The sequence below is a fragment of the Alternaria conjuncta genome (genome assembly GCF_024043145.1).
Source record: "Alternaria conjuncta strain BMP 0040 chromosome Unknown scaffold_10, whole genome shotgun sequence".
In the NCBI taxonomy this organism is placed as follows: Eukaryota; Fungi; Ascomycota; class Dothideomycetes; order Pleosporales; family Pleosporaceae; genus Alternaria; species Alternaria conjuncta.
Window position 1 is genome coordinate 57,060 of NW_026250099.1, and position 64,300 is coordinate 121,359.

At 51.7% G+C, this 64,300-nt stretch overlaps 23 protein-coding genes across 23 annotated transcripts; 7 read left to right on the forward strand and 16 right to left on the reverse strand.

The window, feature by feature from the left end:
- Positions 1-4,899: 4,899 nt before the first annotated feature.
- On the reverse strand, positions 4,900-6,343 carry J4E85_007079 (uncharacterized protein; the record flags this gene model as incomplete). Its single annotated transcript, XM_051471313.1, has 3 exons — positions 4,900-5,471; positions 5,521-5,899; positions 5,948-6,343. 3 exons carry the CDS (start codon positions 6,341-6,343, stop codon positions 4,900-4,902), a joined length of 1,347 nt encoding a protein of 448 aa, XP_051324387.1.
- A 1,361-nt stretch (positions 6,344-7,704) lies between these two features.
- Positions 7,705-9,177, forward strand: J4E85_007080 (uncharacterized protein; the record flags this gene model as incomplete). Its single annotated transcript, XM_051471314.1, has 1 exon — positions 7,705-9,177. One exon carries the CDS (start codon positions 7,705-7,707, stop codon positions 9,175-9,177), a length of 1,473 nt encoding a protein of 490 aa, XP_051324388.1.
- A 348-nt stretch (positions 9,178-9,525) lies between these two features.
- J4E85_007081 (uncharacterized protein) lies at positions 9,526-11,544 on the reverse strand (the record flags this gene model as incomplete). Its single annotated transcript, XM_051471315.1, has 2 exons — positions 9,526-10,065; positions 10,273-11,544. 2 exons carry the CDS (start codon positions 11,542-11,544, stop codon positions 9,526-9,528), a joined length of 1,812 nt encoding a protein of 603 aa, XP_051324389.1.
- Positions 11,545-12,331: 787 nt separating this feature from the next.
- On the forward strand, positions 12,332-14,237 carry J4E85_007082 (uncharacterized protein; the record flags this gene model as incomplete). Its single annotated transcript, XM_051471316.1, has 4 exons — positions 12,332-12,649; positions 12,842-13,216; positions 13,267-13,353; positions 13,413-14,237. 4 exons carry the CDS (start codon positions 12,332-12,334, stop codon positions 14,235-14,237), a joined length of 1,605 nt encoding a protein of 534 aa, XP_051324390.1.
- A 427-nt stretch (positions 14,238-14,664) lies between these two features.
- Positions 14,665-15,357, reverse strand: J4E85_007083 (uncharacterized protein; the record flags this gene model as incomplete). Its single annotated transcript, XM_051471317.1, has 3 exons — positions 14,665-14,729; positions 14,780-14,896; positions 15,075-15,357. The coding sequence occupies 3 exons, from the start codon at positions 15,355-15,357 to the stop codon at positions 14,665-14,667; spliced, it is 465 nt and encodes a 154-aa protein (XP_051324391.1).
- A 249-nt stretch (positions 15,358-15,606) lies between these two features.
- Positions 15,607-16,415, reverse strand: J4E85_007084 (uncharacterized protein; the record flags this gene model as incomplete). The annotated part of the gene is made up of 3 exons (XM_051471318.1): positions 15,607-16,214; positions 16,263-16,320; positions 16,368-16,415. The coding sequence occupies 3 exons, from the start codon at positions 16,413-16,415 to the stop codon at positions 15,607-15,609; spliced, it is 714 nt and encodes a 237-aa protein (XP_051324392.1).
- A 738-nt stretch (positions 16,416-17,153) lies between these two features.
- Positions 17,154-19,415, forward strand: J4E85_007085 (uncharacterized protein; the record flags this gene model as incomplete). Its single annotated transcript, XM_051471319.1, has 2 exons — positions 17,154-17,253; positions 17,302-19,415. 2 exons carry the CDS (start codon positions 17,154-17,156, stop codon positions 19,413-19,415), a joined length of 2,214 nt encoding a protein of 737 aa, XP_051324393.1.
- A 555-nt stretch (positions 19,416-19,970) lies between these two features.
- On the forward strand, positions 19,971-21,362 carry J4E85_007086 (uncharacterized protein; the record flags this gene model as incomplete). The annotated part of the gene is made up of 2 exons (XM_051471320.1): positions 19,971-20,267; positions 20,328-21,362. The coding sequence occupies 2 exons, from the start codon at positions 19,971-19,973 to the stop codon at positions 21,360-21,362; spliced, it is 1,332 nt and encodes a 443-aa protein (XP_051324394.1).
- Positions 21,363-21,793: 431 nt separating this feature from the next.
- J4E85_007087 (uncharacterized protein) lies at positions 21,794-22,036 on the reverse strand (the record flags this gene model as incomplete). Its single annotated transcript, XM_051471321.1, is given in 2 exon segments — positions 21,794-21,880; positions 21,893-22,036. 2 exon segments carry the CDS (start codon positions 22,034-22,036, stop codon positions 21,794-21,796), a joined length of 231 nt encoding a protein of 76 aa, XP_051324395.1.
- A 526-nt stretch (positions 22,037-22,562) lies between these two features.
- J4E85_007088 (uncharacterized protein) lies at positions 22,563-26,192 on the reverse strand (the record flags this gene model as incomplete). Its single annotated transcript, XM_051471322.1, has 1 exon — positions 22,563-26,192. One exon carries the CDS (start codon positions 26,190-26,192, stop codon positions 22,563-22,565), a length of 3,630 nt encoding a protein of 1,209 aa, XP_051324396.1.
- Positions 26,193-26,787: 595 nt separating this feature from the next.
- Positions 26,788-28,137, reverse strand: J4E85_007089 (uncharacterized protein; the record flags this gene model as incomplete). The annotated part of the gene is made up of 3 exons (XM_051471323.1): positions 26,788-27,533; positions 27,561-27,744; positions 27,940-28,137. The coding sequence occupies 3 exons, from the start codon at positions 28,135-28,137 to the stop codon at positions 26,788-26,790; spliced, it is 1,128 nt and encodes a 375-aa protein (XP_051324397.1).
- A 346-nt stretch (positions 28,138-28,483) lies between these two features.
- Positions 28,484-31,382, reverse strand: J4E85_007090 (uncharacterized protein; the record flags this gene model as incomplete). The annotated part of the gene is made up of 2 exons (XM_051471324.1): positions 28,484-30,275; positions 30,919-31,382. The coding sequence occupies 2 exons, from the start codon at positions 31,380-31,382 to the stop codon at positions 28,484-28,486; spliced, it is 2,256 nt and encodes a 751-aa protein (XP_051324398.1).
- Positions 31,383-31,971: 589 nt separating this feature from the next.
- Positions 31,972-33,026, forward strand: J4E85_007091 (uncharacterized protein; the record flags this gene model as incomplete). Its single annotated transcript, XM_051471325.1, has 3 exons — positions 31,972-32,137; positions 32,248-32,631; positions 32,986-33,026. 3 exons carry the CDS (start codon positions 31,972-31,974, stop codon positions 33,024-33,026), a joined length of 591 nt encoding a protein of 196 aa, XP_051324399.1.
- Positions 33,027-33,244: 218 nt separating this feature from the next.
- J4E85_007092 (uncharacterized protein) lies at positions 33,245-35,703 on the reverse strand (the record flags this gene model as incomplete). The annotated part of the gene is made up of 2 exons (XM_051471326.1): positions 33,245-33,291; positions 33,348-35,703. 2 exons carry the CDS (start codon positions 35,701-35,703, stop codon positions 33,245-33,247), a joined length of 2,403 nt encoding a protein of 800 aa, XP_051324400.1.
- Positions 35,704-35,946: 243 nt separating this feature from the next.
- J4E85_007093 (uncharacterized protein) lies at positions 35,947-37,334 on the forward strand (the record flags this gene model as incomplete). The annotated part of the gene is made up of 3 exons (XM_051471327.1): positions 35,947-36,739; positions 36,809-37,040; positions 37,091-37,334. 3 exons carry the CDS (start codon positions 35,947-35,949, stop codon positions 37,332-37,334), a joined length of 1,269 nt encoding a protein of 422 aa, XP_051324401.1.
- Positions 37,335-37,711: 377 nt separating this feature from the next.
- J4E85_007094 (uncharacterized protein) lies at positions 37,712-39,580 on the reverse strand (the record flags this gene model as incomplete). The annotated part of the gene is made up of 2 exons (XM_051471328.1): positions 37,712-39,095; positions 39,144-39,580. 2 exons carry the CDS (start codon positions 39,578-39,580, stop codon positions 37,712-37,714), a joined length of 1,821 nt encoding a protein of 606 aa, XP_051324402.1.
- Positions 39,581-40,481: 901 nt separating this feature from the next.
- On the forward strand, positions 40,482-42,461 carry J4E85_007095 (uncharacterized protein; the record flags this gene model as incomplete). The annotated part of the gene is made up of 1 exon (XM_051471329.1): positions 40,482-42,461. The coding sequence occupies one exon, from the start codon at positions 40,482-40,484 to the stop codon at positions 42,459-42,461; it is 1,980 nt and encodes a 659-aa protein (XP_051324403.1).
- A 53-nt stretch (positions 42,462-42,514) lies between these two features.
- Positions 42,515-44,074, reverse strand: J4E85_007096 (uncharacterized protein; the record flags this gene model as incomplete). Its single annotated transcript, XM_051471330.1, has 1 exon — positions 42,515-44,074. One exon carries the CDS (start codon positions 44,072-44,074, stop codon positions 42,515-42,517), a length of 1,560 nt encoding a protein of 519 aa, XP_051324404.1.
- Positions 44,075-45,916: 1,842 nt separating this feature from the next.
- Positions 45,917-46,819, reverse strand: J4E85_007097 (uncharacterized protein; the record flags this gene model as incomplete). Its single annotated transcript, XM_051471331.1, has 3 exons — positions 45,917-46,063; positions 46,378-46,604; positions 46,663-46,819. 3 exons carry the CDS (start codon positions 46,817-46,819, stop codon positions 45,917-45,919), a joined length of 531 nt encoding a protein of 176 aa, XP_051324405.1.
- Positions 46,820-48,797: 1,978 nt separating this feature from the next.
- On the reverse strand, positions 48,798-49,887 carry J4E85_007098 (uncharacterized protein; the record flags this gene model as incomplete). Its single annotated transcript, XM_051471332.1, has 2 exons — positions 48,798-48,842; positions 48,907-49,887. The coding sequence occupies 2 exons, from the start codon at positions 49,885-49,887 to the stop codon at positions 48,798-48,800; spliced, it is 1,026 nt and encodes a 341-aa protein (XP_051324406.1).
- An 849-nt stretch (positions 49,888-50,736) lies between these two features.
- On the reverse strand, positions 50,737-52,684 carry J4E85_007099 (uncharacterized protein; the record flags this gene model as incomplete). Its single annotated transcript, XM_051471333.1, has 4 exons — positions 50,737-52,175; positions 52,225-52,445; positions 52,493-52,562; positions 52,612-52,684. 4 exons carry the CDS (start codon positions 52,682-52,684, stop codon positions 50,737-50,739), a joined length of 1,803 nt encoding a protein of 600 aa, XP_051324407.1.
- A 1,485-nt stretch (positions 52,685-54,169) lies between these two features.
- Positions 54,170-55,710, reverse strand: J4E85_007100 (uncharacterized protein; the record flags this gene model as incomplete). The annotated part of the gene is made up of 3 exons (XM_051471334.1): positions 54,170-54,979; positions 55,028-55,167; positions 55,218-55,710. 3 exons carry the CDS (start codon positions 55,708-55,710, stop codon positions 54,170-54,172), a joined length of 1,443 nt encoding a protein of 480 aa, XP_051324408.1.
- Positions 55,711-59,330: 3,620 nt separating this feature from the next.
- J4E85_007101 (uncharacterized protein) lies at positions 59,331-60,590 on the reverse strand (the record flags this gene model as incomplete). The annotated part of the gene is made up of 1 exon (XM_051471335.1): positions 59,331-60,590. The coding sequence occupies one exon, from the start codon at positions 60,588-60,590 to the stop codon at positions 59,331-59,333; it is 1,260 nt and encodes a 419-aa protein (XP_051324409.1).
- Between the last annotated feature and the right edge of the window lie 3,710 nt (positions 60,591-64,300).

The window sequence follows — 64,300 nt, forward strand, 5'->3', positions numbered from 1 at the left end:
GTATATAGGCGTATAAAGATAGATAGATAAGTAGAGTAAAAGCTATAGCTCTAGGCTATTAGGTAGTAAAAGCTATTCTATAGTAAGAGAGCTATTCTTTTCTATCTAATAGTGTACTAAGATAAAGTCTAAATCTAATCTACGCTAGTAGTAAGTAGAGCACTAAAATTTTAGCGCGCTCTTCTACTATCTAAAAGCGCTAGACTTAGTAAAGAGCTAGTAACTAAAGCTATAATTCTATATAATAACTAAGAATAAGTAAAAGCTACTTATTTTTATTAAGGCTAGAAGCCTATAGTAAGTAAAAATACTTATAAAGTCTACTATTATATAAGGTAGACTTTATATATAAAGAAGTAGGCTAGTTAGAAAATAGCTTATATTTAGAGTTAAGAATAGTAGATATAGAATCTAAGAAAGAAAGAGTTTAACTAAATCTATATAAAAAAAGAGAGAGAAAGCTAGTAGAAGCTAGTACTAGATAGTACTAGCTTATAGTAGTAAATATCTCTTTTAAAGAGTCTAGTAGCTTTAGTAAAGTCTAGTAGCTTTAGTAGAGTCTAGTAGCTTTAGTAAAGTCTAGTAGCTTTAGAGATAGAAATATTTAAAGTTAAAGTAAGAAAATAGCTCTAAGTAAACCTATAAGGTTTATAGAAGCTATATTCTTACACTCTCTATATAATATACTACTATTATATATATATAATATATTATATCTTATTATAGACTCTAGTCTACTTATTATACGTGTAAAATAGAAAACTAAAGTAATAAATTTTATAATAGATTAGTGCTTAGATATATTAAAATTTAAGATAAAAGTTTTATTACTTAAATAAATATAATAAGTTTATATTAGATATAGATACTAAAGGTATATATTATATATAAGTAGAAAGGTTTTATATTTAGCTTAAATAGTAAAGTTTAATATTAGAGTTAGATAGTAAAGATTTTATATCTAGATAAGAAGTAAATAGTTCTTAGTACTTATATATACTCTAACTATAGACTAGTAGATATCTTACTCTATAGTTAGAATTATATAAAGTATATAAGTATATTATTACTTATATAGAAGTATATCTACTTTATATAAAGTTAAAAGAATTAGTAGTTATAAAATACTTATAAAAAGATTAAAGTTTAGAACTTTAATTTAGATATTATCTAGAAAATCTTATAGACTTTAACCTAAGTAAGCGCTAAAAACTAGAGTAGTATAAACTACTTATAGTAGACTTTAACTTAAAGTCTATATATCTAATACTAATAGCTTTACTAGAAAGTAGTAACTAGATTTATTATAAGATATATATTACGCTAGCTACTAGCGTAGCTTTTTTATTTTCTATATATTCTACTATAAAAGCTTAATATAATATATTATATTAGCTTACTACTATAATTATCTAAAGTTTTAATATTTCTTACTAAGACTCTAGCTACTTATAGTAGTAAGCTAATATAATATATTATATTAATCTACCTAATAGAGCTAAAAATACTAACTTTTATAATAAAGTTATTATATATAGCTAATAAGAGTACTACTTTAATTAGCTAATTAGAAGCTTTACTTCTATTTTATATAGTCTAAGCTAAATAACTTTTACTTATAAACTACTACTTATATAGTAGTCTACTTATAAAGTAATAAATATAGAACTATATATAGTATTAGTCTAAGAGTTAAAGTATAGAAGTTATTAGCTAAGTAAAGAGTAGATAGAAAAACTATAAAATTAATATAATAAATACTAGTAATTATTACTATATACTAAAATAGTAGTAATAGAGTAGAGTTAGAGTTAAAAGCTAACTATAACTCTATCTAGATATAGTAGCTATTATAAAGCTAAGAGTTATATAATATATTATTTTATATTTTCTCTTTACTTAATTATATTCTATAAGATAATTATTTTAAAGAATTTTTTCTCTTACCTTTCTAATTAATTCTATCTTAATAAGTTCTTAATAGAGTATTAATTAAGTTATTAGTAGTAGGTATACTACGTAAGAAAATATATTTAGAGAATAGTTAGTAAGTTAGTAGATTAGTGCTAGATATAGCATAACTACTAGTTTATAGTTATTCTACTAAACTAACTAAAGCGTAGACTACTATAATAATATAAGCTAGAGGTTAAACTATTCTATCTCTTTACTTTTTTTCTTTTAATATATTCTAATTTATTTATTCTCTAATTTTCTAAATAAATATCTTATACTTATACTTAACTATATTTCTCTTTCTTATATACTAGTAAGTAATAGTAGTCTAATAGTTATAAAAGTCTATACTTACGTAAGAAGATATGTAGTATTATACTAAGTAAGCTTATAGTAACTAACTAGAATATATTTATACTCTTTTTTAATAAATATTAAAAGAAAATATATATATATACTTTTAGTATTAAAAAGTTAGTACTAATTACCTAATATTATATAGTTACCTAATAATATTAATAATATAATATCTTATCTAGACTACTTTATACGTAATAGATTTTATTTCTACTTTTTATATAAATAAGCTTTTACTAATAAGTATATTAAAGATAATAATAACTTTTATACCTATTTATCTATATAATTATAAATTAGTTATAATAATCTACTTATATAGCTAGCTTTAAGAAAATTATCTTTTTATAGAATATTAGAGATTAAAAGATATATATATACTTAGTAGATATAACTACTTTAGAATAGAAGTAGCTTAATAGAAATAGACTTTTACTTTTAGAAAAGCTAGAGAATATTAAAGCTAGCTTTATAGTATTTACTAAACTTAAATAATAGCTAGTAAAAGTAGACTAGAGTAGAGTAAAGCTATAGTAGTTTAATATATTAAATAAAAGACTAGTAGAAGAGCTACTATAGGCGCTATAAACTATATAGAATATTATTTTACTATCTAGTAAATTATAACTATCTAACTAAGTAGAATAATAGTATATATACTAAGGTACTAGAGCTAATATTTAGAAATAATAAAATAAAAGTCTAGTTATAAAGTATATAAGTACTCTTTAGTCTATCTATAACTTAAGATACTTAAAAAGCTTTACTAACTAAAGTAACACTATTTAGAATTATAGCTATAATTATACTAGAATTATACTAGAATTTTATATTATAAATTTAAATAGTCTAACTACTAGTAAGATTATTAGTTATATTATTTATATTAAGCTCTCTAGTTAAGTGTATTATATTATATTATCTCTTCTTAAGATATTAACTAATTTTATTAACTATATTAGCTATAAGTGTCTACGCGCTTAACCTATTACTATATCTATTAAAACTAAGATTAAGAGTTAGACTATAAAGAAAGTAAAGATATAACTAGATATATAAGTAGTAGTATAGATAGTATAAATTAATATAATATTATAAAGTTTTATTAAACTTTAGTTTCTTTAAATAAGCGTACTATATTAAGAACTATACTTAGTAGTAACTTTACTATATATAAAATTATTTTTTTAATTACTTTTTAAATCTAACTCTAATTAGTAAAGTTATAATATATTAAAAATATATTATTATAGAGATAGAATATTACGTAAATCTATACACTACGTGTACTAGTAGTACTTTTTAGCTAAGTAATCTCTATATTAATAATTATATATACTATAATAGATAAATATTAGTATTTCTTATAACTTTTATAATAATATCTAAATATTATACTTTTAGCTACTATCTACTAAGAGCTATTAATAATATATAGCTTACTAAATATATTCTAATAATTTTACTATTTATATAAAAAAACTACTAGAATATATATTCTTAACTTTAGATTAACTTTTTAATCTATAGTTTTATTTCTCTAGCTTTAGCTTTCTCTTTAGTTTACTTATATTCTTATAGATATATATTAGCTATTTTATAATAATATATATACTACTACACTAAGATATACTTTAGACTATTATTTTATAACTTAATATTATAATACTAGCTTATAAATAGATAAGATGTAGAAAAATATATAAGATATATTACTATAAACTTATTAGATATATATTATAACTTTACTTATAAAGTTTCTAAAAATTATACTTTATTAGTATTCTTTACCTTATTACGCTCTCTAAGGTCTAATTCTTTTACTACTACTTTAGCTAATTTTCTTCTCTTTTTATAATTTTTTTTTTTATTTTATCTAATTCTATTTTATCTAATTACTAATTATAAAACTTTTTCTAAAATTTTCTATAAAAAGTAAAGTACTAGTCTACTTTCTTCTTAGTCTTACGCTAATAGTGTTCTTTTTTATTCTTAGTATTATAGAATTCTAGATTACTATTCTTTTTAGAAAGATAGTAGATAGTTTTAGATAGCTATATATTAATAAAGTACTAGTAATAGCTTTTATCTCTAGCTTTAGTATATTTATATATACTATACCTATCTAAGTAACTAAAAAATAGAAAGAATATAAAAAAGGTATAAAGTCTAAGAGCTAGTATACTACTAATAAAGATAAAATAAATATTTATAATAGAGTTTGTCTAAAATATTATATATAGATATATAGAAGAATTATTAATTTTAGAGTAAAAGAAAGAAAGATTATAAGAAAGTAGATAGTTTTCTAGTTCTATCTAAGTAACTAGAGTCTCTAACGCAAGCTGCGCTATACTTAGTTATACTAGATAGCTTAGCTGTTTAGACGAATTGTTTATTAATTCCTGCACGGTAAGCAACGCTACCTTAGCCTAACTAATATAGGTTAGTAGATTACCTAAGATAATCTACTATAGATTACAACTTGTAAATATATATAGGCTGTTGCGGAAGTGCGTATACACTATCTACTGTTTCTCGAGATATGTGCGCAGCAAGGCGAGCGACGCGATGCGACGCGACAGCTCACACCTTCTTCACTATCCAAACCTGCGCCAGGTATGCGTAGCGCGTCAACGCTCTCCGGTTGAACCCGTACTCTGCCTCTTTACTCCGAACCTTCTTGCCCTCGAACGTCAGGTCGCCGCACTCGTCGCCCAGATCCTCGAACTCAAAGCCCATCTCTTCAACAACGTCGACAATCTCCTCCAAGCTCAGCTGCACGAAAGGCCCGGTGCCGTACAGGAGTGGGCCGAAGTTGATCCATTTACCACCGGGCTTCAGTAGCCTCTGGATAGTGTCGAAATAGGCCATGAGGTTGCGCGCCGTGTCGATGAAGAAATGGGTGACGATGATGTCGTAGTGACCTGGTTGATCGTTGAATGCGGTGTTGAAGTCGCCCTCGACGAGCAGAACACCAGGGTTGGGGGCGATGTTGGGCACCGTTACACTCCGGGTCATGTCGGCCTTCGTAGCATGGTGCGACATTCCGTCGATGAATGGGTGTATGGTCACCGCGTGCGCATCCTTTTGCGCTTCCATGTACCGGTAGCCGACGTTCATGAACATTGACCACTCATTGATCGTCACCTCAAAGCCTGTCTCTGCGTCAGTCGACGCTCTTCTGCTTTTGCGCGCGACACTTACCTCCGAGATTGGCGACATCATGGCCTAGCCGGCCGACCCCAGAGCCTGGAAGCAGTACCTTGAGCGGTGCGCTCTCGCCTGACTCGGCTTTGATGGCGCTCAATGTGCTCAGTATGCATGGGAACGCTTCGTTTCTTTCTTTGAGACCTTCGTCGGCCCAGTCGCGTACGTAATGCTTCAACGTTTGGGCTGTTGCGAACTTGTCTGCTTGGCGCTTGTCCTGCTCTGCCTTCTTCATGTGCTCGTTCAGTTCTTCCTGGCCGATGCCATAGAACTTCATGGCGTGCATTGCTATACTCTTGGATACTGCTGCATTCACGTAGATGAGCTCTTCGAGTTCATCGAGCTTCTTCGTGTAGCCGACGGTGTTCTCCAATGTCTGCTTCATTGTGAGCGACTGGTATCACAACGCGCACGTGCGACCGACCTTCTTCTGCTTCTTGCTGACGCTCTTGTACATACTCCGCCAGCGATCCAGCTCAGCCATGTGGCGTTCGCGGTACCTCGTATATGCCCATAGCGCTTCGAGGAGCCTGTAACGCGGGTGGCTCGTTCCCCATTCACCGCTCTTCTTGTCCATTCTCTTCAGCAGCTGTAGCTTCTCCCGTCGGTGGCGGGGCGAGGCGCCGTTGTCGCTTGGTGGCATCGCACCCATCATCAAAGGATCTTGCGCGGCTTGCGCATTGTCCATAGCGATGTGGACTTCGTCGGCGTTCGGTGTGTTGCTAGTGGCATGGGCTTGGCTTTCTCCGCTAGGTGTTCCAGCATTAGCCAGAGCTACTGAGCTGAGGCCTGCGATGAACAGCAGCAAGGATGACTTCATCTTCCATGCGACCAGGGCACGCGACTGTTCCGGATCGATGGCCAGACGCGGAGTATCGCAATTCGAGTTTTGCAGCTGAGTACCGTGCTGGCGCCAAGCGGGTCTCGACGTTACGCGTTAGATACCGCATATTGTGGGGTGTAGTTCGCGAAAGCAACAATCCCGAGAAGAGCGTTTTATACCGTCGCTATGTCATGCCCATGACGCAACGTAGGAAGACGATGACATGGGCTGCTTTCCATGCCCATGCTTGACGGTATGCCTCTCGTGAGGGCTTACAGGCGTGGCGTCGATTAACATGTCGGGGAGCGGCTTTGAGTGTGAACTCATTGTCGGTATCAATTGCTGTTGAATGCGACCTCATGTTTATGAGGGTCAAGGGCGCGCCTGCATGCACCGGCGCGGAAGACGCGTAGAAGGTGCACGAGCCATCGCCGGAGCCACCCGTCGAGGTCTCCTTGGCGGGTCACTCCGCAACTTTGACACTCTGGAAGAGCACGCATCCTTCAGCCATCCTCAAACCAGAGTCCTACGACGGTGGATTCCTCTGACTTCGTTCACGGCAAGTCACCTTTTTAAACATTGCGCGACAGCTGCCTACGGTCTCGATCGACAGGAGGGCTCCTGGAGATAACGTCATCGTACGGAATGCGCATTCCACGAGGGTCACGCATCCGCCGCTCGGTCGATACCAAACACGATGTCGACAGTTCACTCTTACCTCTTCGGCCATCACGCTTTCTCTGTTCCCTTAGTACCTGGGCCTCCTTCTTAGAGACGAAGACGAGGCATATCGTTGAAGGTTAGAAGATCGACTGCAACACACCGCCGGTCAGCGCAATAGTCATTATAACCCAGCGGTTTCCTGTTGGAATACACGCAGCACCGGGCTATCTAGCATACTGAACCGCTAGCTTGCTGTCAGTCCCTCGCTCCAAACCGAATGTTTGCAAAAGCGTCCCATCATTGGTCGCCCCAGTGGTTGTATCATTCCTCGATTGAGCCAATAGAAAGGTAAGAAACTCAAATGCGTTTGATCGTGCGAGGTCCGAGCCTTGCGATCCAATTCAGGGACATAGCCGCATGCTATCACAACCGAAATTCGCCATCGTTCGCTTGAATGAAGGGAAGCAATCAGGTGGTTGCGCATCATCAAACACCACCACGAGATTGTTTGCGCAGTTTAGTGAAGAGGAAAAGACTCATAACAGCACCGAACGTCATACCAGATTACTGGGTGAAGTGTCGACGCGTTTGGATCCGTGCGGACTCACCTTCACTGCGACTCTCGCTTAGCAAAGCGCGACAACGGCCACAACACTCCGCAGCCCGTTCCCCTCCACTCACTCTACTTCCCCCAGATGTCATCCGCAACACCAAAGGAAGCGCCTGTCAACGCTAAAGTCATCGACATGGCTCGCCTCAGCGGTCCCGCCAACGCGACACCAAAAACCGATCGAAAGCCGAGCCGCTTCCGCGGACTGTTCAGACAACAATCAAGCTCGAGCGCATCGTCCAGTCCCGCTACCCTGCAAAAGTCGCCTCCGCTCGTCGCCTCTAGCCCGTTGGCGTCGCCATATGTGCGCCCAGGATACGAACAAATCGGTCTCCTACCCAGCGAGCAGTCCATGCACAGTCTACAGGGACTTGGTGAGACCGAGGTTGGCGATGGTGAGACGATTGGCTCTACAGCAGTTGAAAGTGCGTCTCCAAAACGCCATGCTGAGGAGGCAGGCCGTAACTCCGTTGGATCTGAGGTCGCCAAGAGCCAGGATACCTCTCCGCGTACAGCTGGCGGTGCAGAGAAGCGAAGCGGGTTGCCATTGGGTTCTTCCCACAAGATCGCAGAGGCCATGGACAGTAAGTGTCTACCCAGGGCGCTTCGATACTACATGCTAACACCGAAACAGACGCGAACAGCAGCCATGTCAAAGATGCATGGTTCGCGGAATCCGCAGGGCGTCAGATATCGCCTGGTGCGTCAAGTTGCTCACGATGTCAACGCACTCACCAACAAGCTTGCAGATAGTCCCGGTTACTCCCAGCACGGCGGCCCCGTCGAAGACCCCAACTTGGTGCAGTACAAGATCACCAGCATCAAGCGCACAAACGACTTCCTCAAGACTGCTCGTATATCGCCGCAACCCCCACTTCTCATCGACACCGCCAACGAACACGGTTACTCCACGCTTAAGGATGAAGACGAACCCAGCCCCCGCAAGTCTTTCGCGTCTAACATCTTCGACGACGACAGCTCGCTGAGTCAAGGCATCCGCGAGTATGTCACTAGCAAGATCGCCGAAGCGCTGGCCGAGCACAACCGGGAGCGACAAGGCGACGCCGATGCCACGGTCAACAACATAGCCCCACTGACCCTCGTCATTAAGATCGACGCGGCCGGCCTCGCCAAAGCGAATGTCTCTAAGCGGATGATCGGGGACGATGGAAAGATCGGCGACTTCCCGGAGCGCCTCACCATCGGTCCATTCGAGATCTCAAATGCACAGCTTGAACGAGACATTCAGTTTGGTGTCATGGCCATGTACGCGATTGCCTTCCTCAGCGCATCTCTTCTAGGACCGAAGACTCTGCTTCTTACTCTCTGGAAATCGGCGATCTTTATGGGGGTTTACGCCGCTCTGCTGCGTCAATTGTGCTGGACTGAGAAGGTCGAGCGCGACGTGCTGCTGGCGCCTGTGTGCTTCGTGGTTAGTGTGGCTACAGGCATGGGCGAGCAGCTGCTTGACCAGGTGCGCATGATGATGGTTGCGGTACTCGCTGAGGCTATCGAACGCGTCGCTCAGAGCTGTGATGTGCAGTTACATAGCGGGTAGATGACTCAAACAGTATGGTGATAGTTCATGTTCCGATTGGTAGCGGTCGTAAGCATACCTAGGCTTCCGCAACGAAGGCTGACAGCTACATGAATAAGAATACATCTTGGTATCGGATACCCTCGCAGATGGTGATGTGGTGAGGGGGTCGGGGAGGTCGCAGATTGGACGCTGCAGTAGATAACGCCTGCGTATTCGTCATAGCTCGACATACGACCAGGCGCTGCTTCGTTGCGCAAACATCGTCACTTACATATCTGCGACCTGACGCCCAGCCGTCACCGTATTAGCTTTCCGCTATGACGTGCTTTCTTCTTCCTGGACCAGTGTGTCAACAATCCTTTCAAACTAAACTAACACGATGGACTGTTCACGAATGGTGCTGTCTCGAACGGCTTCCCCATGCATATATCCGTCGAAATAACAGTCGCCGATGAACTCGTAATAGCCTTCAGGCGGCTTTTCCAAATGACAGTCACCACTGAAGTCAATGTCACCATCGCTCCGGACTCCATCCGTATCTACAGGTTTGAGCGCTTCTCTTTCTTCTTTGCTCAAATGCGCGGGCCGCAGGATGAACGGTACGTTTCCACCGCCTAGAACCCATACCTCGTCCTCGACACGAACGTGCGGATAGCAGAGGCCCTGACCATTGCTTCCGGTCTTGAAGTAACGACGTCCATGTGTTGTGACGGAGATCATATGGCATAGTGTGGCATTGATCGTATCCTCTTTTCCTTGCACCCATGCAAGAAAGTGCTCGAGCCAACGCATCGTTGCGGGACTAGTTGCAGGACTAGATTTGAGATCCCACGCGTGGCCTTCTCTATCGACTGGAATGTCCAATCCACCAAGCATCGTTCGCCAAAACGCTATGACGGAATTTGGCTGTCTATAGAGATTGTTCTGCTCACTAATGCGAGCTAACGTGTCAAACGCACTCGAGTTGAGCGCGGATAACATCCATCTCTTGAAGACGTCTTTATGTCTGATGTCAGCATCGTCTGTCGGGGATATTAAGGTCTGTACGTCTTCGGATACAAAGGTAACTTTGCCTACACGCCTGCCTATGACCTCAAGCCCAACTCGTCTTACCGCCTCACCCGACGAACGTGGAGAAGCCTTTAGCAATACAGGTCTGAATCTGCGGTCGTCGGAAGCATTGAAGACGCCATCATCAAATAGCTTGTGCCGATCGAAAACTACATCGACGTCCATGCGATCGCAAGGCGCATCAAAGTCCCGCACCCAGGACGCCAGTTTGTCCGGCGCTGGGCCATATTGAGGGCCTGTCAGACTCTTCAAGAACCCCCGTTCGCGACAAAGCATCGTGTAAGTAGCCTGAAGGAAAACCTCCTCTTTAGACAAAGTGTAATCCGGGGTGAAGAATCGGTCATCAATGACGCCCAACAGTCCGTAGACCTTGTCGCGCGGGTCCTCACACGCTCGAAACCCGTATACTACATGTTGTGTTTGTAGGTCATGTCGCTTGAGCTTGCCGCTGCCATCGCGTTTTCGATCATAATGAAGGCTCCGAGTCATGGTGCAGAAGTCCTTTAGAGCATTGATCATTGTAATAGGCATTTGTGATACGGGGTGATTGCAACATGGCTTCCAGGCATGTTGGTCGTAGTATAACCCGCAATCGGTGACCGTCTGAAGCGATGTCGTCCATGTATCAAAGTACAAAGTGCCTGTCCCTGGTAGGATGGCTTCTTGTACGGTCCACAAACGTGTCCACCAAGGGCTTCGATAGACAGCGAGGAAGCCTTCGCACACAAGATTGAAGTCGTCATCGGGCTTGTAGACAGCTGTATCAGGAGCTTGGGGCTCAAAGCATTGCCATTCATAGACATGGCGACCACTTGCCAGCAACCGTACGATTTCGAATGGATCCGCTCCTTTTGAGTCGTCATTCGTTCCATCGCCAAGGCGGCATTGCGAGGCATCGCAGCCTAGCCAAATCCGTACTTGGGCGCATCCGGAATATATCTTGCCCATAAGGGCCACTTGGTGCGACCTCTCCGTCGCGTCCAACTGATTGATGCAAACAGCGTCTACCCACAGTGGAAGTTCGTTCTCGGGGTCGCGCATATGCCGGAGCGCCTGCTCGAGGTTGAAAGTAACTTCGACTGCGACGCCGTCGACCTCAATCAGCTTCGTGGCGTTGGGGTCGCCCCAGGTATATGACAGAGCGTCATAATGCGGCTTCTCGTGGAAGCTGACTGGACGCAGGCTACATCGAATAGGCTCCCATTCGTTGCCAGCGTGCAGGCTGAGAATACGCAGGTACTCGCTCGCATGCGGTAAAGGCTTGTAAACAAGGTGGGCGGGGATTGGCTTGGCTTTGTTGGCATGCACACCCATCGTGGGTGGTTGTTGCCTCAAGCCTCATCAAAGTGGGAGCTTGGAGCAGCTTACCGAGTGCTTCCTTCCGGCGACACCCTGCGTGCCTGCCAGGTCAACATGCAATGGCGAAGCGAGCCAGATCTGAGCCCCCAATTAGCTCAGTCATTTCAGGCTCGAATAAACCTTATCCGCTCACCCTTTGCTAAATCTCTTGTGCGCTGAAAAGTAAACGTCGAGATGCACGCACAAGCTTCCTCTCCCACAATCTTATCACCCCCCTCGCAGTCGCGATGCCGATCCCATTGAACCCCGCCTCGCCTAACACCTCTGTTGTTCCAAAAGCAGTATCTTTCCCAGTGCGCACGCATCAGCCGACTCCCGTACCCCAGCGACAACAATGCGCAAGGCTAGTTCCCACGATACAGTTCACCCACCTGCAGGCCCAATGTGGCGGCCGACTAGCTTAATAAGACGGCAAGTCCGTCCCGCACCACCCGGTTGGCGTACCCCTTGCCTCATCAGGTCGCGACTGTTTAGCCCACGCCAATAGACCGTGCGACAACCTTGGAAGGGAGCGCCCGGCTTTGACATGTGCGACTGCGACGCGGAACCGATAAGAACAACATCAACAACTGCATCGACTTAAGGCGCGCGTCTGGGACGTTGGGGTTCCGTATCTTCCGAGCTATTCTCCTCGCAGCGGCTTGCAGCGTTATCTATATCCCAGCCCAGATTCATCAACAGACGGACACCTTCTTGTGCGCTCCGCGCCGTCCATGGACTGAAGCCGTCCGCAGAACCCAAAATGGCCGACTTATCGCACACCCGAACGAACGACTCGATGATTAAGAACGCCGCGCATCTTTCGGAAGACGTCCCACCCGAAGACGACGAAGTAAGCGGGTCCTCTAACATGAGAATAGTCGACTTTGGAAGAGATGGTACCGCCGATCCAGAGAACGGAGTGGATGAAGCACACCAACAGCCGCCAAGACGCAAGAGGAGGAGGTTTGGGCTGGGGAAGAAGAAAGAGAGTTATAGCCATACGCATTACAAGGTCTACAAGAGACGATGGCTCGGGCTGGGCCAGTTGGTGTTGTTGAATATTGTTGTTAGTTGGGATGTAAGTTGACACCTGACACCCGTCGCCCGTTCCGTTGTTTGCTTCCGCGGGTGTTGCGAAAGGGTCTTCCGTTCCGGACTTTGAGCATGGCCCTGCGTTGTCGATCAGTGGTGTTGGGACAACATCGCATGAACATCATTCTTGAGCACCAAGAAACTGCGAAGGACGACTGTAACTAACATAACGACCTAGTGGCTAACATTCGCCCCCATATCAACAACCTCATCGCAATACTTCAGAGTCCCGGAATCATCCATTAACTGGCTCTCAACCGCCTTCCTCTTCTCCTTCGCTGCAACATGTCCATTAACGATTTACTTGCTTCACCGTGGCCCCAAACCATCCATCATCGCCGCATCCATCTTGCTGCTGATCGGCAACTGGATCCGGTATGCGGGTACCAGGACCAACATCTTCCCTGTAGTCATGGTGGGCCAGATCTTGACGGGGCTAGCGCAACCATTTGTGCTGGCGGCTCCGACGCGGTATAGCGATATGTGGTTTACTGAGGGAGGAAGAATTGGTGCAACGGCGGTGGCTAGTTTGGCGAATCCCTTTGGGGCAGCGGTAAGTATAATGCGGGAAGAAGAGAGGAAACGGTGGCTAACAAGACACAGCTTGCGTCTCTTATCAACCCGTTCTTGGGCGATGTGCCAACTACGGTGCTGATAGTATCGTGCATCGCAACCGTCGCGTGCCTCCCGGTACATCCTCTCATACCCAACATTTCGTCTACATCGTATAACTAACTAACACCACACAGTCCTTCTTCATCCCCGCAGCACCACCAACACCCCCCTCAGCCTCCTCTGTCGTCTCCAAAACGTCAATCATGACCTCCCTCAAGCACATGCTACGCACCCCCGCCTTCTACCTCGTCTTCTTCACATTCAGCGTCTACACCGGCTTCTTCAACGCCTTCACCTCGCTGCTAAACCAGATCCTGTATCCATACGGCTACACCGAAGACGAAGCGGGTATCTGTGGCGCGGTGCTCATCGTTGTTGGACTGGTAGCCTGCGCCATCACTTCTCCCATCATAGACCGCACACACGCCTACCTCCTCGGCATCAAGATCCTGTGTCCCGTGCTGTCGGCAGCTTATCTAGCGATGATATGGGCGCCGCAAACGAGGACGATCGTCGCGCCGTATGTGCTCGGTGCAGTCTTAGGCGCATGTTCATTCTCCCTGCTACCGATCGCTTTGGAGTACCTAGTCGAGATCACTTTCCCAGCTAGTCCGGAAGTCTCTTCCACCATCTGCTGGGTCGGAGGACAAGTCTTCGGCGGCATCTTCATCGTCATCATGAACGAGCTCAAAGATGGGAGACCCGTGGATCTGGACGCCGTACAGGACGCGGGCAGGGATGAGGCTACGGGTGGGAACAGGCCGCCTGGACATATGCTTTGGGCGTTGGTCTTCCAGGCTGTGGTTTGTGCGGTGGTCCTGCCATTGCCGCTTATGTTGGGTGTGAAGCGACTGGGCCTCGCTAGTAGAGAGGGAAGGCTGAAGAAGGATGTCGATGGCGATAGCGTTGTTGTCGCGGAAGAGGGGTCTGGCGAGGGCGTGCAGGGACACGAGCAATGACTCCTTGGGGACATGGATTCTGGTGACGATTACGAGGATGATGATGACGACGACTAGGGTTTCTTTGCAGGCTAGGTTTTCTTACCTTGTCTTTTCGGGTTTATCTTGGGTGGGGAACTGGTTTCCTTGGTTCGTCTTTTTCATTGTAATTGTAAACGGGATTCCTGTCCGCGTATTATCAATCAAGACGATACTTTGCGTCAGTCATTCATGATGTTGTGCAATGTCTTGATTTGGATCGGGAGATAGAAGTACAGTGATATTCTAAACACGACTTCTAATATGTACAGTCATCCACGCATGTGACATGTCTTGATGCTTGCATTCATTCCATTCCGAAACGGCTACGTTCTTACTACATGTCATGTACCAACGTTGTACTGGTATTCGCTCGTAGGAGGACGAGGATCGGCGGGGGTCGGTCTGTTTACTTGAGCTGGGCGAAGAGCTTGGGGGCGGCGCATTGGGATGCGCAATGGGCGAGGTGGAAAACTGGAGGCGGGTTAGATGTTGTGGTGATAGTGAGAGGTGGGTTGACGTACATTCTTCAACGCAGTCCTCGCTGGCCTTGCCGTCGTTCTCGATCTGGCCTGTTACCCGTTGGGCGCACTCGTCGTAGTGGTGCTTGGGGCCGTGGCATTCCTTGGACTCGGCGCATTCTGCATGGGATGGTTAGTCACTGTTCCGTCTGCGGTGGCGCTGTGTGTCTGGTATCGGGCTGTGTCGGATACGGTGGGCTTCTTGTCGACACGTCCGACCAAAGCCGAAGCCTTCCAGACACGCAATGGGTCTCTCGAGGCCGCTGGATTGCCATATTCGTAGTCCGGGATAACTCACCCTGCTCAAGCTTCTCCTTTGGGTCGGGCTCCTCCTCGTCCTCTTCCTCCTCCTCAGGCTCATCCTCGTCATCGCCGCTCGGCTTGTGTCCCTGCTCGCCCGAGTCGCCGCCCTTCTTCGCATCCTGCTTGTTGACCTCGGCCTCGTCGCCGCTCTCCTCGTCGGTGCCGGACGCAGGCGTCTGGGTGCTGGTGCCACCTTGGACGGGCGGTTGGCCCTCGGCGTCGGCCGAGGGGTGGGAGAAGGTCTCCCAGACGTCGGAGAAGAAGTCGGTGATACCCATTGTGGTGGCTCCGGGGCAATTGGGGGTCCTCGAGTTGGGGTGCGGGTGGTAGCGGAGGTGTTGGGCGATGGGAAACGAGAGCTGCGAGAGGTGTCATGCCGGGATCGCGAAAATGGGCGGTGCACGGGCCAGCGAAATGGTTAGCGGCGTCATGTAATTCTGAGGGCTCTCAGTGGTCTCTTCACTTTGCGATCACATCCGCCGTGTCTTCCTTCAATAATATGGTTTTATATTGTAGTAGAGACATGACTAGTTTCTATGTCTCTTGAACGCATCCTCCACGCTAACTCCGCGTCCCACGTCCGCAATCACCCTCTCGTCCGCCTCGATCAGCTTCGGTAGTAGGTCGAGCAGTTCGTCCACCTTGCCCTGTGGCACCGCGACTACGCCATTCTCGAACGGGTCAATCATGATGATGTCGCCGGCTTCGACCACCGTTTCGCCGATTCTCACGGGCACATTGTGCGCATGAAACTTGGTCTCGGCTCCTGCGCCGATGACAGACGTCGCTTTGGACCAGATAGGCAGCTGCGTCTGGTTCAGCGCGGTGATGTCCCGCACCCGACCGTCGACGACAATACCCTCTGCACCGAGATGCTGCATGCGAGCCGCCATGATACCGCCGACGACGGCGCACGACTGTCCTGGAGGCTGGCTGATGACTACAATGGTGCCGCTCTCAGTGTAGTCCGCGTAGGGCCGGGAGTCTGTGAGATTGGAAGCTGGAATGCTATCCGCCATCTTGGGAGGGTTTGGGAAAGACTTGGTCGCTTTCGGAATCATAAGGAAGGTCGATGCGGGCGCGAGGACCTTCTGAAGTTCAGGCTTGGGAATGCTGGATGTATGAAGCAGCGGCCCTGGCGACGTTAACGAGTGACGTGATTCAATGTCTCAATTGATCGTACTGATATCAGCGAGGAAGCCCGCGCCTGGTACATGTAGCTTCAGTAGGCCATCAGCGAGCTACAAGAGTTTAGCTACGAATCTGGGTATGGACAAGGTAAGCGTACATCACATGCTGCGTATTCGTATAGCTTCTTCCATCTTGGCGATGCCATGGTCGTGATCCTGTATTATCAAACGCGAGACAATGTATATGATCTAGACATGCAGCGCTCCAAGCTATGAGGCTCTTTACCCCGCCAGCCGAGGTGCGCCGCGACTCTGGAACTATGTCTTCTCCAACATGGAACTCAACGGCCCTGAGAGCCGCATGCGCGACTTCAGATGTGGATTTCTCAGTCAATCGTACAGTCGAGATTGATCGGTTGCACTTGCTTCCTCTACGTCATAGGCCAATCGCATTAAGCCCTGGGGCGCATCACGGAAGTAGACGCCGCTGCAACATGCTGCACGTGAATAGATGCGATGACAAAGGCCGCAAAACATTCTACAGGACACCTATGTAATCAGCAGTGGCGGTGAATTGACCCAGATGGTGGCGCAAGGTCGAGTTCCGCCATATCGCCAAGCACACGACAGATGCAAGGGTCTCGGAACTTAGATGCATCTCAGCACTGGCCCATTCTGCCACTTTCCATAGACGTGACGACTAGCTTTCCGTGGCCTCTCGCCGCCACGCCCAATCCACCGCCCACGCGCGCCTATTCCTTTTCGTTCATCTGGTACTTGTTATAGTTCCTGCGGCCGCTGCGCTGCGCATTCTTCACCATGGCCCTCCACGCGGCCGGCGCTGCCCAGGTGCGTTTTGCCACGAGTTCCGACATCGCGTCATTGAACCCCTACTGACTTGGATATAGAAGGTCGCTTCTGTCACGTCGCAACTGTCGCCCACCATGTCTACTGTCCTGCGCTCCCCGTGGCAGGCCCTGGGCCGCATGCCCACGGCTGCCGGCGTCAGGCAGCTCACCACCGCATCTTCGTCTTCACGTTCAGGTTAGTTGCAACGAGGCACAGTTGGGGCACAACACTGACACTCTGCAGTACCGCGCGTCGGAATATGCAATCCCCTCGCCCTGACATCGCCCGTCGCTGCCCTCAGGGCCCGCCAGTTCTCTTCCATGTCGCGCAACGGCCCTCTCTCGCACCTCCGCCAGCTGACCAAGCCCGGCATGCTCGGACTCAGCCTCGTACAACAGCGCTCGCTTTTCGGTGGCCCCTCTCAGGAACAACTCGCTCGCCTCGAACAGGCTGCTAATGCCAACCCTACGAGCGCCTCCGCACAGGCTTCCTTCTACTCGGCTCTGCTGCGCGGCAACTACCACCAGATCATCATCGACCGGTACAACACAGGACGCTTCGCCACCAACTCTACAATTGACAAGATGTACAACAACGCCTTGGCAAAGACGGGACAGGACGGCGGCGAACACTCAGGGCTCACTGCAAACCAACGTCAGGCGATTACCCAGGCCATCGGCGCAAACGCTGGCGGTGCCCAGGTTGCCAAGACCAGGGGCGGCGCTGGCGTCAAGGCCGACCCCGTCTACGTCGTTGTCGAAGAGTCTCTGATGAATGTTATCTTCAAGTGGGTCCGCTGGATCTGCGGCTTCGCTCTGGCTGCCTACGTCTCCCTGATCCTCATCACTCTCTTCGTCGAGACCAGCGGCGTCCTCAAGAAGGGCGTTGGCGGTAAAGAGAACGCCGAAGTCCGCCCCGAGCAGCAGAACACCCGCTTCAGCGATGTCCACGGTTGCGACGAGGCCAAGGAAGAGCTCACCGATGTTGTCGACTTTCTCAAGAACCCGGACAAGTACAACAAGCTCGGCGGCAGACTCCCCAAGGGTGTACTCCTAGTTGGCCCTCCTGGTACTGGTAAAACTCTGCTTGCTCGTGCTTGCGCAGGAGAGGCCGGCGTTCCCTTCTTCTACATGTCCGGTTCGGAATTCGACGAAGTCTACGTTGGTGTCGGAGCCAAACGTGTCCGCGAACTCTTCACTGCTGCTCGAGGCAAGGCGCCTGCCATCGTCTTCATCGACGAACTTGATGCCATAGGCGGAAAGCGCAGGTCGCGCGACGCCAGCTACCACCGCCAGACCCTCAACCAGCTTCTCAACGATCTCGACGGTTTCGACCAAAGCAGTGGTGTCATCTTCATTGCTGCCACCAACCACCCCGAGTCTCTCGACGAAGCCCTGCTCCGCCCCGGGCGCTTCGATCGTCATGTCCAGGTTGAACTCCCTGATGTAGGTGGCCGACTGGCTATCCTCAAGTACCACACTCAGAAGATCCGCCTCTCTCCCGATATCGACCTTTCTACCATCGCCCGTGGCACACCCGGATTCTCCGGTGCCGAGCTAGAGAACGTCGCCAACTCGGCAGCTATCCGTGCTTCTAAGATTCAGGCAAAGTTCGTCTCTCTCGACGACTTGGAGTGGGCCAAGGATAAGATCAGCATGGGCGCAGAAAGGAAGAGCCGCTCCGTACCGCTCAAGGACAAGATTCACACTGCCTACCACGAGGGTGGCCATGCGCTCGTTGGTCTCTACAAGCCTGGTTTCAACGATCTGCACAAGGCGACTATTCTTCCCAGAGGTCACGCTGCCGGTATCACCTTTTTCCTTCCGGAAGAAGAGGGCCACCACACTCGCAAACAATACATACGCCAACTGCAGGTCTCTCTGGGCGGCAAGATTGCCGAAGAGCTGGTATATGGCGAGGAGAATGTATCCACCGGAGCTTCTAGCGACATTTCCAACGCAACGAGGATAGCGTACATGATGGTCACTCAGTGCGGCTTCTCGGAGAAGCTCGGCAACGTCGACTACAAATCTAATTACGAGATGGTCGCACCCGAGACCAAGCGTATCATCGACGACGAGGTGCGAAAGCTGATCGATGAGGCAAGAAAGGATGCGAAGGAGCTGCTGTTGTCGAAGCGCAAGGAGCTCGACAGATTAGCCGATGCGCTTGTGCAGTACGAGACGCTGGACAAGAAGGAGATCATGAAGGTTATCAAGGGCGAGGATCTTCCTGGCCGGCTGAAGGCTTTGCCTGACGCGCCCATCAAAATCCCAGATAACCCACTTCCCACGGCGATAAGACCAAGGGGTGATGGTGGTGACGGCCCAGAACCTCCCGCTCCCATACCTGCGTAGTTAGCGGGATGGGAATGATGGATGTGCATAAAAGCACGTTATTTATGAGGTGAATGGCGTTCGTTCGACCTCTTCCCTCTCGTTGGAGGGTTTCGCTTCATTGGTCATGTACAATATTAGGAATACTTTAGCTTAGCGAATACAGCGAGCTATTGACCACGTGGCGCCTAGATTATGCGAAAGTGGTGTGTGGAGATGACGGACAGAAAGAGGTAGATTGATGAAGCGCTCAAGCAGCTTGCGATCCAGATGGAGTTGCCGGGTACGCTCTTGGAGGTCTTACACCCCAACCTTGGTGAATTGAACAAGGAAATCGCGATTGCGATGTATTCACTCATGTCACCAGTGTGAAGACCAGCCTTCACCCGGCGATGGCCAAATGAGCAGTGGCGAGTTTCTGAGCCCAGTCCTCTGCATATTCTCCTAAAGGTCGCGAAACGAGGACAATCCACTATGTACCGTCAAGCTGTGGCAATCACTGCAGCCAACTCAACTTCCTCACGGTCATTTCTCCGGCTTCAGCCCCCTACTTCTGTTCGACCTTGGAATTACAACATGGCCAGCTCCCGTAGTAATAAGACTACGACTTCAGCATCGCGGAACATCACCGGCATTGTCGACAAGTACACGTCACCAGCCTTGGGGTCATCACCACCAGGATACTCGCGGCGGTCGTATGATCCTATTCTGAGCGGTCATGGACACGGTGATGTTAGCACATCGCCATCACCATCCCTATACCCCCTATCAGACTCCAGAAGAGCAAACCTCCATCAATCAACATCCACGCATTCAGGCTACCTCGACCGCGCCCAACTCTTCGGTCGCACGCCTATCCAACATCAACGCAACGTACGTCGCGCCCGCCCTCCTTCAACCTCGAACGAACGAAACATACGAAATTTACGAAAGCGTTCGTCGCGTACCCCGACTGGTGAGTGGGCGGAAGCGGGTCTTCCTGAGCCACCTATCGAGGCGAGTAGGGTTAGCGCGGATAATGCTGAGGGGTTGGTGTGTACGCCTGGTGGTATAACGACGATGGGGGTTGAGGAAGATACACCGGGGAGGTTTTCACCTAAGGCGAAGGAACGTATTGGGAGGAAGACGGAGACTGCTGAAGATGCGTTAAGGGAGCAGTTTGAGAAGGGTAGGGTAGAGCTGGCTAGAGATCTTGCGCGGCGAAGTAGTTCGAAGAGGGAGGCGAAGTGGGCTGGGAGGGGCTTTGATGCGCGTCGTGGAGGGTATGTGTCGCCTAAGACGCTGTCGGTGGCATCGGATGATGAAGAAGAGGAGTTTGGGTATGTGGTTCCGGCGAGTGTTAGGGATGTACTTGCGAGGGTGAAGGCGAGGGAGGCGGCTGGACGTACTCAATCGCCCTTTGATGGTTCACAGCGTAAGAGGGATGGAGGTAGGCCGAGAGAAAGTTATTCCGACGTCGGTGTTCCGCGCCGCAGTAAGAATGCACTCCTCGCCAATCCATCGGATCCAGATAAGCCTTTACCAAAACTTCCGAATCGCCGTGTCTTTTCGCTAGTCGAACCGCCGCCCATGAAGAAACCAACTCGGAAGCGCTTATCTCGAGCCAGCAATCGAACGGACCTCTCGTTCTCGCCCATCACCCCTGCCATCAACGTGGCTCCCCAGCCAACACGCCAGGATCTCGATATCACGCCCGTTTCCACCTATCTCTCCTTCAGCTCCTTCAGCTCCGTCACAACAACAATATCCCAACCACCTACTCTTCCACACAACCGCACTGGTCTCACATTCTCCCAAGCAATCGCAATAATCTACGGCTGCATGGCCATAACAGCATCATACCAAGCGCTCCTCGGTCTAGGCGGAGATATCGCTGCTATGGACTTGATCACGGGTCTATACAGGGCTTTCCTTCTTGGCATCACTGTCTGTGTAGCTCTACAGGTGCTGTTAGGTGCTGGACTGTAGTAGGTACCGGGGGACGTTCTGTGATGGTGCGGGCGGGGGCGAGGTTTTGTACGTGAGGTTTTTTTGGGAGGGGTTTGAGGATGCTGTATGAATGACAATATGGGGAAAGATTGTTGTTTGACTGAGCGACGAGTTGCTGTGGCCATGTGTAGAGACAAGACGTTGATATGGGAATGATGCGCATTACGACATAGTGAGTAGTTACATAACTTGAATGTTGGTCGTTGATATCATTCCGTGTATCAGGCCCTAGGTCTTCCATAACTTTCGTGAATATATCCATGTGGGCATCAAGATGTTCACGACCATCACCGACTCCACTCCGCTCAATAACCCTTCACCAAAAGTTCATGCCGATACCGATACCGCATCCACACACCCACCGCCTCCTCCTCCATACTCCACCACCCCCCTCCACCCCCCACTCACCCCTACGTCCTCCTCCTCCCCTCTTCCGCCTCCCGATCCCCCATCAACGACTCATCCGCATCCCCATACTCCATAACGCGCCTGCGCGCCTCCCTCGATACCGCGTCGTTCTCCTCTTGGACACGGCGCCTCTCAGCTTCAGCCTTCGCCTCGATAAGATCTTGGACGTAGATCGTAGCGTCGGTGAGTTTGGTGATGATGAAGTTGGCGATTGCACGGGGGGAGCCGGGGCCGTTGCTGTCCATTGTGGGTAAGAGATGGTGGTGTGGTATGTGTGGGTTAAGTGCTAGTGGGATGTGTGAGATTTATGAGAAATGTAAGATTGAGTGGTGTAAATAGTAAGATTTTGCAAGATCAGAATGAGGAAGGTGTTTAGATGTATGGTGGTTGGTTTTATTGCGGTGATCGTGTGTATAGAAAGAGGTGAATTGTGCCTTCACCTGGTTCCCATGGTACGTGGTGGACCCTTATCCGCCTTCCACGTCAGTATGTCCAACCTGCCAATGTGTCGCTTCGCGAAGTTCACTACCGCATTCACATTCGATTCTCGCTTTGGAACGCGGCCACCAACCTACATTCGTTGCGCGGCCCGAATTTGGTGGCGGACATACACAAGATTCAAGAGCAATCATGTTGTAGTCAAATGGTACACATGCGTCATGCAAGTCTATTTCATAATAGCCCATAATACCATGCTATGCAAATCTATCAACTTCGACGACCTCAACCGCGCAATATCCCCCTGCAGCCACAAGTCTCACCCTCAACCCCCTAACTCAGATCAAACCCAGCCCCAGAGAAAACACTATACAGCAACTTCTCCCTCAGCGTCCTCTCATCCTCATACATCGGCAACTTCAGCAAATTAACACACGTACTCGTACTAGGCAGCCTATCCTGATCCCTCCCCGCATCCCTAATACTGAACCTCGGATTCAGCGTACCGAAGCCCAGCAGCGGGGCGCGGGGCGTACTCGTCACGAACTTCAGCACCGCACGCCTCTCATCATCGGTCATCTCCTTCATGACCTTCCAGAGGAGTTGGATGGTGGGGTGCTCGAGTCCATCGTCGCCGATGACGTAGGTGCCGCCGTAGATGGTGTTGCGGCGCAGGTCTTCGATGTCGATGGATGTGCGTGTACCGGAGATGAGGGTCTGCAGTTCTGATTGGTTGAACATGGAGAGCCAGGAGGGTTGGATCATGGTGGCGAGGCCGCGGAGGAAAGCGGTGGTTTGGGCGTAGGGTTGGTTTTGCAGGCGGTGGCGGGCCATGTAACTAATATACACAAGCCGGTTCTGGTTGGTGACGGGGGTGTTTGAGCCGTCGGGCTTGAGGTCCTTGGTTATGGCTTTGGTTTTCTTGGGCGAGGTCGTGTGGTCTACGATGACGGTGTCGGTGACGGTGAAGTTGAGGGAGAAGTCTTCGACGTCGCCGGGGTAGGTTTTGAGCTTGTGAAGGCCTTGGTATAGCTCTTCGTCTAGATCGCGGAGGTCGTTGAGCGTGGGGCGGTAGCCGGATTCGTTGGGGGCGGAGCCCGTGCCGCCGGTTAGTGCCCACTTGCGCAGGAAGAAGGGTGCGAAGTTTACGTCGACTAGGATACCTTCGTACAGACATTTGCCGATGATGCGTCCCAAGAACTCGTAGCGTTGAAGCAACTCAGTGATCTGGGCTCGGTACTCTTGTGAACCCTCGCGTATGCCGGCTTGGCGAAGGGCCTCTTTGTGTTCTTCAACTGCTGCGGGGTTGGGGTAAAGGAGATGTTGGTCATTCTCAACAAACATGTCGATGTACTCAGTCGGCATGAACGCGCGGTTGGTGACGCTGGTGAGGAACTCTTTCGTGACACCACCTCCGTCGATGCCGGCCTCAGGAGCGCCGAACTGATCCATGAAGGTAATCTGGATTGGTTCCTTCAAGCCCTGACCCAGTTCATAGAATTGCTCGAAAGCATCATCGAACTCGTTCTCTCTCCTGATCCGTGCCGTATGTTTCTCGAGTTGGCTGCGAGCGTTTGGCTGCTGCATGGTCCGGAACCGCCAGAACTCAGGATCCGCAGATCCTCGTCGCTTGATCATATCTAGTTTGACAAACTCGCGGAAGATCTGAACGCGGGTGGTGAAGGGTATGAAGAACGGCATGTTCTGCAGGATTTCGAGACGAGGTGCTACGGCTTGCAGGTACCGTCTCCGCGAAGCCTTGCGCTGCTGCCGTTGTAGTTTTTCCAAGCGTCGTTGTGTCTGGGTACGGCTGGTGCCGATGAGTTGTGGTGTGTCGTCGAATTCCTCTTCTTCCAGGTCGTCAAGATCTTCCGCGTCTTCCTCTTGGATCTTGTGCCGCGACTCTTCCTCCTCGACTACAGCCGGAATGAACCCTGTCATGTCGAAGCGCGAAACCATCAGCCAGTGGTCCGAAGGCAGGAACTTGCGTCGCGAGTCGCGCTCGTACACCATACGAAGTAGTCCAGTGACCAGCCCTTTCACGTAATCTATCCTCAAGCCTGCGACACCACCTATTGATGGCTCAGCATGCTCTTTCTGGGCTTGATTATCCATGACTCCAGGATTGAAGTAGCTAAGACTTCTGTTATTGCCTCCCATATCCTCTTCCGAGGTTGTAATGTCTACTGCGTTGAAGTAAAGTGTGAAGCCCAAATTCTTCAGGAAAGTCGTCAAATCCTTCACCTCGCTTAGAGGTAGGCCACTGTCGCGGATCTGGCCCGAGTAGATGTCTTTCTGCCCCGAAGTGAAGAACTCCTCGTCGTCGGTGACTTTGAGTACAAAGGTATATAGTTCAAGGAACACCAGAATGACCCGCCACTCGTCGGTGGTGACTGCGTCGCGATCGACTTGCTGTTGTGCGGGCTGCCAAAAGCCATGTTGCGTTAGTCCAGATGTGCCGGGGCGGTCAGAGTTGTTCAGATTTGAAGACTTCGGCTTTAAAAGTCCGATAGCTGCCCTCGAGTCCCTGAAGATGGTGGTAAAGACCGATGATCGTTTCGATGCTTCCCAAAAGTATTTGATTGCGGGAAGCTTCCTTGCGCTCTTCCCAGACGCCTCTGATGGACCGATGTAAAGCCACATTCGTATCTCATCACCGCGACGAGGGAAGAAGCGAAGTAATGCAAGCGCGTAGTTTGCAAGCTGCCGGGCTTCTTCGACCTTCTCATCATCTGAAGCTTCCGCTGACTGTGATGATCCGGCCAAAAGACTCCCAATACCTTCCTGATGTACCAGGGAGCGGACTTGCTCTTTCAAGAAATTCGACACAGCGCTGGAGTCTTGTTCAGCACCATCGTCTTCGGAAAGCTCGGCGATTGGATGATCGTCATCTACAATATTGATTGGCAGGGAGTTCAACAGAACCGATACGACTGCTACAAAATCTTTGTGGACGGCGTAGGCTTCGGGGGTGTCGAAGTTGTGGGCGTAGCGGTGGAAGTAGATGAAGTTTCCCAGTAAACGCAGTCTACTTGATGTGTTCTTCAGCTCGGATTTGCTTTGCAGTCCTGCCCTCTTGGAGAGTGTCGCCAATGCGTTTGCGAGTAGCTTGTAGTTGATGGCGTCGGCGAGCGAGTCGCGGAACTTTTGTAATGGTGGTGACGTTGAGTCTGAGCCTAATAGTGGGAGAGTCAAGAAGTGTATACCGAAAGCCTCGTAAGCATCCAGTGTGTAGCCAGTCACCCGCGTCATCGGTGAGAGGGCTGCCCTGACTATGGTGTCACTTATCTCCGATCCTTCGCTCTGCGTTTCAAGTGTTGGGGTGAAGGTGGACACGACGCGTGCAAGTGTACGGTAGTAATGCTCGGCATTCTGGGACGTTTCGGCGGGTATCTGGTCGGCGAGGAACTGTAAGACGGTGAGAGATGCTCCAACCTGATTCCATTGCATTGGCGCGTGCTTCTGGAGCTGCCGCTCTATGGCCACGAGTAGGATGCGCTCCAGCCTTAGATATGCCCACGGCCACGGCCCGCTTGATGTGATGCCCAACTTCTTGACTGTTTCCATTTGGCGCGATGCATAGTACTGTATCCGTCGCAAGTCGTCATCGCTCCGTGACGACGCGAATCGAAGCAGCCGTTGTAGTTGGGCGAGAGCCTCCTCCTCCGAGTCATATGTCGCCGTCCTCGAAGAGCCATTTGCCTCTTCTACCCGGTCCCATGCGCCCCGTAGCTCGTCCGCCACATCTCTCCTGGCGGAGTGACCCCGCCATACTTTCTGTATTCGCTTGGCCGCATTGAGCGTATCTCGTTCCCGCTGTCGTTGCGCTCGCTCTTGCTGTGCGCGATCGAGGGCGGCTTGTGACCCGGCGCCGGAGCCGGGAGGGCCGAAGGGATTCGTCTTCTTGCCGCCGAGGTTGACTTGGCGCGCCTTTCGCGTGTTGCCGGTGAAGCTCGTGAACATGGTGGCGGGGCGTTGAAGCGGCCAGTGCGAGACGTCGAATCGGTGTATGTGTAGGGTAAATGTGTTTAGATAGGTCCTGACGCTCTCGGTGGTGGGTCGGTCTGCAGGGGAAGTATTAGATTAGGTGTGAATATGTCGCTGTATAACGGTAATAGTGAAAGCACACGGCACCAGCCAAGGCAGCGATCAGATGGGGGCGATGTGGTGGTGTGCCCATCCGTAGGGAAAGAGGTGCACTCGGCGTCGTGATTCGTATATAGAAGGCGCAAGCTACGTAAGGCCTTCGACCGGGTTCTGCGTGTCTCGGGCGGCGATGGTCGTGGTAATGGAGACAACCATACAGTGGTCGACATCGCCGCAACCTCCGAGAGTCCGTGCGCTGCTGGTGCCGTCAGCGCGCTTTGAAATCGCGACGCGCCCACTCTTCACCATCACCAACACAATGTCACAATTCATGCGCAACCGAGACTTACTTCTGACAACGCGCAAACCCCGACACGATGCTGAGAGAGCCCCATCATGGCTCGTCTAGTCACAATTTTCGGCTACAGTTCGCTACCATTGCCTAAACGCGTGAGAGGATCCATCAGGCACCCTAATACTCATACCCACGATACGCAGTCGGCAGCAACTCCACCTCCGCTTCTCCATCCATTCCGTCACTCCTCTTCCTCGCGTCTTTCTTCTCCCTCTCCATCGCCTCAGTAAGCACATTCATGACAACAGTAACAAGCACACCCATAGCAATCAACTGCCCCGAATCCCACACTATCATCTCCGTATTCGGATCCTCCATCCACCCTGAACCAGCTACCCACTCGCGCATTGTGTACACGCGGAACCAGCAAAACATTGACGTCACGATGGGTGCGAGCAATACCAAGATCCAGTAGATCAAGGTGACGAAAGCGCGCTTCTCCGTCCAGACTTTCGGTGCGCGGTCCTTGGATTCGGCGAAGCGGATGGGGACTGAGATGTGGGCGGCGATGAAAGCGACGCCGAGGACGATGTACATGAATCTTTCGGGTGGCCAGGCTGTTGCGTTTCCGAAACCGAGATTGGCTTGGTTCTGGCGTGCTTGATCCTCTGCCGCTGATCGTAGGCCCATTTCTAGCATACATGCTACTGGGAGCAGGATGGCACTGTCTTGGCTCGAATGTTCAAGTGCGCCATACGGAGCATAGTTGGCTTCCCTGAAGATGGTCAACCCGACACCGATAAAGGCCCCAACCGAGAGAATTAGTCGAAAAGCGGCTGCAAGTGGATTACGCCAGTACGTCCGTACCAGCGCGATGGAGAAGGTGAGAACAGACAGCGCGATCATCATTTGACTGACGGCGACTGTGAAATGATAGCTTGTTAGCTTACACTTGCTTCGGCCAGCGAAACCGAGAAGGAAAGCTCCGACGAAGATGGTCTGGGTGTCTGCCACACCCAAGACGAATGTTCGGCCAGCTGCGCGCACTCTGTCTTTCCATGTCGGATCCGCGTTCGGTTTTCCGGAAGTCTTGTTATTGGGTTTGTCTCTGAGACTCGCGAAGGCGCTGCTGAACTGACTATTTGCGTTGACGATTAGCCTTGTCCAGCAATTGCTTCGAGCTACTCACGAGACATCTGCTCTGGACCAGAGCTCGATAAAGACAAAGATGAGAGATATCGCCACAACAACGAAGAACAGTACCATCGCGATCCAGATCTAGCGACGTTAGCTCGCGTACAATGTCTGCGATCTTCCACCTTGACTTACTCCGATGCCGGCTATACCAGGCTGCGGCGCCATTCTTCCCCTCTTGACATTGCCAATCGAGACCAAGTCATGATTTGCGTCGAACGTTAGGCTACAAGCCTGAGCGAGGTCTACATCCTCAGCCTTGCAGGCCTCCACCACGTTGAACTGAAACCCACTTCCACTTTCGCCTCTGAGGAAACCAAAGCTGTTGCCCATTTCGGCGGACTCGAATTACAGCAAGGCTATGCCGATATGGATTAGACTGTCGCAACATCTGGCAACAGCGAAGCTTTTAATACAATAGACCAGGCTACGAGGCTGAACATGGGGGGGGCCAGAAGATGCCGCCAAGCCCGTGAACACGAGAGGCTTCCACGACTGGACACTGAGCTCCGAAAGCTGAACTTCAGCCTCCAAGGTCATCGAACATGATTGGGAGCCTCACCCATCGGGGATATCAAATGCGCCTCCAGCGGCAAACAACCCAAGGCTTCGCGTAACACCGCCACCACACACGCTATAGAAGACCAGGCTGAACCCTAGCCTCACATCAACCCTCTCCCTACCCCCAAAACTCCCTCAAATCCTCCGCCCTCCACTTCGTGCTCCACCCCGAAAGTCTCTCAATCTTCTCCAACAACCCCAAGATAGCCTTCTGCTCACTCTCATGGCTCATCCACTGTCCCGCAATCCACAGCGGCTGAATCGCATTCGTCCAAGCAGCATGATCATCGTTACTAATCGAGATCCCACAGATCTGTCTCGCGTGCCAGAAGATTGAGTTGGGTTTGGGTGTAACGGTTGTGTTGGGAGGTTTGTGGCGCAGCATCAAGATGCAGGCGGTGTGGTGGAGTTGGTTGCCGGACATGGCGGCGGGGTTGCTGTAGAGGAGACGGGGGAAGGGGGTGGTGGGTGGAGTGAAGGAAGAAATTGGGAGCATTTCGGCGGGGCGCGTGGTGTACCATGTTGAGATGTGATGCCAGAGTTGGGTCCAGCGAGCGGAGTATGCGGTATCTGTGTCTGTGGGTAAGCGTGGTGTGGCGCCCACGCGACCGGCTAGGTTGGAATGGAAAGACAGTAAGTCGAGGATTTGAGCGATGAGATACACGGCTTCGCATGCGTAGACGTTGTAGTCGCCAACGGAACGAAAACGGTTTACGTCGGCATCGAGACCCATTCCAGAAGAAGCCCAGTGCTCAACCGGTATAAGCGTTTTCGACGACGCGATGAGTCCGCCGCAGACGTCCATGCGTGCAAAGCACCAGAACAGCGCTTGATCCACACCACCGCTGAACCCATTGATTCCCACAGCTTCCAGCAAATGCGCACATCCGTCTAGATGCTGATGCCACGCTTTCGCCGAACTACTCAGCATCTCGAATACACATAGAACAACGCATGATGCTATTACGGGTGTGCTGCGCGTATGTAGTTGTGGTAGCACGAGTTGGATAGCGGTCTGATACAGAGCTAGACTGCGCGAGGTATGTTTACTGTTATTCTTCCGCTCTATTTGGCGTGCCGAGAGCGCAAGCATGGAATACCGCAGATGATCATGTGAGCGTGCCATGATGGGTAGTGTGCGTTGGAAGTGGCGCTCCGGGTCGAATTTATCGATCCAGGGTGCTACTTCATCCAGCCAGTTCTTCCATAGTTCAAATTCTTCTTCCGCGGACAGCTGGGGTGGCTGAATGTTCGTCGTATCAGGCTCATTGACAGAAGTGGTGTCGAGAGAAGTTTCCGCAACATGCCTCCCTACATCCGATCCGTAATCTGCCTGCACCCCTCCCCAGCCCTGTCCAATACGCGCAGCATCCGGTGTAACCTCTCGAGTCGGCACATTAGATCTCACTTCCTGGATCAAATGGCTCCGGAACGTGGAATGTGCATCGAGATACGCTGAACCTGGCAGGAATACGCTATCGTCTAGATACGTAGTAGTGCCCGGACTGTGCCAGATAGACTCGATATCACCCGTCGTGGGTAAAGGCACATACTGGGACGACTGGAGAGGGTCTATCGTATCTTGAGCAGCCGAGAAAGGCGTGTTTGGCTGCCAATACGGGTGGCCATGATGCGGTGGTACCTGCTCGTTGTCGGCTGTAGCTGGCGATATGGTGTTAGAAGTAGAAGGAGGAGTCTGACCATCATGATTGAATCGGTCTGCTACATCAAGGTCATCCACTGGATCGTAATGCTGATAGTCGCGTATAACTTCCGCAGTCACATCCTTGATTTTGAAGCGTGTAGGCGCTCGTCCTGGTGCGCGATGCAGCGACGATGGCCCTACACCCAACGCGTTCTCGGCCCGGAAGGTGAGGCGAGAAGCCCAGTTGCATTTTTCGTTCTTGCTGCTGCAGCGACCGCATGTGGGTTTCGTTTCGTCGCATTTGCGTCTTTTTACTTTGCAGTTGGTGCAGCTGGGAGATGTGCGTTAGCATTTTGTAATTGTTGTGGTGTGCTTTTGATTGTACTGACCCGTGTCGCGTCCTTGCTCTTTTGGTACCACGTCTTACCAAACCGTCTTCGTTTGCCATTGGACGTGGTCGGAAAGGGTCGCGAATAGATATGTGACAAGACCCCGGGCCTGCCGGTCATGATCAAAAAGCGTTTGGTCAGCTGGGTCGTTGTACGTTTTCATGATGCAGATCGAACAATCACTAGCGGAAGGTACGATGTGGAGACCCCGCATCTTAGCTGCATCGCGCGCAGCACAGTGATGGATGGAGCTGCTATTGAGGCAGCATTTACGGATCATCACAGTGAATAGTTGATCAAAGAATTCGTTTTACGTGAATACGGCGACATTATCGTCCATTCAACTACCAGCACGTACAAGAATGCATGAACAAGACGAGTTATCTTTCCAACATCGCGGTAGGCTTATGGTATGCTTGAGAAAGCGTCGCATACACGGGCTCATTCCATTCGACTTCTTCCGGCAAACCCAAACATCAATCGACTGTTGCAGTACAGTACGGGCAATGGCAATCGCACGTACCGCGCTTCTCAGACTCGTTCCAGTGCGTCCAGATCCCGTGAAGTAGGACAGCCAAGAAGACATACCATACAATCTTCTTCGCAAAGCTTTGCGTTTCCAGACTACAGCGTGATTGATGCGCCTTGACTCTCTCAAAAGCTTCAAAGTTGTAATCGTATTTGACAAGCGCCCATCGCGTAGGATTGTATTCCTGGTCAAGTACGAAGCCAGCGTCTATGTCGTCTCTTTGATCGTTGTATTCTTTTCGAGGCGTCCCAGGTGGAGTTATTAGTCTCCAGGGGTCGACAGGTCTTGGGTCGGCTAGTGTATCATCTCTCATATGAGCTTGATCCTTCCATGCTTCCTGTTCGACAATCATCAGCTCAGAGTTGGAGGGAATCGTTGTGCGAAGGCGGTCGGACCATGCTGGTCCGAAGTCTCTTTCGAGGGTTGACGGAGTTGGTTGCGATGAGTATTTCATGGTTGAGTGACGTGGGATAGAGAAAGAGGTTTGTTGCAGGTCTCGCTCCACTTGGGTGAGTTACATATTCGAGGTATGTAGACTCAAATCCCAATCCGAATGGTTCTTGTGTGAAAAGAAGTGCTGGTAGTGAGGGACCGACATCGTGCACGGCATTCACCTTTACGCCGGAAGTTAGTCGCTCGTCACATTTCGCTGGGTGGAATTGCTAGATCGGATCAGATGCGCAAATCGCGACTTGTGGGAATATTGAGTCTGAACTTAGTAGTGCTGCGAACGAGTCGCCGAGGCGTATTGATGAGCGCTTGATGGTTACACATCAACACTGTGGAAATGGAGGTTGTGGTGTCGCAATGAACCCCGCGCTCGGCACACCTTCCTCACTCGCTGGTGGGGTGAAAGCCAGTGGGGCGGACCCTTTCCGACGTCATGTTCGAGCTGGGCGCGCTCCACCAACAATCCGAACAAACGGACCTCTGTCGTCCGAACGCGTTCATAAGAAGGCTGAATCCGCGTACCAAGACCCCAATCCACCAGGAAACACATCAAACACCCTATTCAACTTCATCGACGCAGCAATCAAATCAAAATGGCAGGAGACGCAGAAGACCGCGCCGCGCTCGTCAACCGACAGCTCCCAGAGATGACACTGTCGACAGCAGACAACCCTCTTACAGCGCCTAGACCACCACCAGAGAGCCTCTCCACCGCAGAGAGAGCGCAGTATAGGTTCCAGGTCAAGGGCAATGCGATCAGTACGTGAACGCCTCTAGGGTAACCTCGCCCTCTCCATCTCCATACCCATCCCCATCCACACCCCACACACCCCACACCTTACCCATCCCACTAACCACCACCACCACAGTAACCGGCGGCGCCGGCACCCTCGCCCTCGAGGCCGCAGCCGCCCTCCTCGAACACGGCGCTACGGGCCTTGCTCTCTGGGACATGAACCCGGACCAAGCCTTCGAAAGCGTCAAGAAACTGCACTCACGGTTCCCTTCCGCGCGCATCATAACGGAAGCCGTCGATGTACGCGACGAGAAAGCCATCGCTTCAGCCGTAGAAAGCAGCGTAAAGGTGCTGGGCAGCATAGACATGCTCTGCTGTTTCGCCGGCGTGGTAGGCTGCACACACGCGATTGAGATGGCGGCAGATGAATGGAGGCGCACCCACGATATCAATCTCACTGGCTCTTTCCTCTGCGCGCAAGCTGTCGCAAAGCAGTTTCGTGCGCAGGGGACGGGGGGTAGTGTTACGTTTACAGCGAGTATATCCGCGCATCACACGAACTACCCTCAGCCGCAATGCGCGTATAATTCGTCCAAGACGGCGCTGTTGTCGCTGGCGAAGAGTTTGGCGGCGGAGTGGAGTAGCTATGGTATTAGGGTGAATTGCCTAAGCCCGGGGTATATGGATACGATATTGAATGATGGCGATGGTTTGATTAGGGCGAGGAAGAGTTGGAATGATAGGAATCCCATGGGGAGGATGGGGCATCCGTGGGAGCTTACGGGGCCGTTGGTGCTGCTGTGTAGTAATGCGGGGAGGTATATTAATGGGACGGATATCATTGTTGATGGTGGGGCTATGGTCTTTTAAGAGATGTCCCTCATGTGCAAGGACATCATGATTCAGGAATGATTAGATTTTACCTATTATCTCTCTACTCATCATCCCCATCCCCATCCCCATCCCCATCCCCATCCATCCCCGGCGGCATCGGCGGAATACTAAAATCCTCCAAACTAGCCCACTGACTACTCTTCCACCCCCCAGCAGCATGCGTCGCCTGCGTCATCCCAAACATAGGACTACTCCACCCCTCCCCCTCCACCGCGACCTTCTCCGGACTAGGGAAACTACTCGGTATAAACAACGGCGGCGGTTTCCCCGGCGAGATATTCGGCTGAGAACTAGCGATACGATGGGGTGTAGTATGCGTGCTGGAGAAAAGCTGGGTACGCTTCCGTCGGGGCGTGCGCTGCGTGATTTCATCCACGGTTGTTGCTTGAGAAGGGTGGAAGCCTGATGGTTGGTGGTTTGTGTTTGAATGGGGTGCTGTGGGTTGGGGGAGGCGCGGCGTGTCGTTGTAGCTGAATGCGTCGGGGGCGGCGCGCATGCTTGAGGATTCGGGGGCTCGGGCGTTGATGTATTGGGAGTATGAGAACCATTCGTTGTGGAGTTGCTGCTCTGCTTTGCTGGAGTGGGACTGTTGGGTTTCGTGGTCGGGGGATGGGGAACGGGGGACTTGTATGGATTCGTCGTTTAGATCTGCCGATTGGTGGGTGTCTGTTGAGTTGGACTGCGGTACATGTGCCTTGCTTGATCGTGGAGGCGTTGGGTCCGGTGCTGATTCATCCTCTTCTTCTGATGAATCGTCGTTGATGACCATCGGTGTCGATGGGCAGGTTTCTTGATTGAGGTCTTCGATGACTGGAGGGGTGGAGCGGAGCTGCTCTTCAGGTAAAGGTAGTTCTCCTTCGCTACTCGTGTCAGCCTCGCTCTTGACTGGCCTCCCTTCATTCGACGGATTGAACGGGACTGTGGGCAGTATTGTTGCGTCGTCGTCTTCGTCATCCTCGTAGTCGTCATCGTCATATCCGGGCTCCTGCTTGACAGCGACGGACTCGGCTACAGTAGAGGACGATCTGCCACTCGACTGCTTTCGCGGGTCGCCAAGTTCGGGAGAAGGTTCTTGATCACCGCGAAGCTGAGGTAGATCATCTGATCCCAGTGATGATGCCAACTCCTCCATAACTTCCTCTCCGATTGCATCAGCACATGCCTGGTCGATCCTGTCGAGTACTGCCTGAGTATCAGCGCCAACGGTCTTCCCAGTCGCAGCTTCACGGCGCCCGGAAAGAGCCTGCATATCCTCCACTCCGCGACGTCCAATAGTAGGCAGTTCTTCTTCTATGATACCATCATCCTCGTCTTCGGAGTCTTGTATCGTACTCTCAAACTTCCTCAGTGTTGGTGGTGGTGGTATAGGCGTTTTCGAAGGCATCTTGAAAGTAACTTGCTTACGTTTCGAAGGTGTGTCTGGTACAAGAATTGGATTGTCCGAGCGCTGCTTGAGAGGAGAGCGATGTAGCTTTTGTGGAGAGACTTGGGTCGATAGTGGCGAGTCGGCGGGTGACTGAGAGGAGGGAATCTCGCGAATACGGCGTTTCTCTGGAGTCGCTAGAAGGCTGAAGCGGGTTTTACGTGTCTTGGCCTGCCTTTGCGGCGCATAGAAAGCTTCTTCCGTGTCTGCGACCCGTGGTCTGTTCCCTCGTCTCGTCGCGCGGGTCGTTCTTGTGACAGGAGCCTCGATGAACTGTGTGGGTTTGTAGCTGTCTTCGCAGTCCTCGTTCATCTCGTCTTCCACTGACTGCACCACCAACTCCGGGGTGTCTTGCGATTTTGCCGTGGGCTCCTTCTTTATTTGTTCGTCCTCTGGGCTCTGCTCCATGTCGTTTCCAGCTTCGTCTGCACTGCTGTCCTCTCTAGCACCATTCCCCTCGATGCGATAAAACCCTTGTTGCGCCAGACGCTGCGCAACAGCATCGCCGTAGGTCTGACTAGCCCTGTCTTCTGCCTCGACATCGCTCAATATCTCATCTAGATCCTCATCCGACATGATCTCTTGTGGCCGCATGCCTGGTATCATCTGCGTTAACGTGCGCTGCTTCCTGTCGCTCTTTGCTTCGCTTTTGCCACGTCCACCCCAACTCAGTCGCGAGCCCTGTTTCACGGGCTTAAAGCTAGGCTCTTCGTCGTCTGGCAAGGGCTTCCGTCCGTCTACCAATTGTGTCATTGTTGACTGTCGCCGTAATGTGCGCTCGCGGTTGGTCTTGGTGGCTGTCGCAACGTTGTCGTCATTGGATTCGGCTTCGGCGCGCCTCGAGCGGCGAGGATTCTTAGGCGTGGCTGCCGTCCGTCGGCGTTTAGATGTAGGTTGCACTGGCTCATCCTCTTCGTTGTCTTCCTGCTGCACTCCATCACTGTTCCGCTTCTTCCCCTTCCTCTTCGTCTGCCTCACAGGCTGCTGTTCTTCTTCCTCCTCCACCTCGGCCTTGATCGGAACGCCTCCGTCTTCCAAATCTTCCTCAAGATCCGTATCGCTATCCTCATCCGAGTCAGCGACAACAGGAGTACCCGGCCTCCTCATCTTATCCGGCAGGAAGACCATTTGCCGCTTCCCATCGTGTACCGGAGTCGAGCGCCGGCGCACAGTCTTGCGCTTGTGTGGGAAGCGCACCTGCTGGGGCACTTTCTTGGAATAGTAGACTTTGTAGTCGGCGTCTTGGTTGCTGGAACGCGTCTTGGGCGTCATGGTGGGTGGGTGGAGCAATCGATAAGTTGGGGCGTTGGAGCGTTGGTCGACGCGACGCGTTGAGGGGACTAGCGCGTCGTCAAGAATGACAGGGGTGTGCGTCATCACCACTTACGCTCCTGCCGTCTCCGACTCATACATTGATCGTCAACAGAATACTCGAAGCATGCGAACTGTCAATTCAACATGCACGTCCACACGTGCCGGTGAACTTGCCCACTCACTAAAAAATTACCATGCGCAATGAGCTCGCAGCCATCATATCTGATCATCGGAGCTGGAGTCTTCGGTGTCTCCACTGCCTACCACCTCATCAAAAGGTACCCCGAAGCACATATACAACTAATTGACCGAACACAATACCCTTGCCCTCTTGCGGCATCCTGGGACTGGAACAAAGTCATCCGTGCAGACTATGGCGACATCTTCTACATGGAAAAGGCGTTGGAAGCCATACAGCACTGGCGACATGACCCACTCTTCAGGCAGTTCTACCACCAGAGCGGTTTGGTCAACATCGACAATACCGACCTGGGTAAAGAGATCTTGAAGAACTATGAGAAGCTTGGAGTGAAGGTTGATGCGGAGGTGGTGAGCCCCGAACGCTTCAGGGCGATGTACGGTTCTTTCTATGATAACACCGATTTCTCTGAGGTTGGCGAAGTGTTCGTGAACAGAGACAGCGGGTGGGCCGAAGCCACCAAGGCTCTGACCGCTTACACTGACGCCGCGATCGAGGCAGGAGTCAAGTATACCACAGCAGACATCGACGTGTTGACCTTCGGTACTGATGGAGAATGTACTGGAGTTCTGACGAAAGGTGGTGAGAACATCACAGCAGATCGCATCATCCTCGCTACTGGTGCAGGCACCGCCAAATTGATCGCCGACAGTGCTCCGAGCAGAGGCGAGCTACAAGTCGACGGGCGTCTGGTCGCTGGAGCAGTAGTCACTGGCATCGTCAACCTAGACCCAAAGAAGGGGCAGCAGTATACCGAGATTCCAGTCACAGTACATTCTGTCTTACCAACACGAGGTGAGGAGACCGACGTCTACCGTTTTTGATCCAACTGACAGAATCTAGGGGAAGTGATGCCACTAACAGCGCCCTTATCGGACCAAGATCCATATACCGTCAAATTCTGCAGAGACGAAGCCTACAAGAACACCGTCAAACACGAGGCATCAGGTCAAGAGTTCTCCTCCCCGCCGAACGAGCCCGGTCAAGCGCAGAGGCAGCCGAACGAAGCTCTTAAACAACGACTTGAGCTCGTCAAGAACGGCATACTGGGTGAACCCGGGAAGGACATTAAGTTTGACAAGTATCGTGTGTGCTGGTAAGTTGCGCGGCGCAACCATCATGACGGACCGGGCTAATAGTATCTAGGGATGCAGTGACACCAAGCCAAGACTTCATCATCACGCCACACCCGCATTCTCGAAACCTCTATGTTGCGACAGGCGGCTCTTTCCACGGATGGAAATTCATGCCTACGATCGGTCGCTACGTCGTGGAGATGCTGGATGGTACCCTAGACCCCTCTCTTGCCAAGCGATGGGCGTGGGATCGTGAGAACAAAGGCGGTGCGCACGCCCATTTACTGCCAACGCTCGAGCTACGAGACCTATGAGAGGTACCATGAGATGGTCGATGACAGCATGTCGCAACACGCGAGTATATGGAATCTCAGTTGGGGTATTAAACATTACAATTCGATCTATTTGAGACAACCAGTCCTTGCACCACGCTCTATGTGAATAGCACGTCGCGTTTTGCTACGCTCAATCCCTCCACGTCTATCATCCAAATAACCCGCACCATGGTATCTTCAATCCCTGGAACGCCAACCCCAAACAGCAAAATACCGAGCCCTTGCCCCGACCCCAGATATCGAACCAACCCAGTCTTAAATCCCATTTCAACGCACCAGCCAAATGACCACATCCAACCAACCCACCACCTCATCCAAGCTCCATCAAATTGCCAACCACCACCCTACCCCCCTCCCTACCTCTTCCTCCCCCCACTCCGACTCCTCGCCCTCTCCGTACTAACCGCAACACTCAGCCCATTCGTACTCGGCCTCTCACTCTCCGTCTGCGCCTCAAGCCCCTCACACCAAGCCCGCTCCTGCGCCTTCGTCGCCTGAACCTTACTCAGCGTCTTCTTAAGCGCGCCATACAAATGCTGATTATCGCTCGAATCCAAATCAACCCAGAAGCTATAAATGCTCAGTGACTGATGATTCATATTCTTGAAGCGCCTTAGAATATATTGTCTTGCACTGAGTTCCGGATCCGATTCATTGCGTGTGTAATCCGGAAACAGTTTTTCCAGCGGCGCATAGGCCATTTTACTAACAAAACGCGTGAAGTTATTGAGGATGAGGATGATTGTTGAGGCGGCGAAGCCGGGGCGGTTGACCCATTGTTCGAAGCCTTCGAATTCGTGGACGAGGATGGATTCCGAGGGGCGCTCTGGGCTGGGTTTGTTGTAGAGGGAGACGTCGACGGTGAAGATGACGGCGGTGGCGTCTTCGAGTTGGTGGTACCAGCGCTCTTTGAAGTGTTGCGGGACGTAGCCTTTGATGTTGAAGAGGTGGATGTCGAGCTCGTCCCAGTCGAAGCGTGTCTCGTTGATGCCGCCACCGGAACGGGTGAGTCGGATGATGTCGGCTTCGCTGGGGACGTAGTCTTTTTCGGCTATGCGCGGCGCTTCTTGTGCAAAGTACGGCGCGTACTGTGGGAAGTCGATCTCGAAGTTGCGGACGTAGAGTTTGGAGAATTCGGGACATGACCAGATTCTGGTGATGGCCTTGACGGCGTCGGACGATATGCCGTCCTCTCTGGCGTCCAGCTCGTGCAATAAGATCGCGAAGTCGTGGGTCAGTTCGGCAGAGAGTGTAACGCCGGTTTCTGTGAGTAAATTCGTGATCGACGATATGAGTGATCTTACAACTTGGTAAACTGCGGGGCGGTACTTCAATCGTTCTTCCGTCTTATCGTAACCTTCGGCAAACTGCACTTTCAGCTGATGCATTATCAACTCTTTGCCACCCTGTGGATTGCCTACAAGGACCAGCTTAGTCTCGTGCCGAAGGTTAGTAGCTTCTCTCTCCAAAGCACGATCTATTGCTTCGGACCGGTTGATTGCTGCCATGTGCTCGTACTCTTCGTCCGATGGTGTTATTGTGCCATCGAAATCGTTCCGCGCAATCTTCATGTGGAATAACAGTCTCAGCCATTGGATAAATCGCGATAATTGCGCAAGGCTTGTAATGCAAGCGCCGTTTAATTTCGAGGATTGGGTAAGGGTCCTCAAATTTGCCGCATCTTCCTTCCTGATCTGGCGGCTCTTATGAAGCAGGATCTTTCGCTGCGCTTGTGCAGTACTGGTAGTCATTAGCATCGATTGTAAGTAAGGTGGATTAGCAGCTTACCATTGACATGCCGCAAGTAACAAGTTCACAGCGTCATTCTGCCGTTGCGCCACCTGTTGCAGTCGTTCCATAGATCTACTAGCGACGCTGTATTTTAGTTTGGAAGCGACATCGACAGCACCATGGTCCCGGTAGTCCAGACGCGCATTCAGAGCATCTACATGGCGTACCAGCAGCCCACAAGAATGCGCTAGCACGTCCAAGTCGGACACAAGTTGTGGATGGAGGTCGCTAATAGCATAATTGAGCCAGTCCAGGATGTTGCCGAGACTAGACTTCAAGGCCGTTAGTTGCGCGATGAGGTTGATAGAGGAGCCATTGCTATCTCTCCAACGGTTGTGGATCTGTCGCAAGCCGTCGATGTCCTGTCGCAGCTGGTCGCGAATGGTGCCGATGGCGCTAATTAAGGCGAACACCCTTTTCTCATCGTCCGCCATGGCGCAGTAGCGTAGCGTCGCGTCGCGTTGCAGCAAAACAAATGTCGTGGATCGATTGGGCGGCGCCGGATTGCTGAACAAGTGTCTGACTGTCAGGAATCGTTTGCGACTGACGGCAACGCTCGCGAGACCCCGCGCATTTAGTCAGAAACAGCCAGGATTAAGGTTGGCACTTGCGGATGATTGTCACAAGACAGAACACAACAAGGAAGTCATCAGCGCCAGATCCGCGGAGTGGATGGAGACGGCCTGGTTATAGGGATGGCCCTGGACCCGAGAAGATACCGCGAGCTTGGGGCGCGATGGGGCTGTCTGGCGAGAGTTGCACCGCGATCAACAGGGCGTGCTGACAGTGCGGGATTCCAACAACAACGGCTCGGCCTCGTCGCGAGAACGAGCCATCAGTCGCAGTTGTGATCTCAACGGCGCGATAGCGCGCCTTGATGCCAGGGGAATCGCGGCCAGCGGGTAGTGTGGCGGTCCCTGATGAAGGATGCCGGCTAATTTGGGGCGCGGATGCCGAGCGGCGCAGTTCAATGTCAGGTACAAAACGATATCGTCTCCTGACTGCACAACCGCTTTGGGTTGAGCTGATATCGTCCGAATTAGGCGTGCAGTATACGAAGAAGAGTCACAGAATGGCTTTGTTGTCGCCATGATCGATGACTCCCCAGACCTTTCGGCTCACATGTGGCTAGTGCAAACGCCACCAAGCGAGAACTCTGTCGTCATCGTCCGATGAGACACCTAGGCATTCACTTTTCCGCCCAGCAAACATGAGCCCTATAAACGCCACCATGCCAACTCTGCGATCGTTCTACTAACACTGACACTTTGCATATCAACATCACATCATTAGTCGTCGCAGCCTTGAGCAAAAGCCAAGGGACGCGACTGCAGCATGGCGACTATCGACACGCTGCCAAATGAGATCCTCTCGCTGATAACAACGCATCTTGAACGACCCCGCGATTTACTCTACCTCTCTTTGGCAAGCCGCCGATTAAGCGAGTTTGCAAAGCTCGATGGATGGAAAGCTTTGCTTAGAGGCCGGTTTGGCCTGAGCGGTCTGGACGCGGATGCCTACAATGCTGTCCATGGCTTGACAACACTATGCCGAAACTGGGATCGAAGAGGTCTGATCGCGAGGTACCTAGAGCCAGCAGAAAAGACGATGAGCATGAATACCTGGCGAGCCGAAAGATGGAGGGGTCCACAAGGCCAGACAATGGGCTATCAACCTAGCATTGACAGCTATGAAGAGATATATGGATCGTGGGGAGAAAGAAAAGAAGTATTGGCGTGGTCTGCAGGTACGCAGATTGTTATGCGGACTAAAGAGACGGGTGCGAACATCGAGAAGATCAGACAACGCGAAGAGGGTCTCGGCCAGGCGCCTGATCAGACGTGGAGGTATGACGCGTTCAAACACCTGACCACGTGGTTCACGTACAAGATCCCAGACAGCTCTGAAGGCCGCGACGACATCGTCAACTTGAAGTTGCTCCGTCCGCACCAACGTGACTTGGCCTCCGAAGACATCGTCTTTGGGACGGCATCAGGCCAGCTATCAGTACTCAGCGCCAGCCCTGATTTTGCAGAGACGCGGGTGCAAAACTATAACACTGACCGTCCTGATGTCTTTGATGAAACCAGAAAACGAGCCATCGCGGATCTTTCGATATCATCTTCGAGCACGCCCTTGTTAGCCACCGCACTTTCGGATACGTCGCTAGCGATTTACCCTATCGATCGTCACAACTTCTCGGACCAAGCAATCAAGCCCTCTTCCGCAACAAAGGCCGTTTTAGACGGGAAACCACAGCGGAAAATATGGTCATGCGAGTTTATATCCGATGACGCGGTCGCCGTTGGATGGGGTCCCCACGCCGAACCTATCGAGGTATACCACATTGGGCCCGAAGGCTTTGTATCAGAGCCTTTGCGTCGCTTCAATGTGGCCAGCGAGAGCCTGGCGCATTCAAATCACACGGCAGTTTATTCAATACTCCCGTTACCCAGCACATCACCGGGCGCATCGGAAGCAGGCCACACTTTCCTGTCTGGCGGCTACGATGGTATCGTTAGGCTGCATGACATGCGCTCACCAAGCGGCTTTGAACAGATCTTCTGGGACCCAACAAACGATTCGGCAGTATACTCTCTTGCCGCACAAGGGCGAGAACGCTTCGTAGCAGGTGTAGCTCTACACAGCATGATCAAGGTGTTTGACTTGCGCTTATCAGGCTCGCATGCATATCACACCATTTCCACCCCTAGTCACAGACCAAAAGACAAAGCGGTTTCGCGCGACTCGGCCACCAAAATCATCATCGATGATAGCAAAAGCCAAAGTTCGAGGAAAAGTGGCGGTTGGAATCTTTACCTCAGACCCCGCAACCCTGCTTCACGCACGCAGCAAGGTTCTCCCGTATACAGTCTCTCCATTCCGTCATCCACATCACAAGACCTGTATGCCGGTCTTGAAGGCGCCGTCCAGAGTCTTACTTTTCACGGCATCGCGGATAATTACCCGGATTCTATGCTGTCATACGGCTTGGTCCGACAACGCAACAACATTGATGTTCGCGCATCCTATAACCCAGACGGTGGAGTCATGAACTTGGGTATGTATGAGCAAGGTACGGAAGAAGGAATAGGGATGCAGCTGTTGGTTCAAGGCGGTGTGACGGCTAGCGTCGTACGCAAAGAACGGAGAGACAAGGCAATGGCTAAAGGGATAGACGAACGCTGGATCGACTTGAGGGATGAGCAGGATAGGTGGTCTGCGGGTGAGGTGCCACCGCCACAGGAGGAGCCACCGAATGAGTCGAGAACGGGTGAAAGAAGACGCAGACGACCTGGGAGAGAACGTGGATAAGACTGGCTGGAACGCGTTGTAATTTCCAGCCAATACTATTACGCATTGTCTAGCTAGACTACGGTAATCGTACGCTCCACGGCCCTATCATAGAACCAGGGCTTCCACAAGCCGCTAACAAGTCCAATCCTAACGTAGTCCCCCTTCCTCGTCTTGCTGGGCTGCAGTAAAAGAACATCAAGCTGCATCGCTGCCCAGGTTCCGCATTCGTACAGCCCGAAGCAGATCACAGAATCCCAGTCTATCTCCCTTTCGAGCTTCGTGTATTGCGCAGCATTCGTTGCATCTCGGTAAAGGAAGGGCACCATAAGACATAATCCCGAGTCAAGGTACACGTCCGCCGTGTCTTGCTTGTCATCGGACGTCTTGTACCATGAAATCAAGTCACGCCCAGGAACCACCGGCCCATTGAGGCGGATCGATGCATGTCGAACTTTCCCGTAAGGATTGGATGTGGCCAGGTCAACCTCGAAGCTTTTCAGAGTACATATATTTCTCTTAGCGTCTTCACGGCCTTTGACAACAGGACGCACATGCGAGCTCCATGAGAACGTGGGACCCAGCACGTCAACGTCTTCGGGAAAAGTCCAGCGCCGGTAATCAAGGCCTGGCTCAATGTGCCACGCGAGTTGGAATACGATGTCTTTCTGCCAAAGTCCAGCGATGAATTCGCCAGCCTTCAAGTGCGCTAAAGAGGCGGCAAGGCCTGAGAGCGCCGGAAGTGAATCGCCTCCGTAGGTGAGATTCATTTTGCTGTACTCCGACGCAATTAGCATCCAATCGGCTCCAAAAAAGAATTTCTTGGGGTCAATGTTCGGCTCGTCCCGCAGGTCTAGAAAGGTGCCGAGTCCGTCGTCTTCGCTGTAGTCAAAGTCCTCCTTGCCAGCTGCGCCACACTCACATTGTCTTCCAATCTCGCACTGGAAGACGATCTCGGTGGGCAGGAAGTGGATAGTGCGGCGGGCTAGATATCTCTCTTGGAAGCACCAACCCCGTGAATCCAATGCGTAGTGGATATTTGGTGCCTTCCAGTCACAATTGTGGCCTTCAATTTGTCTTGCTCGCACTTCAAAGGTTCCCTGGCCAGGCTGTGTGTACTTGAGAACGAGCGGTGGCTTCGAACTCTTTCTCAAGAAGCCATCTCTGCAATCTTCGGTGGCGGTGGCTGATACGACGACGTACGCAGTCTCGTAGATGTCGGCCATGATTGATGCCTCCCTCGCCCAATCATCATCGTCGTCTTGGACGATACAGATCCGATCGATCCAGAGGTATTCGAGTCCCAGTCCTCTAGTAACGCGAATAGCGTCTTGGAGAGTTTGAGGAAAGTCTGATGTTACCAGCTTCTTGTAACGTTCTTTGACATTAGCGTTCAATGTTGCAGAGTTCGCGTCTGCTCCCCAACGATAGGAAAGCGCAGCGAACTTCACCGGAACTCTCGGTGAGCAGATCTGTGCCTTGTGCTCCTCACTCTTACTCAGCTTTATCAGACGTGAAGGCCCACGATAATGACCCGTTGGAGCATGATCGTGTGTCTTCTGACAGTGATCAATCCACTGTTTCATGACATCAATCGAGGCTTGTGAACCAGCATCTTGATCAAACTCTCTCATGAACGGGAAGGGGCCGGGTCGAATGGCAGCTATAGGTTCTGTTATAATATCAGCAAAGACCCTCCAACGAGATGAGAGACCTACCACTTGAGTACAGCTGAACGTGAATGTCTCTACATTTGCCATTCTCTACGCTTTCTTGAAAGCATATCTGTTTGTCGCTTTTATCTCCTTGGAAGCATATTTTTATCAACCTGCAACGCGGTGCAAAACGTTGCTGGCATTTCCGCAGGATGTTGCAAAAGCCGCAGTCTTCTCTCAAGTTTGAAATCTTGATTTCCCGCCTCGGAATTCGAAAATGTTTCTCTCGGTGGTATTCCTCTCGGCGGATCACCTCAGTACTTCCGAACTCACGGCATGCGGGGCAACAGATTCCGTAGAAAGAGAACTCTTCGTCAGACGCTAGAGCAAGGTGTTCCGCGTGATTAGCGATACTCCTTTCATCTCCTCCGTAGACTCTTCTGGCGAGAGACCTGCACGAAATTAGTACGTGCCCCTTCAAAGCGATCAGATTTACTCACTCAGCCTTCGTGCGACGCTGTAAGTACGCCTCCGCGTCTCTGTCTACGTTCGTGGACTCTAAGCATACGCGACCCAGCTTTGTCGTTATTTCAAGAAGATGTTTCTCGGATTCGTACGGATAGAATCTCTTGACCATGGGCCTACGGAAGGTTAATACAACTCAACATTGCATGCAAATCGCCTTACAAGAAGTCTGAGTGGCGCATTGAGGACGCCCCCGCAACTGCCTGTTCGCCATCATAAGGCGACGTGCGCATGGGTGTTCGTCTCATGACAGCAAGAATTTAGACAAATACGGTGAAGGTCAACTCCACCTTTTGCAAGTAGCAGATTTCTTGAAGGCATGATGAATGCAGTGCTTTTTAATACTCCTCTCGCGCGTATTACGCGCCTCGTAGGCACACCGGGCAAGGCTGAAACAGGTTGAGGCGACAATCCTGATCCCGGCGCTTACACTGTGGCGGTGCCATGTAGGCGCTTAACCGAAGGCCATCTCACAACAGGAGCATGAAGAACGGCGTATCCGCGTACCCGCAGTTTCAGTATAGATGTTTGCCATTCCATCGGAGTACACACATATTTTATTTTCCCATTTTGCTGCAGCATGTATCGGTCAAACAGGTGACCGGTCAGCTGACGTCACGCCAGTCCACCCCGATCCAACACCCTCCGTACCCAGCATGGTCATGAGCTGTTCAGCCGCAAACACACAAACCTCAAAAGCAAACCTCCTCCCTAATGTCGATGTTTCTTGGCTTTTGTGGTAAAGCTCATCGCCGTGAACCTCCTTCTAATGTCTACGTATCCAACCCTGCTCAAAACATGGATACGGTATGGCATGGCAACATACCCCTCCATCTCATCCACCTCGTCCATCTCACACCTATACCAGCAATTAACGCAAGACCGCGTGGCCATGTGTCTCAGATATCGTGATGTGGTGCTACCAGCGTGGCAGTTGTCTTGGCGTAAGCTGTTTTCGCGGCTTCCGCGCGTGAACAATAGCCCGATGGAGTAAGATACTTCGTTTGACGCTAACTGTGGAGACAGCTGAAGGTTGATTGTATCGTCTTGGTTATTCTCCTTGCGTGGTAGTTTGCTGGTCTAGTCACGACGCGCGTTGTTTCTCGTGGGCACGGAAACCTGTTCATGACTGCGCTGGAGGAAGACGTTCTGGCACTGTTTTCTCTGAAACTCTTGCACTAGACAAGCTGCCGCGGACTAAATTCCATGCGTCGTAGAAGTTCAGATGTAAACCAGCTGTCCAAAGTCCGAAGGATCGCATCCAAGCGCGTACTGCTAGTTGTTCATCACGTCAGCTTACTTGCCGTCTCCACTCAAGCCATACGGCAAAAGACGGGGGAAGAGGATCTCGAACCTCAATGTGGAGCAGTCCGCCGGCCCTGATGATACGGCGAGTACGAGTACGAGGTAGGCAGACTCACGTTGGGGTTGCCAGGCGCCTGGCTGTGGGATGCGTAGTTTGCGCCATAGCCATAGACGTCTGTATTTGACGAGAAGTCGCGTTGGAGATGTGACGGTGATGGTGTATGCGGGTGCTGAAACGATGGCTGTGCTGGATGGGTGTGGTACCGGTATATAGACGGGCGAGTGGACGCTGTGGCCTGCGCAGAGTAGTCTAAACTCGACATCCAAGCTGACGGCATGTTCCAAGGTATGCTCGCTGGTGGAGACGGAGAGTAAAGGTGCGTGTTCCAATGAGGTGGGTAAGAAGGATACGCTTGGTCGACTGCGAGGTGATGGGGATCAAGGGATGCGACGGTGGCTGCTAGTATAGCTTCGTTTGCAACTGCGCTGCTTGCGCCAAAGACACGGCTTGACGGCATCTGGTAGGGTGACGAACTCGCGCCTACAATGTCGTAGTCTGCAGACGGAGCGCGCGGGTACACTTCGTGCTGCTCAGGCGAGGGTTCTGACTCCCGACGGCCTTCGGAGTCGTCCCTGATCAACTGCTGGAGGTATTGGAGCTTCCGTTTGCGCTTCTCTCCTATACCGAATGTTATTAGTTGTGGTCATCACGAGCGACGACCTGCAGGTTGACGTACGATAGTTACGTGAAGCTATCCTGTTCTGCTGCTTTCGTATCTCGCTATTGGGCTTCTTAGGCTTCTTCCCAGGTTCCTCACTCACTGCCGCTCGCTTTGGTCGCGCATCGGGTGTAGGAAGAGACTGTGACGATAGAGTAGTGGGAGGAGAGTCCATGGCGCCAGCTAGTGTGTTCGGTAACCAGAACGATGGGATCAATATCGCCCGAAAGCGTTGGCGAAGGCTTGCTTTTGAGCCGCTGATCAGTTCCTAATTGCAAGACGGCAGGGTTACATCCAAGCCGTAAAGAGAGCTTAGCCTAGACCCTACATCGACGTTGGCTAGGTAGAGCCAGGCGACGGCTTCCGCTGCCGTGCTTTTCCTGGGCACTGCTGATTAAACACAACAAGAATAGCAACAGCCCCAATGGGCGGCGGAGGCAAGTGACGCACTTCACCACTATGCTGCCATCAACCATGGTCTTAACTTCGCCGCACGGCATTAGGATATAGTCATCCGAGATGCCAAATCCAAAGGGTATTCATTTCGAGGACTTAGTCATGGCTGCCGGGAATGCTGTGCGACGGATGCGGATTGAGAGCCGCTCGGTCACTCAATCCCAAGATTACTTGTTTCCGCATTGGGCATACTGAACGAACAGAATAGTCATGGGAGTGTGCGTTTGACAAAGAGCTGAATCATTGCGGAATCGCGATCCGATCTGGCGTATGTATGGTGGATGCTGAGACGCACGAGAGCAGGCGGAGCAGGCGGTAGGGACATCCACCTCATCTCCACCGCCTGCACCATCACTCACCGAAGAAGCTGAATCATCTGAGATGCTTCGTTTTGGGTGAGGTCTTCCAACAGAAGTTGGACGCCAGTGTGCCGAGCAGTGTTGGTGGTACGGTGCGGTGTCTCCCACCCGCGCACCTAAACAGGAGGCGGTTATAACTCGACTCGCGCTTCGGCTTTCGCTCTGAAGATAGAATTCTTTGTTCTATCATTCCAGGCGGTTCTCATAGCTTCGTGAAGTCTCGCTGGCACATTTGACACGTCACCGCCACAACTTCCGCCGGCAAGCGCAAACAGACCTCGGTCCAGCAGCGCATGCGATCTCAGGCGTACGATGACGAGAGGAGTACCAGGTAAGTAGCTAGCTGGCACACGAGACTGTTGAGCTGAGATGGTACTGTACCTGTGGCGTGTCAACATTGTAAGCTACTAGCCAATAATGGTAGGAGCTAAGGTGCTGCGTAAGCAGTCGCGAGACAAGGAATCTCACGCCGCCTTTTCGAAGGAAAGGGGCGAGCTGTGCGTTATTCATAACTTACAATAAACTTACAACATTGGGTGTGGCGGTCTTCTGTCACGTTCAACTGCTGAGAATGATGCCGGCGGTGGCGCGAAACAGATGGGCGACTCCCAACTTCCGAAATTCGCATGCCCCCACCCAACCAGGTCCCCTCAGATAAGAGGTATTATCAACATAAAACCTTAACGCGAGGCGATACTTTGGATGAGTCGATTTCATCCACTTCCGCCAATGTCACTGCGTGACGGGAAGCAGACGAGCCACTGATGACTTCCGAAACTCATATCATTTGTATCCAATCAGATAGTTTCGAATGAGAAATATTGCCAATCCAAGGCCTGGCATTTTCATGGCAGGTGACGTTACGTGACTTGCCAAGAAGAGGCCTCAAGCGCAGTCGCGTCACCACGAAAAAGGATATGCGCGTTTGATTCACGCAAGATGGAGCTGCGGTGCGATAGAGAAGCTTTACTCAAGGTGTACGCTTCTGCTGATAACTGCGCAAGACGAGACAACACGACCTCGGGAGTCTCCAGTCCAGCTCGCAAAAGCCACTTTTCATCGTATCATCAACACTGCGACTCAAGTTACAGGCTTGCCGTTGACAAACAACGCAGGAAGCGACAACATGTCCTCGCTTGGAGGCTCCAAGTCGGCAAAAAGGGCAGCCTTCCATCATATCATCAACACTGCGACTCAGCGTACAGTCTCGCGGTTCAAGCCTCAAAGCCAGCAAAAAGGGCAACTTCCCCTCAAATCATCAACAGCGTTACACCCAAGAACCATCTCAGATCACGCTCTTCAAAGAAAACACAACACAGAGCCACCACATCGACACCACTAATGCCTCTCCGGCATCTGATGCTGCCTCTTGAGATAACTCGCCTGCAACACTTGTCAGCTGCCAACATCCTCACATCATCACGTTGTTTCAGATTGTCTCTCTCACCTCATCAAGTACAGCCTGTAATCTGCCTTCTTCGGCGACAACGCGCTTGACGGTATCGCTCACATTGCCTTCGAGACCGACGTTGCAGCCGCGTGGCAGCCATCGGAGTATGTGGAATGCGTTGGCGTATACGCTTGTCGCTCCCGTCACCCGTCCGTCGTCTGGTAGGCTGGCTTGGAGGATGATTTTGAACGTCTTGAGACCCCAGCAGTAGCGCAGGCCCAGGCGGACGAGGTCGGCGAAGCCGTCGAGGATGTCGTGGTGGGAGGGTATGGTGAGGACGACGTGTTTGATGAGGCTGCGCGAGCGCTGGTGGAGGGTAGATAGGGTGTGGATGCCGCTTGTGAGGCTGAGGGTGAAGACGTTGTCGCTGTACAGGACCTGACGCGCCTCCCTGTATATCAACTTGTTCAGCCGCAGGATCTCGGGGACGATGGGGTCGTCTAGCGGGATGCGCTCGGGACCCTGTCTGGGTCGATGGAAGGCGTAGCCGGGGCCGGGCAGTTCGTGACGGGGCATGTAGGGGGCGTAAAGGTTGTTTCGGCGCGGTGCTGCGAGAAGGTCGTCGCCGTCTTCGGGTTTCTCGGGCGCGCGGTCGGCATGCAGGAGGAGCGGCTCTTCGCGCACGAGCGCCATGTGGTAGATGTGGATGCGCAGTTCGGCGGGAAGCTTCATGAAGGGGAAGAAGTTTGCCGTTGCAGTCTCGGACGTCTCTGAGGTGTCGACTGGAGGCTCGAGTTGCGATTCGGTCAAGGTGCTGGGTTCTGGCGTGAGAAGACCGCTGCGCGCTCGCGAGCTTGATGCCACAGCAGCTTGAGGCTTGCTGCCGACCACATCGTCCCCAACCGGGCCACGAGTACGAAGCTTCTTAGGCTCTGGCGCATGCGCTTCCACTTCCTCCTCTTGGATGGCACGCTTTCGGCTACTCATGGCGGACACCGGGCGTGTTTGTCGGCGCATTGCCTCGTCTTCTGAAGTCATGTAGGCTCTTGGGTAGAACGATATGTCCTAAAGATGGCGATGCTAGTAATCGTATTTGTTTTGTCTGTATATCAAACGATGGCTGGCTGGCCGTGACGCGTCGAAGTCGCCAAGTACGGTAGCGTGAAGTCTGCTGGCCAAGCGTGAGGTCTAGACAAGGCGAACAGGTGCGCGGCATTCGATAACATTCAAAGTGAATACAATGGCAATAAGCCAAAGCGGCGCAAACAATAGCCGGCAATGAGGTTCGCGACACGGCAAGGTGCAGGTGGACTCGACGCGGAGGTGGATGATTGCGGGGTTGGATAGCGTGTAGAACGGCTGTGGGCCCAGCAAACGTCAGTGCGCATGAAGATTGCGTCACGTGTGCCTATTCTACAATAGCTTCGCGATTCACGGTGAGAGGGCGTAAATGGACAATAGGAAAAGGACGTTGCAGTCTTGTGTCAGTACCCGATAGCTTCCAAGTTTTCACTTCACGAAGAGGAGCGTGAAAAGAGAATAGGGATTAATGATTTCAGTCTCGATCTAGACATTTGCGCGGCACCACCAACGAGCTGCACCATCATGGGTTGAATAGTCTCATCAAGCTATCTACACTAGCCACCACTGACTCGTTGCGCTCGTCGCTCGCCTCTATGCAAACCGCAGTGGTCGGGGGAAATAATAATAAGGGAATCAAAATGACCACGCGTCCCCACCAGCCTCGTCCAAGCTCCTCTCTGCCTTGCCATACGTGAATGCGGGTTTGGGCCTCTGAGAGAGAGGGGATCTGGGGCAGACCTGAGTGCCACGCTTCAGCATCGAAGAATGACCCGAAGCGCAAGCTTTACCCTCTGGACTAGCACACTATAAGTCTATTAGGTTGTTGGCACCAGGCTGACGGGGTTGCTGCTGCTGCTGAGGCTGAGCACCGAATGGATTCGCGCTGCCGTAAGGGTTGGCGCCAAAGTTGCTCGCTGGGCCAGTTGCCGCGGGCATCATGCGGTTTTGCTGCGGCATGCCGGTGAACTGGGAGTTCAAGAACGGGTTGTTACCGGTAGCGTTGGCGTTGACCCGGTTCAAGCCCGCGCCAGCCGAGTTGACGAATGTTCCAGGAGCTGTGTGCTGAGCTGGGATACGCATGTTTCCGACGTTGCCGAAAGTGTCCTGACCTTCGCCTGTTGCAAGAAGCGCGTTGAGTCTGGCAGCGGTCGGGTCCATCTCTTTTTGTGGCGCCTGTGGCTGCTGCTGCTGCTGCTGTGGTTGCGCTGCTGGCGCAGGAGAGAAGGATACTGGAGGGTTGAACGAGGTGTTGTTGAACTGGGTCTGGGTCTTCTGCTCGCTCAACGAGTTCAACGTTGGTTGCGTGAAGGTCTGAGTGGGCTGCGGTCGGTTGAAGGACTGAGCGAATGGGTTGTTGGAGCCAGTGGGCTGCGGCTTGAGCGACTCTTGAGTCTGGTTGCTTGCCCACGGGTTATGACTGCCGGGTTGGAGTGCATTCTGATCTTGCTGCGGTTGTTGCTGTTGCTGCTGACCCATGTCACCGAAGCCTCCACCTCCAAATTGACCATACGGGTTGTTGTTGAACGAGGTTTGCTGGGGTTGGATCGTGTGCTGGGGCTGCATGTATTGCTGCTGTTGCTGCTGAGCGCCGAACTGATCGAAGCCGGTAGGTTGTGGCATTTGGGGCTGCTGTTGGAAGCCACCGTAGCCGCCGAAACCGTTCTGGAAGCCAGTTTGCTGAGGCTGCATGCCCGTGGGCTGCGAGTATGCGTTGTTGAGGAAGCCAGTGTTCTGAGGCTGCTGCTGGTTCTGGTCCATGAGGTTACCGAACCAGTCCACTTGGCCCTGCTGCTGGTACCCCTGGTTGTTGCCCGTGGGCTGGTAGGCGTTCGGCTGTGCGGTGGTTTCGCCAAAAAGTAGGTCGGCGTTGGTCTGCTCGAGTTCCTTCCGGCGCAGCTCCTCCTCCTCCTTGCTCAGCTTGATGGCCTTTTCCAAGTCATCATCGGTGTCTTCGACTCTGGCCCCACGTTCGCGGCGCTTCTTCTCCTCCTCTGCCTCGTTCTTGCTTGCCTCGAGCGCGAGTCTCAGCTCGAGATCTTCTTCTTCCGTTCTACGGTTGCGACGCTGTTCGCCGTTGCGCGGGCGCGTGGCTCTCTCCCCGCCATCTGGACCGTGGTGGCCTCCACCGGGGTACTCTTCGATGCCTGTGACCCGCGACTTCCACGATTTCCTGTCGGCTCGCTCAGCGCGCAGGCGCTCTTCGTCGAGGATGAGCGAAGTCAGCTCTTTAGCTGCCATTCGCACTGCGATTGTCTTAGTAAGGCACGAATTCGCAAAGCAGGACGCGCTTACCGTTCTGGCCGACGTCGCGACCGTCCTCGTCGGTGTGCTGGAACTCGCGCAGTGTCTTGATGATGTAGATGTTCTTGCGCGCCCACGTCACGACGAGCTCAGAGCCCTCGTGCAGACAGTAGTCGAGCACCTTCAGCGACTTGAGGACGTGACGCCAGTTCTTGCCGCGGTCGTTCAGGCGCTTGTCGAGCATGTCCATGACCTGATAGAAGTCGGTCGAGCTGGGTAGCGGTCAGCATGGCTCGCGTAGCCTTCGCAGTCGTCATACCTATTGAAGGTGATTTGGGCGATCTCAGCCATGTCAGACCCGACCGGGCCCCATGGGTCGTTGCTGGTCGCTGCGATGGTCAGCTACGCCGTGCATGCAGCTCCGTGGGCACTCCATACCATTGCGGACCTTGACCTCGACCTGGCTGTACCCCTTGGTCACGTTCTTGACCGATCTCGCGATTTTACTCATGGTCGCGACGTAATTTCCGTCTCTCGGTGTGTGGTGTCGTTGGGTCGGAGCTGTCGGGAGGGAAGCGTCGCCAGAGGAGTGGCTGAGGTATAGCGCTGGGCGGATGACGTGCCACTAAGTAGACGGGCGCAAGCAATCAACAGCGCGGTTTGTCGTCGGAATTGATTGCCCAGCGATGGTGAGAGTAGCGAGATATGGCAGCGTGGGTTGTGGCAAGCTGGGGTAAAATGGACATGCAGGAGAGACGTGGATAGACGTAATGCGAGGCTGGTGCGATGACCGCCTGCATAGGACAGGGCCGAGCGACCGAATTCGAGGGTCAAAGCGCGGCGACGACGTCAATGCCGGGCACCACCAGCACCTTCACTTGACGTCCAACATGGACATTGGTCTTGATATTGTGGCATTCGCTCGTGCTAGATACTTGGATATCCTTCTCTGTCGTGAAACAACTGTGCGAGCAGCACGCAACTATTGCGAATGAGCTGACGAGGCTTCTCTTGTCGCCTGGGCAGATCTTGGATGCAACGGGTAATGCTCGCAATGCGCTGAGCCCAATGAGGCGACTGTAGGGCAGCACACAGAATACGAAGGCGCTCGTCTCGAGCAACTTGTACGCTTAACTGGGATGCACCCCCAAGCATGTATTCTTGTCGAACTTTATCGTCAATTCAAAGTTCTGCGAACACCTTCAGGGTATTCAGGTACAGCCGAGCTCATTCACGTTCCTGCCATGCACGACGGGAGCACAACATCTTTGTACCTACCATAATGGAAATGGCATAGCTTTTCACATATTACGCATCTCACTTGCATACCGTGGAATGAGTGTATTATAGAGATTTAAATTTTTGGCTCCGCTTGCGCAGAATAGTGGTGTAGTCTAAGAGGCGGATATAAGTCCTTCATTAAATACCAGTCTAGAGAGGTTTACCGGTGCATATGAAAAACAAGACAAAACGGAACAAGCCCGGACGCCCTTGCCCGTCTTGGTGTGTATGAGGCACGCCCAACGCCTGCCATCCCGTCTCGAGAGGGATGGACGAAAACCCATGGAAAAACCGCCGCCAGATAACCACGACCCGGAGATGGGAAGACTTGCAACAAACAGATATGCGCAAGTCGAAAGAAACAGGAAAACTAACGCGCTCAATGACCCGCTAGCCCATAGGGATGCCAGTAAGAAAATTTTGTGGAACAGGGTATAGGTCCTGCCTGCCGAGAACACCAGAGTAAGGATCGCACCTCATACCAGGGAAAAACTGAACAGGTCTGCAGACTACGATGACCCAAAACCTTGCAAAGGAGGCGACCCAAAGTCAACGTAGGCTCCAGGCTGTTCAGCTTTTCCCTAGGTTGGCGTGATCGCATGTATTAGTTTTACAGTGGGGAAGATTAACCGTGACGCCGCGGTGGAGCTTGCTCAAGCGTTACGTCGGATGTATCTTCCAGGATCTGTGGGAGAACTGCGCCAGGGCCGCAACTCTATTGGACAGCAGGAGCCCACATTCCGTTGCCCATCTCGCGGTGGTTGGGATTGTAGTGGTCCGGCTCAGTGCTGTTGGGACGACGGATGTTGTTTTGCTGGTAGTACATTCCGTTTTGTGCCTGGTACTGGGGCTCTGGGTAGACGTAGCCGTTGTTGTCTTGGGCTCCAGGCGAGGGGAGAGCCTGTTGGCCCGGTGATTGCCAGCCCATGGCGGACATGTGAGGGCTGCCGTTGGCGCTGGTGGTGCCTCCGGACTGGTTGTGGTTTGCAGACGCAGGAGGCTCAAGAATCGGCGGTGGGCCGTAGGCGGTCGGGTGAGAGGTGATCGCTGGGCGAGAGCCGCTCACGTTGGATGTGTATGACTGAGCTGTGAGCGCAGGGGAGGCACGAGGGCTGGGCTGGGGCATCTCATGACGCATGTGAGGAGGGACGTTCATACCGCCCATGTAGGCGTAGTCGGAGCCCTGGCGGTGCAGGCCAGGCATGCCACCAGGAGGCATTCCTTGTGCGGGTGAAAGAGAGAGATTGCGGTCATTGGGCGAAGGAGTGCCGAGCGGTGAAGCCGTCTCGGAGTAGTCACCACCATCAGAGCGACCGGTCCTGCTCGAGGCAGAGGCACGCGATGCGAGCGCAGCAGCAGTGGCGGCAGCGGCCTCTTCGACAGTGCCGGTGTGGTGGTTCTGGTGACGCGTCAAGGTAGTGCGACGCGTAAAAGTCTTTTGGCAGTCGGCGTAAGGGCACTTGTATGGGCGCTTGCCGGAGTGGATGCGACGATGGCGGGCCAGCGAACTGGAGTCACTGAAAGGCTGTTCGATGTTAGATGTGAATGCAGTGCGGAACAAAAATTTTCGTACCTTTCCGCATCGCTCGCACATATGAGGCTTCTCGCCTGTGTGGACACGTTGGTGAACCGTGAGGGCGGAGCGCTGAATGAACTGCTTGCCGCAGTTGGGGTAGTCGCACACGTGAGGGCGGATACCGCTGTGGATACGTTCTGCATGCTGTCAGTGCTCTGCTTTTGATGTTGGGGCCAAAGCTTCTTACCATGACGTGCGAGGTCACTGCGTCGCGCGAAGCCTTTACCACAGGTCGAGCACGCGAAGGCCTTAGGTGGACCCGTGTCCGACGCGGGGCGCCCACCGTTGTGTTGATGTTGGACCTGCGCGTCCGCCATCTGCTGCTGCTGCTGCGCGTACGCGTGCTCTGGCGGGTTGGGAATGTAATTACTGTTGTTGAGCATGGGCATGGGCGCCTGCATTTGCGAGGGCGAGGGGTAGCGCAGGCCGTTCATGTGCTGTTGGGGGATCGAGGGATACGAGGGGAGTTGCTGCTGCGGTTGTTGCGACGAGTAGCGCGACGAGTCTGACGGGTGCGGCGACACGCCACGCTCCGAGCCGTTCTCCGACTTGATGTGGCCGCCATTGAGGTAGCTCGGGGGCGCACCGAAGTGCTGGGGCTGCATTGCGTGTTGCATGGTGAGCGCTCCGTTTCCTAGGGATGCTGTTAATCTCTGGTTCAGAATCGTGTCCAACTCCATTCTCCGGTCGGCGGGATGCGCGTGACGGAAAGCGGCAAGGCACTGCAGGCCCGATGAGCAAGAGACGGGACGGTGCGCACCAAGTGAGGGTGAGAGCCTGTAAGGATGATGCAAATCAGGCGTCGGGCGAGGACGCAGCAGAGATGGGCGTGGGTGAGGGCGTCAGGTCGAGTCGTCGAGGGGCCGCGCGTAGGTCAATGCAGCGGATGCACTACTGAAGATGGCGATGTCAGTTGCGAGGTTGAGCGGGCGTCGTGGCAGCAGCGTCGAGGTAAAGGGTGAAAGAAGGGCGCGCCAGAAATTGTCGGTCTGGCAGTCACGCTGGCCACGTCGGAGCAGGAGAAAAGGGGAGTGGAGCGGTGAGAAGGACCTGCAGCGGGAATGCGCGGGCTGCACGGGGCGAAAGGGAATCGTGCAAAGCGGGAGTACGTACCTGAGATAGATATAGACGCGCGAGAGGGCAGGGCAGGGGATGGCGGTGATGGAGGGCGTGGTGTTGGAGAGTCTGCAGGTACTTCTTTCCTCGTTGCGCGTAGTTGCCCAGAAAGTCGTAGGGGCGCTAGAGCAGATTCGGCCTTGGGCGGATCGTCCTAGGCGCTAGTCGACAAAAAGGGACCACGATGTGCAGGCAGCGTCGCTGTCAAAGCGTCTGAAGCCCACCACACTGACACTGCGGTTTATGTAGACGAACGGCTATGCAGACACACGAAACTGCGCGTCTCACCGCAAGCAAACTGAAGAGTGGCGGGGGCGGCGCGGCGGTTCTGGTCCTCTGGCGTCTGGCTGTCCACCTAGACAATGTGGTGACGTGACGTACAAGACACTTTGGGCCGGAGTGCTGATTAGATTGCTTCCGCCCAACAAGAGGGTCGGTATGGTCGGTAACTTTGTCGTGGACTGATGGGGGCGCTGGTCGATCGTGTTCCTCCCTAGGGCCGGCAAAAGAAAAGGTGAATCGTGGCTGCAGCAAAATCAGTTCTGCTCGCTGACTGTGTCTGAGGCTCTAGGTGATTGGTCCTAGCAGTCTGGAGATGTGGTGCGTGTAGAGGGAACGGGCAAGCATTCTTCTGACAGCATGGAGCAGGGCACGTTCAAATACACTCGATCAATGCATCGCAGCGCATCCAGCTGTGGAGCGGCCCTATCCTTGCGTTCATCTCGCGCTCGCGACACTACAGCTTCACCATGACCTTTCCTGTTAGCATGCCGCTGCTAGCTGTCAAGGAGCTGGGGCAGTCCTGCGACCTTGTTTGAGGCGTATGTGGCGCTTTTGTGCACAGATGAGGATCCACAAGCCGACGGTAGTCTCCAACGCCCATGTTGGACCTTACCACGCGACTGGAGGTGATGATGCATCGTGACTTGACAAGCAGCTTAGAGTTGCGGCTCCGGCGTTACATGCGGTCGCCACGATACCTCACCCTCCCCTTTCCACTACCGCGCAGATTGGGTCGCAACACCAGGTGCAGCGATTCAGCGGTTCCTGGAGGCTGCTGGGATGTGGGAGCATGGGCCAGATTTGGAAGGCACATAGAAGGCCGCTAGAAGGGAGGGAAGGCACGGTGCATAGCACTTGCTTAGAACGTGCAGCAGGCGACAAGAAGCCACCAGGGGGCCAAAGCACCAGCCGGGTTTGAGACTGCGAAAAAGAAGCATAACGACTGAATAACCAACGTATTGCCTTTGCAGTCCCGCCGCCTATTGGGCCACGCTTGTCCATTTTGTGGAGGTTGGAGACTTGTGAGACACCCGGAGACGCCCCTGACCGCCGCCGAGTCAATCATTCAGGGCGCGAACGCCAGGTCTGCGTGGTCTACACCGCCACCACGAGGCCGTATCCAACGTCGTCGATGTCCATGTCCAACTGCCAACAGGGCGCCTCTGCATCCTTTGCAATGCACGGCATCTTCAAAGGGAATTCAATATCACAAAAGCTCCTTCCCGGCAGGTACAGCGTGCCTGCCGCTTCCGCGTCTCTAGCACATCCTCAGTAAGGCAAGTCAGGCACGTGGTTCCTCCCTCACTCCCTTTTCCCAGCCAAGCTCTGCCCACCGACATTTGCTGCCTCCTGGCCGTGTTGCGGTGAAGGGGTCCCGCATATCTTCAACTCTTTGCAGCCTGGTCGTCGGTATGCTTCCGCCAGATCCGTCTGTGCTGCGCGTCCCACCTAAAGCCAATGCCCATATTTGCCGGACCCACTCCCAGCCTCGTCGCGTTTCTGTGCCTGACACGAGCGCATCTCCAAAACAGTTGTGCACGGGGCCAGCACATCACAAAAGCATAATTTCTCTACACCGCACTCCCCAGACTCGTTCATAGACGATCGACACCGACAAGCTAAATCTTATTTCTTATTGAGTCATCATCACGCGCACACAACGCGTACTGTGCCATCTACGGCAGCGCTGCCCACAGCTGTTTCACATCCTCACCCGACATGGATTCCTGGGAGCTATTCTTGTCTCCGAATGCACGGGCGCCTCACAATTCCTTGCGCTTTGTGTCATCGCCGCAGAATATGCCACTGGCCCAGCCGGCGGTTGCGGCCCCAGCTCCTTTGACCAACGTTCCGGCGTGCGTGCCAGGATGACTTGTCGCAACCCTGCGCGTAAGGCTCACACATTGCCCGAGCGCCCTTCTGCGCAATTTCTAGAAGACGCTCGCATTGGTCAGGCTCACGGTGCGCTTCACTCGCCCACACCCTGTCTTTTCCAGAAGATTACCCCTTTCGCCGGTTGTGACTCCGAACACGAGCCCGAGAGATGACTCTGCTCAGAACCTGCATGCCGTCATCTCAGTTGGCGCCTGCTTTCTACCCGCCTGGCTACCAGCCACCCAGATTTTGGCCTTCCAACGCCTTGTTTAGCCCCTATGGGCGAATTAGACGTCGGCGGCAGCGCGTACAACTCCGACCTGCATGAAGGTGATAACGGACAACGTTCAAAATTCGGCCCTACCTTGTCGTATGATCCTACCGGCCCTGCTGTACTGGCAGTTGTGAACTATATGCGCCCCTTATGATCACGATCAACATTCAGTTCAATTGGCAAATTACGAAGACAGTTGTTTCTGCTGAGTTGTTCTGCATCCAGATATGGGATCCTGGTAGTATTCGATATTACACGTTCTATTGAAGTAAACAAAGAGATTGCTACGTACCTTTCGGGTGGCGTCAGTATCTGGGGTACAATATATCTAAAACGAGCTTCTTCAAAGACCGTTCTTACATGGTCCCAGGCATGGGAACATTGCCCTGCATCTGGCGCAAGTGTGCGACCTCTGGCCTGACCTGGTGAACGACCAGGACGTCGGAATTGGTCAATGTCCTAGTACCTTACCTTCCCGCTGCCATCTAAGAAGATCTACCATCAAAGCTCCTCGTTCCGCTGCACGTGTCCGTAGGAGCGTTGCAAATGGCATCCTACGGCATGCGCGTTTTGGTGCGCATCCCACATGCCGAATTAGTGGCTTGTACGCCGCTGCACTGACGAAATCCGCTGCGCGACTGGCGCGCGGATGAGCAGAACGGTGTTGGATCTACTAATACGAAATCTGGTATACTAAACAACTAGAAATACGATGAACGCATCACTGAGTCGATCGCTATTCCACCAACAGCCCTAGACCCTCGGTACTCCGCCGGTACCGAATAACTCCATCTTCACCCGTTCGCTAGGCACGCCAGAGCTCTTCAGCTTTGCCTCAACGTCGAGCATGAATCGTGTGGGTCCACAACAGTAGTACTGTGTGTTACCGTTGTCGGTATGCAGGTACTTCCTGTCAATCTTGTCCAGATCTACGCGACCTTTGATAGTGTAGTCACGGCCCTGGACTTCCCCTTCGCCCGGAGTCGACGAGTAATACACTGCATGCACGTTCTCGTTTGCTGCAGCGCATTGGTCAAAGTGCGTCTTGAAGGCACGTGTCTTTGAATTGCGTGCGCCTTGGATCCAGGTTATCGGTCGATCCGATTTCTCCGCTGTCAGGGAGTTGAAGATGGAGGTCAAAGCAGTGAGTCCGACGCCTGCTGAGATTAGAATAACGGGTGCGTCTGCATCGACCTCTTTCGTGTCGAAGAAGAATTCTCCGAATGGATGCGACGCCTTCACTACGTCTCCCTCGTCCTTCGTGTCGTGTAGCAGGTTGGAGATGTAGCCCGCATGTGTCATGTGCTTTGGTTCCCCAATCTCAATCCCAGGCTCTTTCTTCACACTGATTCTCAGGTACTTCTTTCCCGGCGCATCGCTCAAACTGTACTGTCTCGCCTGCCACACGCCACCTTCCAGCTCATCCACGAAGACGTTGACCGAGATATATTGTCCAGGTTTGAACATCGGTAGCTTCAAATCTGCATCCACTGGCTCGAGGTAAAACGACGTAATCTCCTCACTCTCCTTCTCTTTCTTCGTGATGGTAAAGTCCTTCCAATCAGGCCAATACGACGTCTCTTGATACAGCTGATCTTCCTTGCCAATCATGATATTTGCCAACTGCCAATACGCCGCACTCCACGCCTCCAGAATCTCGGGCGTGGCAGCATCACCCAGCACCGTCTGCATTGTCTCAAGTAAATGCTTGCCGACGACATCGTACTGGTCTGCTCGAACAAACAAGCTCGCGTGCTTGTGGCATATGAGCTCTACCGCTGGGCTCAGCTTCCCCAGGTCGTCGATGTTGGCGGCGTATGCGTAGAGGGCTCCTGCGAGGGCTTGTGCTTGGTGGCCGGTTGCTTGGTGTGTGTTGTTGAAGACGTTTTTCAGCTCGGGGTGTGCGGAGAGTAGGTCATGGTAGAATTTTGCTGTTATGGTGTTGCCATGTTCCGCAAGGACGGGGACTGTCGATTTGATGGTCTGTACTTGTGATGGGGTTAATGCGCCCATTTTTGTGTGTGATCAATGAAGATTATCTGGAAGGTATGGAATACCGGGTGCGAATTTGGGTATTGGTCGTTGTTGTGCTGTTGTGATTTTTCCCTCAAATACAGTTGACGTGATACACCACAAAAATTGAAGCAACACAACCGCAAAATATGGATAAATCAGCATCAATCCCACGCGACTAAATATCTCTCCCATCCCCTCCCACACACGAACACGCCATCCCCCCTCCCTGCAACTCCCGCTGAACTGTGCATCTCCGCGGTGATGCATTTCCTTCCAGCAAGCAACAAGGATATATCGAACGATGGAAAGAGTCAGATGGGTCCACGTTGACAAAGCGTGACAAAATATACGCCGGCTTACAACAATCTTGTAGCATTCGTGCTGTAAGTGCGATCGAATATTACGTATAGCACACGTGTGAGTGATGGATTTCGTCGTATCCGGGCGCCCGCGGCTTTTCCGCTGCACGGCTACAGGGATGACGCGCGCGTGAGGATGTTCAGGTACGAAGTACATTGACGCGCGAAAGCTACGATAGGACTAGACTCCGAGATGCGACAACGTTTTCAATCGCGTGGCTAGATTCGTGACGGGAACGTTGTAGTAGACCGCTGGAGTTAATCATCCTGAGGTCGTTTCGCCACAACTTTCTATATCGGGCTTCCATGTTGCAGACACTTGTCGCGTCGACCTCCTCATCGACTCTCTGAAATCGCTTCAAGCTCCATAGCTATCCTCATACGAGCCTCACAGTTCTGTAGCCGCAATTCTGATGATACAGTTGCAGTGTTCGGTGACTAAAAGTCACACCATCACCATCCGATGGTTCCTCGCAGCTGCCTTCCGGAATGCCGACTTCTTCCGAAGGCAACGCTGCACCGAGATGCAGGCACGCTCTGAGGTAATCAGTCATTTCTGAAAGTCTGGTGATGTGTTGATAATATGTTATGACGACTTCTGTTGTTTGGCTCACGAATTGGGGTTTCTCCGCGGGAGAGCGCGTGCGGATGCCGCGTCTTGGCAGGCTCAAGGTAACTCTGTAGACGCCGCAATCGACGGCTTCTGGCAAGTTGCCTGATTTGGACTGCGGTAAGCAACGCACAATAGCATGCAGCTCCTCTCAGGTTCGCACACTCGTGTTGCGCAGTCACCAAGGAATCCATCGTTAGCATTCCTGCTCTTTCCCTCAAGATTGCTACAATAGCTGGGGTATTGGTTGAGGCTGGAAGGTGCGCACGGCAGGCAATCTGTCGTGCGAACGCGACGCGTCACGGTCGCGCGAGAGCACCTGGGCATTTCCAGCAGCTTTCCAGCGCACTTGCCATCGCGACGTGTCATCTAATATCGTAGGCAGTTCACCGCAACATGTATTCTTACTCATCGATTGATAAACCTAGGAATACTGCGACGTGTTGCAACAATCGAATCGCACAGCCTCGAGCACACATGACGGGGACCTTCGCGTTTTTAGAATCGTCCGGACAATCTCCATGGTTTCGTGAGGGTTCCAGGCACGGCTCAACCATGCGAACATGTGCGGTGGATTTCCAGACAGGAAGGCGCTCGGCGACATCGATGTCCGACCATACGGTTTTGGTGTTGCAAAGCTGGAGCAATAATTTCCATTTGGAAAGAAGTAGACCAGCGACGCCGTTCCATGGGAAAATATCATCGAAATTTTAGAGTCTAGATTCTGATCTCGCAAAACAGTCATGTCCGGCTAGATTGTAATTCTACAGACGACATCACTTATAGGTTCTCCTCTTGTTGAATTTTGAGAAAGTAAATTATGAATAGTAGACTAAGAAAGAGATGGCAAGTTGTATCGGTGTGCTTAGTTCATAGCGATTCTACCATGGGTTTTGGGGAGAAGAGTCGCGAACACATGAGAATAGCGACCAGTCCTTTTGGAAGAGCAGACCGCGGAAGATCGAACAGGTCGTATCGCCATCCTCAGACCATGGCGGTTTGGGACCGACTTTTGAGGAGGAAGAATGCAAACACATGCATTTTCTTTGTCTTCGTTTTGGAAAAGAAGACCGAGAGAGATGTGATAACATGTCGTTGTTCCAGTGTTGATTCCATATCTTTGGCATGCTTTTGAAAAGGGAAACGCACACACATTGGTTCGTGAGGGTACGGTTTTTGGAAGAGAAGACCGAAAAGGTAAGGATAGGCCATCTTGACGTTGTCAGACCGTGGGATTGTCTAAGATGATTTTTTAGGGAGACAGTCGCGAAGACATTGAACCCTAGTATGTGCGTTTTTGGAAAGGCAGGCCGAGGAAGAGAGGACAGTCATGGGCTGTGTACGTAGCTTTTTGAAACTGAGAAGATACGGATGGTAAGTTGAAGAGAAGAAGAGACAGATCAACTCGGGCTTTATATACACATCTGGCCCGCGCTGACACGTGATCTCACGCGGTCTCCCACCTGGGCAGTTTCGCAGACACAGCGGTACCGCCACACTTCATCCACTTCATCCTCTGCCCTTTCCCTGCAGCTACAGGGGAAAACTAAACACCCCAGAGCCTACATCGACGTTAGGTCACCTACTTTGCATGTCTTTGTGTTGCTGTAGTCTGCGGACCTGTTTAGATTTTTTTTCCTTGTAGAAGGTAATTATAAGAATCAGTGCGTTAATCAGTGTATATTACAGGTAGTGTCTGCACTAAGCTAGATGTGTATATAAACCCCGTCTCTCTCCCTTCCTCTTTCTTCTACAATATTGTCTCCACGCTTTCTCCAAAACGAAGAGTACCCTGCTTCATGGCAGATAACCAAAAATTTCCAACGTTTTCGCCCTATGCGAAAGACCAAAATCATACTTCGCATCTTCGATGTGTGCGAGTCTTCCTCGTCTTGTCTCTCTACTTCAATCACCAAAAATGCGCCTTCGACCTGGTTATGATCAATTCCACCGTCTTTTCCAGAAACTTCTCGAGAATTACGAAATGTCTACAAACCAACAAAAATCACCACCAGTACTTGGATATGTGCAGAAGAGCAAAACTGCTCTTTCCTTTAACCTATTTGTACGAGACTTCCGCGTCTCTTCCCTTAACTTCAGTTCCCAAAACCAAAGACGATCATCGCATGTTGGAGATCGCTGCCTTTCCCAAAAGAAGTATGGAAAAATCACATGTCTGGAAAGCAGAAACAAAAAAAAACTCATCAACATCCAAACATGTGCGGAGCACCAAAGTCACCAAAAAAACCCCAGTAACACTGTATACATGTGCGAGTCGCCTTCCTGTCCTCCACCTACCAAAAACATTGCGAAAACTGTCCATGTTTCTGTCCTTTTCCGGAATCCAAATTATCTGTCAAAACGTCAATACAGATGGGTCATGTTTCCAAAATCTGAACAAGTACCCGATATGTGCGTTTCAAAATGCCAGCAATCCCCCCCGATGAGAAGAGGACTGAAGCCTGAGAGAGTACGTTGACATGGTGCAAAACACGAAACGATAACGATGAAGAAGTCATGGGATTGAGTGCGAGATGTATGTCCACGATGACGGAGTGCCGCAAAACAAAAGATCATGGTGTGGTGTCCGGCCATTTTGAGACACCGAGAGCAGAGAACGCACCATGAAAGACTAGCTCCACCTTTTTGATAAAACAAAAGAGGGAGGGTGATATGAGAGAGAAAGACAGGAAGTGCGAGGGGTATTTATACTCCCCAGTACCAGTCACGTGCTGAGC